This window comes from Anolis sagrei, chromosome 5 (genome assembly GCF_037176765.1).
Source record: "Anolis sagrei isolate rAnoSag1 chromosome 5, rAnoSag1.mat, whole genome shotgun sequence".
Taxonomy (NCBI): Eukaryota; Metazoa; Chordata; class Lepidosauria; order Squamata; family Dactyloidae; genus Anolis; species Anolis sagrei.
This window is the reverse complement of record NC_090025.1, coordinates 75,898,625-75,962,886: the sequence shown is the minus strand read 5'-3', so window position 1 is coordinate 75,962,886 and position 64,262 is coordinate 75,898,625. Positions and strand designations below refer to the sequence as shown.

Here is a 64,262-nt window from a genome sequence, read left to right as displayed (position 1 = left end):
GGACCAAAACTGAATGATGATGGACAGCTGACTTGCCCTATGACTGCAACCAAAGGAAGCCACCTATCTGTAGAATCCCAGGAACCTTGGACTGCAAGCAAACATCTAATACAAAGCAAATAAAATTGGGGCTCCTGGTACAGCCGTACCAGAACAAATACAGATATATCATGGGCATTAAAGATGAGACTGAAAAGATCCAGAACAGAAATCTCTTAATTTGACATCCAGAAATATAATGCTGATGCCATTGGATTAGATGTTGCCAATTTATATTCCTCTAAATTTGTATACTGCAAATCCCATCATTCCTAAACAGTAACTGTTGGCATAGGACCATGGGAGATGCGATTCACTGTGAAGGTCACTGTGAAGTATAGAAGACAAACAGCATAGGAAATAGCCTTTGCATTTAAGATCCTATATTATTAATGCCACATTTCTATGACAGTGCTCAAGGTAGTATACTTTGTACAGTATTTTTACATTGTGCGCAAGAGTCACATATTATTATGCCACAAAAATAATCCCTTAAATTGGGCATCTGAAATACTGAAATGGTATGTTGTGGATTTTAATAATAGTAAAATGGCAGTGCTAGAGTTTTATTATACTCTGGTAAATTAGTCAGGAAATACCAGATACAGAAGTAACCACCTCCATGCATGGTTAGGAGAGACCGCCATGCAAAACTGCTGTTGTGGATGAGGACCTTGATATCTAAGGAGCCACTCTCATATACCATTGCAAGTACAATTGGCCCTCCGTATACGAAAATTCAACCATCCACAACTAAAAAAAAAATGTTTTTAATCCGCAAAGCAAACTTTGAATTTATCATTTTATATAAGGGATAAAATTTTACTATGGCATTATATATCAGACTTGACCATCCATGGATTTTGGTAACCAAGCCCCAATGGATACCAATGGCCCAGTGTATTAAAATCATCTGGGGAGGCCCTTCTCAGTAATCCACCAACCAGGCATGTAGCCCGGGGGGGGGGGGGGGCTTGGGGGGCTTCAGCCCCCCCCCCCCGAAATTCTCATGGTGGTCCGCGAGAAGGCCTTACTGGTACATTATTTAAACTGTTATGTTTATTAATATCATGATCTGATCACCATGCTCAATATATTCCATATGCATGGGGGTATTTGAATAACGATACAAAAGGTTTGCTAGGACTTTCACTCAGACTCAGCCCCACCGAACCAAACTCAGCCCCCCCTCCCCCCCCCCCCCCCCGGAAACAAAATCCTGGCTACGGGCCTGCCACCAACATAATTAAATACAGAGAGACACGAGAAAGAATATTTTCTGCTGTATTATCCTTATAGTGGAAAGCACTCCAATTGGTGTCTAATTGATGCCAACAGTAATGTCATTTTGGCATCAAATTAAAACTTGGGTTTTCACCTAAGTATCCCTGCAGCCATGGATTGGATATGGTCTATTGATTTCTGAATTTCCATGCATTGCTTTAGCCTGTTGTGTTTTTAAAAATAATTTTGTACTTGTCTGCGTTGTTTTGCTGCAAATGCCTTGCCCTGAGATCTGTAGATACAAGATTGGGTATAAATGTTTTTAATTACTACATAATAAATACCAGGGCTTTCTCACAATGTGGAATGCTGGGAATAAACAAAAATAAAGTTTATAGCAAAAGAGTGCTGCAATTCTTTAAACGCCCTGTACATAATATTTTTTTCAAAGGTTATAAAAACATGTTCTGCTGTTACAGTGGTAACCACGTCAATGACAAAAGCGATGTCTCAGTGTGACATTTAAGGTCCCCTCTACACTTCCATATAATCCAGATTATAAAAGCAGATAATCTAAATTATCTGTTTTGAACTGGATTATATGAGTCTACACTGCCATATAATCCACTTCAAAGTAGATAATCTGGATTTTATATGGCAGTGTAGAAGGGGAACTAGTTTATAAATTGTGAAAGATAGTACAGATAGCTTTAATGATTCATTGGTCTAAAATAATATAATTTTGGAAAAGTAGCAAGAGGTGATTTGTTATCAAGCAATACAGTGGTTCAAATGCAATATGAACATTTGCCGCTAGGTGGTGACTGATTACTATGGTTGCCATATATCAGAAAAATGTGGATACAAACAGAACAATCTAAGTATTCTTGGACTAGAGTCCAATATTATAGAATAGTACAAACCAAAGAAAATATTATAGCATAGTATTAACCAAAGGATTTCAGGGACTCAAGGCAAAAGAGAAGAAATAGGATTGATCAAGACTCTTCCTGCCAAATTGGCATATATAAAGAGTATATTGAATCAGAGATTAGGGCAGTGGTTCTCAATCTTCCTAATGCCGCGACCCCTTAATACAGTTCCTCATGTTGTGGTGACCCCCCAACCATCACATTATTTTCGGTGCTACTTCATAACTGTAATTTTGCTATAGTTGTGAATTGTAATGTCAATATCTGATATGCAGGATGTATTTTCATTCACTGGACCAAATTTGGCACAAATACCCAATATGCCCACATTTGAATACTGGTGGGGTTGGAAGGGGGGTTGATTTTGTCATTTGGAAGTAGTAGTTGCTGGGATTTTTAGCTCACCTACAATCAAAGAGCATTCTGAACTCCACCAACGATGGAATTGAACCAAACTTGGCACACAGAACTCTCATGACCAACAGAAATATACTGGAAGGGTTTGGTGGGCATTGACCTTAAGTTTTGGAGTTGTAGTTCACCAACATCCAGATAATACTCTGCAAATAATGATAGATCTGGACCAAACTTGGCATAAATACTCAGTATGCCCAAATGTGAACACTGGTGGAGTTTGGGGAAAATAGACCTTGACATTTGGGAGTTGTACTTCACCTACAATCAAAGAGCATTCTGAACTCCACCAACGATGGAACTGAACCAAACTTGGCACACAGAACTTCCAAGACCAACAGAAATATCAAAGAGCATTCTGAACCCCACCAACAACAGAATTGGGTCAAACTTCCGACACAGAACTCCCATGACCAACAGAAAATCCTGTGTTTTCTTATGGTCTTTGGCGGCCCCTCTGACAGCCCCTTGCGACCCCCCCCCCAGGGGTCCTGACCCCCAGGTTGAGAAAAGCTGGATTAGGGCCTCAAGCATAGATGTTCTTGGTGTGTTCCAAAGCATGGTTTCTGCCTGTATGTGCCCTTTCTCCCATTGGTAGTAGGCCTGATGTAACATCGCAAAATCTGGTATTAGAAAAGTTGCCTAATGTGATCTTTGCTATGCTTTCAGCACATGTATGTTTTAATGATTATAAGTGCATCATTTTAACTAACTTCTCTGTTTTCTTATTGGATTTTGATTACAAGAATCTAGTATAACTGCACTGTATGACAGTATTTATGTGTGTGTGTGTATATATACACACACACCAGGAAACATTTGCTGTTATCACAAATTGAATCTGGATTACTAATAGAGAGAGATCACACTTAATATTTTTAATCTGGAAGAATTTTTAAAAATTGGAATGTGTATAAATGCTCTTCAAGTGATACTGCAGTTTGTGCACTTACGATGTTATGATTACCAAAAAATGAAGAGAAACTGGTATTTTCCCAAAGAGGCTGCAAATGCTGACTAAGGTGGAGCAAAATATTCTCAGAACATTGGAGGCTAGTGAAGGGTGGAATCTTAGATCAGAAAATTGCTTCATCTGGGTGGAGAATTGTATATGTTCCAGTGTTTTGTAAAGCAGCAAATTATGTTATTATATTACACAAATACAGCTACATATCTCAGCCTCTCAACAGTGGATTCTTTCACAACCTCTGAGGATGCTTGCCACAGATGCAGGCGAAACGTCAGGAGAGAATGTTTTTAGAACATGACCATACAGTCCGAAAAAACTACAACAACCCAGCCATGAAAGCCTTTGACAATACATCTCCCAGTATTTTGACACTTTTATTACACTCACATATTAATATATTTCCAGACTGCTTAATTTCTATATAAGTTGACATAAGAAACAATTATACTACCATGTATATAAAATAACTAGTGATCATTCACAAAGAATTATGGATCATGCTAATAACAGGTTAATTTATACATTTCAACCTTCTCATTGGTGATACAGGGGAACAGGAGATGGGATACATTTTCTGGGTCCAAAAAATGGGGCACTAACAGTTTTCACAGTTACTTCTAAATACAATACACTGCATATGGGTAACTGTTGCCAGCTTCTCTGTGTCTGGAAGAGGCCTATGCTTTAACATCAGAAGCTATGTATAGCGATATCTATATTAATAAAAATGTAATGTTCGTTTGTGGGATTAACAGAACTCATAAACCACTGGACGAATTAACACCAAATTTGGACACAAGACACCTAACAACCCAATGTATGTCCTTCACTCAAAAAATGATTTTGTCATTTGGGAGTTGTAGTTGCGGGGATTTATAGTTCACCTACAATCAAAGAGCATTCTGAACACCACCAACGACAGAACTGTGGCAAACTTGGCACACAGTTCTCCCATGACCAACAGAAAATACTGGAAGGGTTTGGTGGGCAGTGTCCTTTGATTTTGGAGTTGTAGTTCACCTACATCCAGAGATTACTGTGGACTCAAACAATGATGGATCTGGACCAAACTCTACACGAATACTCAATATGCCCAAATATGAACACTGGTGGAGTTTGGGAAAAATAGAATCTTGATATTTGGGAGTTGTAGTTGCTGGGATTTATAGTTCACCTACAATCAAAGAGCATTCTGAACCCCACCAAAGTTAGAATTAGCCCAAACCTCCCACACAGAAAAGCCATGTGGGCCACAGCAACGCATGGCAGTAGACGGCTAGTATATAAATAAAAATGTAATGTTTGTTTGTGGGATTAGCATAACTCAAAAACCACTGGATGAATTGACACCAAACTTGGAAACAACACACCTATCAGGCCAATGAGTGACCATCCCTCATAAAAACACTGAAAAACACAGCAGAAGGGACTTAAACAGCAAAAAAACCCACCCCAAAAATACATTACAACGCATGCGCAAAACCGCATATATATACAAACACACATTTATACACATATACATAAATATATACACACACATATATGCATATATACACACACAAAACACATAGACACAGACTGCGCCACAGCAACTCATGGCAGGGGACGGCTAGTATTTTATAACATTTCACAGACTGAAACTGGGAGATGTGTGCCCAAGCAACATCGGAGTTTGGTCAAAATGGCAAAAATTATAAATGAGGTGGACAGACAAGCTAGGAGAGGCTGAAGTAGTTTGCTTTCACTTGAATCTACAAGTTAGGAGAGGCTGCACCCTCTTGCCTTCTCCCCAAAATTCAATAAACTGATTATATGAGTCTACACAGACCATATAATGCAGCTCAAACTTCATTATAATGGCAGTGCAGATGGGGCCTGAGTTAAATATAAGCAAACAATGTATTTTTGCATTTTGAGCTCAAGTTTACAGCAACAAAAGCAACAAAAGCAACAAAAGAAATGGGAGAAGGGAGAAAGTTTTAAAAGCAGCTGAAAAAGTGAAATGACAGGGGATTAGTCAGAACTGTCCCTGCCAAATGAGGACAGTTAGAGGATATACATGCCAGATTACTTATTTACATTCCAATTTATATAATTCTCTAAGACAGTTCTCAAACTGGGCTCCATGGAACGTTTAGGTGCTCAGGAGGTTTGTGGGCACCCTATCTCCTTCCTGCTATTCTCTGTCTCCCCCTGTCCATCAATTCCCTTTCTTCCTTCCTTCCTTCCTTCCTTCCTTCCTTCCTTCCTTCCTTCCTTCCTTCCTTCCTTCCTTCCCTGATATTGTCTTTTGGAGGTAGAATTTAAACAATGCAGGACCCCACATGAAGCATCAGCTGCAGCATGCTGCTCACATGATACTGGCAAACATGTGACATACACGCCGAAGCAACCATTGGAGCACGAAGGAGCCATTGCCGCTGATGACAAAGATTGTGTTTTTCCTTTGTGTTGGCAGAAAGGTGTTGGACTGGATGGCCTCTGGGGTTTCTGCGGTTGTTGTTGTTGTTATTAGTATTATTATTACAAATGCTGGATGGCCATCTGTTGAGGGTGCTTTGATTGTGTTTTTCCTGCATGGCAGAAGAGGGTTGGACTAGATAGCCCCAGGGGTCTTCCACTGAAATACTGTTAAGTTTATGTTGGTTAAAACGTTTATTCATTTTAAATATTGCATTGTTCTTTCTTTCTTTCTTTCTTTCTTTCCTTTTTTGTACACTGTGTGAATTAGTTCACACAAACACTCTCAATCCATCTACCACTGGCCCTCTCTCTATGTGTGTCTCTATATATAAACATATCTTGGGGCTCCACAAGAAACGTTTGCTTCAAAAAGGGCTCTGTGGCTGAAAAAGTTTGAGAATCCCTGCTCTAAGAGGTTTACATTAAAACTTGGGCCTCCAGTGACAAACTAGGATCACAACACACCCTCTGAGTACATGGAGACCTGGAACACTTTGAACTTACTGTATATACTCAAGTATAAGCCTAGTTTGTCAACCCCTTTTTAAGGCTCAAAACGTTTCCCCTTGGCTTATACAGGAGTCAAGGTTATTTATTATTTTGCTCTGTTGTTGTTGCATTTATTATTTAACTCTATTTATTATTATATTTATCATGTTATTCTATTATTATGATTACATTTATTATTTTACTTTATTATTGTTATTATTACATTTATTATTTCACTGTATTATTACTGTTATTATTACATGTCCATTATTTCACTTCATTTTATTATTATTATTATGACATTCATTATTTTACTCTATTATTATTGGAAGGATACATAAGCACATTTACATTGAAGGTTGCAATAATGATGTAATTCAGAGTTCGGCGGCCTTATCTTAAATTACAGTTTTATGTAAATATTTAAAAATGTTGAACCTACTGGTGTCTCAGTTAATATAATTAACTATGGAATTCTCTCCCAAATGAAGTTAGATCTGCCCCCTTCCTCCTGACCTTTAGGAAGCAAGTGAAATCTTGGCTGTGGAACAAGGCATTTACAGAATGATGGCTGAGACCGGTACATGACTAATGTGCGGACTGAGTTGGACGTTGTTTTATCTTGGTGAACTGGTTTTATATGTATTTTATCTTATTTGTATTTTTACCTATTGTTATGTATTATGTTTAAATGGTTTTATTGTTAGCATTGAATCCTTGCTATGAACCGTCTCGAGTCCCTCTATGGAGGTTAGAGAAGAACGGTATACAAAAGTTTTAAATAAATAAATAAAATAATAGTATTGATATCTATTTTTATTTTGAAATTTACAAGTAGTTGCTGCATTTCCCACCCTCAGCTTATACAGTGAGCGGGCCACATGTACATAAAATGATTTTAAAACTCAGGGTGAGATAAAGGAGCAGAATTATTTGTGAGTGAGAACTCATAGAGAGACAGGGTGATAGACTGACCTTCGTACAAGGGGGGGGGGTGTACTCCTAGGACAAAAACGTTGAGGGGAGCAATAGGTTAATATGTAACTACTCTCCAAAAGCGCAACCGAAGAGCCAGGTCTTGAGATTCTTTTTAAAGGTTTCTAAGGTAGGGGCTTTCCTAATCTCTACGGGCAATGAGTTCCAGAGTCGGGGGGCCACAGAGGAGAAGGCTCTCTCCCTTGTACCCACAAGGCGAGTCTGAGAAACTGGCAAGGGCGAGTATATACTGTATATACTCGAGTATATACTGTAATTGGCTTGTTTAAACTAACCCTCAGTTTTGTTTTGCCCAGGCTTCAATCTACTCACCCTAATCAAATCCATTACCAGTTATAGGAAACAATTCAGCACTTTCACTGCTTCACCTGATTCAGATGTTAAAAGAAAATAGAGCTGGAAATCATCATAACAGTCAAATAAATCTCAATTTTGTTTTTACTTAGATATGATTTTTTAAAAAAATATGCTTACATTTGAAACCAAATGAAATAACAACTTTCTCAGAGGCAAAACTTCCTGTTGACAGGGGGGGAAAGGGTGGAAGGCAAGCTGGAACATTGCAGGATTCCTTAACATCAATGTACAAGCCCAACCCAAAGTCCTCCAGGCAGAAGCTGAATAATTGCAACACTGGAATCCTATTGGTTTATCCTGGCTGGAATAAACTCACCAAAAACTTGTTGAATGGTGGTGAATCATCAAATACGTAGATCCAACTGATTTAATGGCTGTACTCAAGTCCAGACAGAAAAAGGACAAAGGATAATGCTACCAATTGGTAACCCAAGTTAGTATCCAAGAATAGCACCAGTGGGAATTCTACGAGAATGGATAGTAAATGGAAATCTGTATTTATTCTATTCCCTTATGCAATATTGAATAATCTCATTGTTTTATTCCTCATTCTGCAAAAATATGAGACTTTTGGTCAATTTTTAGCATTGTTCTTACTGTGGACTTAACTGAGGAAAATGCATTTGTGCAAAAAAGGCATGGTTTTCATTTACAATTTTTTGTAGCGGCAGAAAACATGCATTTTGTTCAAAATTCACTAATTTGCAATGTACAGAAACAGGTTTTGCTTAAGAAAAAAATCCTTAGCTTGTCAGTAGGATCTCCGTAAACTATGCTTTGTATTCTATATAAATAAAAATGTAATGTTCGTTTGTGGGATTAACATAACCCAAAAACCAGTGGACAAATTGACACCAAATTTTGACACAATACACCTATCAGGCCAACAAGTGACCATCACTCATAAAAACACTAAAAAAATACAGCAGGAGAGACTTTAAAAGCCAGAAAAACAAACAAAATGCATTACAATGCATGCACAAAACCACATATTTGATTTATGTATTTATTTATAGCATATATATTCTGCCCTTCTCACCCCGCAGGGGACTCAGGGTGGATCACAGTGTACACATATATGGCAAACATTCAATGCCAATTAGACATACAATGTATGTAGACATACACAGAGGCTATTTAACTTTTTTGGCCGCCAGGGGAGCTGTCGCTTTCATCGTCCATCTGTGACACTGATGAAGTACTTCCACATTCCCCGCATGCTTTGCTGGAGTGCTTTTTGCTGAAGTCTTTTTATGGCCTCATTAATTAGTTAATTAGCCTCCCCACACATAGGTGGTACCTAATTTTCCTACTTGACAGATGCAACTGTCTTTCGGGTTGCAAAGGTTGACAACAAGCTACACAATTGGCCGGACACTCACTCCGACCCGGCCTGGCTTCGAACTCATGACCTTCTGGTCAGAGTGATCTTATACACAAACACACATATATACTTTCTTTTTTTTTTTTGCCATGTCAGGAGTGACTTGAGAAGCTGCAAGTCACTTCTGGTGTGAAAAAATTGGTCTCTGCAAGGATGTTGCCCAGGAGATGCCCGGATGTTTCTGATGTTTTACCATCCTTGTGGGAGGCTTTTCTCATATCCCCGCATGGGGAGCTGGAGCCGATAGAGGGAGCTCTCCCCGGATTCGAACCTGCAACCTGTCGGTCTTCAGTCCTACCGGCACAGGGGTTTAACCCACTGCACCAACGGAGGCTCCTATATACACATATACACAAATATATACACACACATACACATATATACACACACAAAACACATATATGCAGACTGGGCCACAGCAATGCGTGGCAGGGCTCGGCTAGTGATATATAAAACTTAAGACCTCCAATTCTGTCGTGTTTCACTCCCTCCCTTCCATCTAGGAGGCTACATTAACTTGTTGAAGCAAGCAGACAATCATATTTCAAGAGCCTCTCCTGTAACCTGGAGTAAGATAAAAATCTATAGCCATTTACAGAAGTTACAAATCTCTCACACAGTGTATTAGGCTGTGTGATTCATATTCTAAGAGCTGACTAGATGAATACCTGCCTAAGCCATCCATTGAGTTCAGCCTTCCTTTAAAAAGGCAGGCTTTTTCAAGTTCTGTATCAGCCTCATTCATGAAATAGCTGCTTGTTCTCTGGACCTCCCAAACCCAGCTCTTCAAATGTGCTGTCAAGATTTGTTATTTATGACAGCGACTGTATGAAAGCATTAAGGGTGATGCTGTACAAGTACGGTAGAGGAAAATCCATTCATCAGGATTAATGTGGTCCCGATGGTGAGGTGAAGGGGTGCCTCACCGGGAAGGTGTAAGTGAAGGGCGGAGCAAGCTGCAGGCATCCGGGGCACCCAGGGTATGGAAAAAAGAGATAGAGTGACTCTGGGCCAGAAAAACACACCTCTTTTACCTGTCTGTCCCGCCTTTGTATCCTATTACCGTACCTCCTCCTCTGCCTCTCAGATCTCGCTCCTGAAGACTGCAGTGAAGTGATACAGGTGCGCATGTGAGAGACAGAGAAGGAGGTACAGTAATAGGAAAATTACCATATTGAAATCTAATCTGATGCTTTGTAAATTTTTATTTGGTGTGTATTGGAGGAGGGGTAGTCTTATACGGCGAGTATATCCCAAACTCTATATTTTAACTGGAAAAGTTGGGGGTCATCTTATACGCCCAGTCGTCTTATATGCTGGAAAATACGAGTAGTACATTTTTGTGGCTTTGCTTTAGCAGTGATTCTTTTATCTGATTTCTTACCCACACAACCACCCACCCAAGATAAATCTAAGGAACAATGGAACAAACAGCAAATGAAAGAAAAAATGACATAGATGAGGAATAGAGTTGTGCTTGGAATTTGTTTCTCCTGTTTCCTACGTTTTTTTCGATACTTCGGGAGCATGAAACTAGAAGGCCTCTCCCGGTATGGAAATCTGCTCGAGATGGAAGCAACCAGAGTGGGCCCTGGCCTGCTTTTCAGCATCACAGTTTAATCTTTTTTATTAATCCCCCAGCAAACAAAAAGTAAACCCTAATTCCCTGCATTTGTGGTGTACAGGCCCAGAAAGGGCCCGCCTGCCAGTGCCTGCAGCTGAGCACCTCCTCTAGAGTAGAAACTCCAGGTAAGAAGAAGCCTCCTTAAAGCATACGCTGGAAAGGGGAGCCTGGGCAAGAAGCCCCCCCCCCCTTTAATGGTCCAATAGAAAATGGATCTTTCAGCATCCCAAAGCAAAAACAGATATCTGCCATCCCAATTTCGGGACGCTCCCAAAAAACAAATCAGGGGCCCCACCGAAAGCCAAGACATGAAACAGGTCAAGGTTTACCCTGAATGCACAACCCAGAATTAGCGGTTCTGTTCAGACTAACTAATACACACACACTTTTAAAATAGATTTATAATATTAAGTCTGCAACCTAACCACACTTTGTAGGGTATAACATGATGGGATTTATTTCAAATTAAATAGGGGTGGGGGGTCTTCATAATTTTTGTACAACAATCAAGACAAGAACCACATATGAATGAATGAATTAAATGTACATTCTATTAATTATAATAATTTTGTTGAAAAAGTACCACCAAATTAGGCTGACATATAAACCGGTTTTAGACAAAATACTGCCTTCTTGTACAATCTTGAATCAATTGCCTCAAGGAACTCTACAAAAAATCAAGAAAGTAGTCACGCTCACATGCTCTGGGTTGATTATGACCTAAATAAACCAAAGGAATATATTAAACAGAAAGCAAACTAATTAAGAATTAGGTTTGTTTTTCATAGGGCTATTTCCTCTAGTTTAGAAGTGTCTCTGACATCTTTAGTTTTGCTGAGTGCAATATTTTAAAGGGGTGAAGCTGATTTTCCTGACTGGGCTAATGTTTCCAAGCTCATCTAAATTACTGGCTTCATCATAATAGGCACATATGATGATCTCGACATGATTTCCTCCCAACTCCAATTTTTGACAACTATATTATATTATTGAGAGTCAGGAGTTGATATAGAAGTACTGTAGAGCAACAGCTCTAGTGTGTGTGTTACATTCTCAGGGGGCTTACTTCTAAGAAACTGTGCATCAGGTTGCAATCTTAATGGCAAGATAAAATCAGCGATCTGGACCAAGAGAATAAAATACTGTATATACTCGAGTATAAGCCTAGTTTTTCACCTGTTTTTATAGGCTGAAAAAGTTCCTCTCGGCTTATACTCGGGTCAACGCTTTTTAATATTTTACTCTGTTATTATTATTTTTATTACATGTACTATTTTACTCTATTTATTATTATTGCATTATTATTTTACTAAATTATTATTATTACATTATTATTTTACTTTATTATTGTTATTATTACATTTATTATTTTACTCTATTATTACAGTTATTATTTTATTTCCATTATTTTACTCTATTATTATTATTATTATTATTATTATGTTACTCTCTTTATTCTTATTGGAAGGATACATAAGCACATTTACATTGAAGAAAGTTAGAATCAGAGTTAGACAGTCTTATCTTAAACTACAATGTTATGTAAATATTCAAAAACATTTAACCTTCTGATGCCTCAATTAATGTAATTTTATTGATATCTGTTTTTATTTTGAAACTGACCAGTAGCTGCTGTATTTCCCTTCCTAGGCTTATACTCGAGTCAATACATTTTTCCAGTTTTTGTGGTAAAATTAGGTGTCTCGGTTTATATTTGGGTCGGTTTATACTCGAGTATATACGGTAATTATTATCTGCAACTAAAAAAGAGAGGAAAACAGCAATAAGGAGTGTTGGGACTTCAGACTGCTTGTAGTGAGACCATGCCCTATAACAGGAAAGGGTAAACCCAGGCCTGGGAGCCAGATGCGGCCCCTTTTCTCAGGCCTTCCTCTCTCTCTCGACATCCTATCCTTCCTTCCTTCCTTCCTTCTCTCTTTTCTTCCTCCTCATCTCTCTCTCTCTTCCTTACCTCCCTCTTTCTCCTTCCATCCTTCCTTCCCTTCCAATCTTTCATCCTTCCTTTCCTCTTTCTTCCCTCCTTCCCTCTCTCTTCTTTCATCCTTCCCTTTTGTCTTTCTGTCCTTCTCTCTCCCCTCCCTCCCTCCCACCCTTGTTTCCATCCTTCTCTTCCTCCCTTTCTCCCTTCCTTCTCTTTTACCACCCTCCTTTCCTTCTGGGGGATGTTTAGGTGGGAAGAGAAGGTAGAGTCCCCTCAGGGAGATAGGGCGGGTCATAAATTATTATTATTATTATAATTATAGTAAAATTATTATATTATATTAAAGTATAGTATCTGTATAATGACCAAGTAGCAACAGTAAGAACTGACCATGGAACAACAGACTGGTTCAAGATTGGAAAAGGCGTACGGCAGGGTTGTATCCTCTCACCCAACCTATACAACTTGTATGCAGAACACATCATGTGATGTGCAGGGCTTGACGTATGCAAGCCTGGGTTAAAATTGCTGAAAGAAACATTAACAACCTTAGACATGCAGATGATACCACTTTGATGGCTGAAAGCGAGGAGGAGCTGAGGAGCCTTCTAATCAAGGTGAAAGAAGAAAGTGCAAAAGCTGGGCTGCAGTTAAACATAAAAAACAAGATTATGGCAACTAGACTGATTGATGATTGGCTAATAGAAGGAGAAAACATGGAGGCAGTGACAGACTTTGTATTTCTAGGTGCAAAGATTAGTGCAGATGCAGACTGCAGCCAGGAAATCAGAAGAAGTTTACTTCTTGGGAGGAGAGCAATGACCAATCTCGATAAAATAGTGAAGAGTAGAGACATCACATTGGCAACAAAGATCTGCATATTTAAAGCAATGGTATTTCCCGTAGTAACCTACAGATGTGAGAGCAGGACCATAAGGAAAACTGAGAGAAGGAAGATAGATGCTTTTGAATTGTGATGTCCCGGTCCTCAAATACTCTCTGCTTCATTCGGAAAAATGCTGCACTCGCAGAGCTCAGGCGGTGTTGAATTTCAGTGTAAATGTTGACTTTTTTGGAGATGTGGCTGCCAAAGTAGCAGAAATGATCAACATGTTCTAATGTTACATCATTAAGTTGAGTGGTACCTATTGATATACACACATTTGCATGTTTTTGAACTGCTAGGTTGAGAGAAGCTGGGGCTGACAGCGGAAGCTCACACTTCTCCCCCGGTTTCAAACCTGCGACCTTTCAGTCAACCAATTTAACAGGTCAGCAGTTTAACCCATTGTCACACTGGGGGCTCCTGGGGACAAATATAATCCTGTTTAAAGTGGAAAAACTGGGATCAGATCCTGGGATTGTAGGGCCTGTTCGGAAGAGCCCCCAGATAACCCAGCTCAAAGCAGATATTGTGGGATTTTCTGCCTTGTTGTTATTTATTTATTTAAAACTTTTGTATCCAGATCTTCTCTACCTCTGTACAGGGACTCAGACCAGCTTACAGCAAGGATTCAGTGCTCACAATACAATCTAAAACATCGTACATCAACAATCAATTAAAATACATGTAGACTAAAATACATAAAGGCCAGTTCGTCAAGATAAAATAATGTCCCACTCAGTCCACATATGTGGTCGATAACTTTAGTCAATTGCCAGTCTCCGCCATCACTCTGGGAATGCCTCGTTCCAAAGCCCGAATTTCACTAGCTTCCTGAAGGTCGGGAGGGAGGGGGCAGATCTCATCTCAATCGGAAGATAGTTCCATAGCCAGGGGGCCAGCACAGAAAATGCCCTCTGTTGTGGCTCAGTCTGGGCCTGAGTCTGAAACTGAACTGTTTGGGCCTTCTGAGCCTGAGTTTCTGCAAGATGACGAGGAGGCTGATGGGTTACAGATTCCTGTACATGTTTCAGACAGGTCTGATAGTGTGGCTTCTGAAGAAGAAACAGCAAGCCTGTTCCCCGGGGAAAGGAATGTGCCTTTAGATAGAGACAGTGAAATCCCACAAGTGCAGGTGGAGACTCCTTTCGGTTCCCACAGTGATCCGGCCCAGCTGGGCCAAGATAAGGAGTTGTATAGCCTTGAAGATAATGGTGAATTAATGAGCAGGCAGGATCATTTGCAATTAAGGGTTCGCAGAAGCACACGTCTGGCCAGCAAGTGGGAAGCCAAAGGTCAACGCAATGCTTTCATGTTAGGAAAACTTATTTAATGATGTAGCTGACAGGCATTTCTTGTCAGTCCAATGTTGCTTCTTACCCGTTAACCTCTGTGGAATTACCTTGGCTTTTGTGGAACACGTCTGGCTTCTTTGAGACTTGATTCTGATTTTACCTGTCTACCATGGACTCTTGTTTGACCATTGCTAAGGGATTATGCTTCATGTTATTTGCCTGTGGATCTTGGAAACCTTGTCTTTGCATTTAAGACTCTGTTTTGCCTATTGAACTTTCGCATCCTTATTTCTCTGTTTTGATTTTGCTTTTTCTCAATAAACTACCAAACCTACAGCTTTGGTGTGTGTTGGTGTCTGGAGCAAGGTGAAAACTACCCTGAGGTGTGATACCTTGTCTCTCATCCCCACCAGATGCGATTGGCGCGGCCGATGTGATCATGTCATCTAACATGTTTGAGAATTTAGTCCAATCTGCCTTTCTGAAGTTGAATCTTTGTTTAAATCAAACCTCCTGAGGCCTTATAGTTGGGAACAGTTGGCATACTATTGGTCAGTGCTGTGTGTTTGGTATTGGTGGTCCCATTGATTTGGTGCATTGCTGTACGATGCTGTCGCTCACCAATAAGAGGTCTGGGTTATAACCTTGGTGCCATCTCCTGCTGTTGTAGGATGGTGGGAGCTGCTGAGTATGCATGCCCAGTGTGGAACACATCTTACCACACTAAAACAGTGGATGTGGCTCTTAATGAGACATGCCGCATTATCACGGGGTGTCTGCGCCCTACACCACTGGAAAAATTACACTGCTTAGCTGGTATTGCACCACGTGATATCCGCCGGGAAGTAGCAGTCAATAGTGAAAGGACCAAGACAGAGACATCTCCAGCTCATCCCGTTTGGGTATCAGCCAGCACGTCAATGACTTAAGTCTAGAAATAGTTTTCTAAGATCTACAGAGACACTAGCTGGGACACCTCAGCAAGCGAGAGTCCAAAAGTAGCAGGCTCAAACCCAGAACCTCAACCAATGGCTGATACCAAATGAGAGACTTCCCCCGGGCACCCAGAAAACTGGGCCACTTGGAAGGCGCTGAACAGATTGCACTCCAGCACCACGAGATGCAGAGCCAACCTTCAGAAATGGGGCTACAAAGTGGAATCCTCGACATGGAAGTGTGGAGAGGAGCAAACCACTGACCACCTGCTGCAATGCAACCTGAGCCCTGCCACATGCACAATGGAGGACCTTCTTGCGGCAACACCAGAAGCACTCCAAGTGGCCAGATACTGGTCAAAGGACATTTAATCAACTACCAAACTTCACAAATTTTGTGTTTTGTCTGTTTGTTTGCTTTGTTCTGTTAGAAATGTAATATATTTGACTGGTTGCCCTGACACGACAAATACCAGATGTGATTGCAAGGGTGGTGGGACCGAGAGCAGGGGCCCTCCAGAAGATCTTAAAAGCCTTGATGGTTCATAGGGGAGAATACGTTCGGATAGGTTGTTGTTTATTTGTTCAGTCGCTTCTGACTCTTCGTGACCTCATGAGCCAGGCCTTGATATTCTGCCTTGATGTTCTGGGGGCCCTTCCACACAGCCCTCTATCCCACAATATCAAGGTGGAAAATCCCACAATATCTGCTTTGAAGTAGGCTATCTGAGTCCACACTCAGATAATATGGGATTTTCTGCCTTGATATCCTGGGAGATAGGCCTATGTGGAAGGGCCCTCAGAGGAAGGGCCCATAGCAGCAAGGGGAGGCCTCATTAGTAGTAGTAGTATCAATAGTAATAAGAATTGGGAGGAGAGGCGGGGCTGCGCTTCCCCGCCCGGCCATGTAGAGGGCGCTGGCCGTGTTGAGGCGCCTGAGGAGAAGAGGAAGGGAAGAAGGAAGAGCAAGAAAGCGCCGCCTGACAGAAGCGGGAAGAAGGGGGAGGCGGCAGAGGCGGCAGAGGCCTCGGAGGCAGCACCGGCCGCCATGGAGGACATCAACTCCAACGTGAACGCCGACGCCGAAGTGCGGAAGCTGCAGGAGCTGGTCAAGAAGCTGGAGAAGCAGAACGAGCAGCTCCGCATTCGCAGCGCCGCCGGGGCGCCCGGAGGAGGAGGGGGAGGAGCAGGCAGCCCCAAACGGCTCCTCGGCGGAGGGTCCGGGGCCTGCACGCCGCCCTCGCCGCCCGCCTCCGCCGCCTCGCCCAGGAGCGGCGCCGTGCTTCTCGGGGTGGAGAGCCGCTGCCTGAGCCCCAAAGCCGGGCCCAGGCGGCCCCCCGAGGGAAGCGGCGGCCTGGCGGGCTTCGGGGGCGCCGGCGAAAACGCCAGCCTCCTCGACGAGGTGGAGCCGCTGAGGCCCGACGAGCTGGAGCGCCTGGCCGGCGGAGAGGAGGACGAGACGGGATGGTGAGGAGGAGGAGGGGGCCCGAGGGAGTGGGAAGGGGGACAGGGCAGGCCCACGCGGGCCCGCATGCCTACACCACAAAGGCGCGCTCTCCCTGTGTGGGGATCTGTAGATCTCAGTGGGCTCAACTCTGGCCCTCATTTGGCGCCCAGGGAGACAGGGAGGGGCTCAAGCCATTGTATGTGTTGGTAATCCTGAAGAGTTAGGGACAGCCCTGACTCTCTCTCCCTCTCTCTCTCATACACATACAATCCTGAAGGGTTAGGGACACCCCCCCCCCTCTCTCTCACACACACACACACATATACATTCCTGAAGGGTTAGGGACAGCCCTGACTCTTAACACACATATATGTAGTCCTGAAGGGTTAGGGACAGCCCTGACTCTAACACACACACCTATATATAATCCTGAAGAGTTAGAGTCAGCCCTGACTCTAACACACACACACAATACTGAAGGGTTAGGGTCAACCTGCCCTTCATTTGGGTGTCCAGGGAGAAAGGGAGGGGTTCAAGCCACTATATGTGTTGGTAATCCAGAAGAGTTGGGGTCAGGCCTGACTCTAACACACACACCTATATATAATCCTGAAGGGGTAGGGTCACAAGCCATTGTATGTGTTGGTAATCCTGAATAGTTAGGGTCAGCCCTGACTCTTAACACACATCTATGTGATCCTGAAGGGTTAAGGACAGCCCTGACTCTAACACACACGCCTATATATAATCCTGAAGGGTTAGGGTCAACCCTGACTCTCTCTCTCTCTCTCTCTCTCTCACACACACACACATATAATCCTGAAGAGTAGGGGTCAGCCCTGACTCTTAACACACACACACAATACTGAAGGGTTAGGGTCAACCTGCCCTTCATTTGGGTGTCCAGGGAGAAAGGGAGGCGTTCAAGCCATTGTATGTGTTAGTAATCCTGAAGAGTTAGGGTCAGCCCTGACTCTTAACACACATCTATGTAATCCTGAAGGGTTAGGGACAGCCCTGACTCTAAAACACACACATATATAATCCTGAAGGTTTAGGGTCAACCCTAACTCTCTCTCTCTCTCTCTCTCTCTCACACACACACACACACACACACACACACATTATATATATATATATATATATATATATATATATATCTATATGTATGTATATATATGTATAATCCTGAAGAGTTAGGGTCAGCCCTGACTCTAACACACACACATATATATAATCCTGAAGGGTTAGGGACAGCCCTGACTCTAAAACACACACACACACACATAATCCTGAAGGGTTAGGGTCAACCTACCCTTCATTTGGATGTCCAGGGAAAAAGGGAGGGGTTCAAGCCACTGTATGTGTTAGTAATCCAGAAGAGTTGGGGTCAGGCCTGACTCTAACACACACATATTTATAATCCTGAAGGGTTAGAGTCAGCCTTGACTCTTAACACACACACACACACACACACACACACACATATATATATAATCCTGAAGGGTTAGGGTCAATTTGCCCATCATTTGGGTGTCCAGGGAGAAAGGGAGGGGTTCAAGCCATTGTATGTGTTGGTAATCCTGAAGGGTTAGGATCAGTTCTGACTCTAACACACACACACACACACACACACACACATATATATATAATCCTGAAAGGTTAGGGTCAACTCGCCCATTTGGGTGTCCAGGGAGAAAAGGAGGGGTTCAAGCCATTGTATGTGTTAGTAATCCTGAAGAGTTAGGGTTAACCCAGGCTCTAACACACACATTCTCAATCCTGAAGGGATAGGGTCAATCTGCCCCTCATTTGGGTGTCCAGAGAGGGAGGGGTTCAAGGCCAGTGGCTGCCTGTTCCAATAGGATCAATTGTTCCTCAGGGCCCTTCCATATTAGCCAGAATATCAAGGCAGAAAATCCCACAATGTCTGCTTTGAACTGGGTTATCTCAATCCACACTCACATAATGTGGAATTCTCTGCCTTGATATTCTTGGATATAGGGCTGTGTGGAAGGGCCTCTAGTCCACACTGTCATATATTCCAGTTCAAAGCAGATAAGAGTTAGGGTTAACCCTGCCCCTCATTTAATTGCCCAGAGATCGAGGTACTCAAGATTTTGGCTACATGTTCCCATAGGATCAGTTTTTTCCAGGCCAAGTAGTTAAACACTCAAATTATTTATGTGTAATAACCATGGAGATCCATGTAACTGTACCAGAAAGGCTCTCTCTCTGTATATGTGTGCACACACACACATCCTGAAGTTAGGTTGCCGTGCACACACACACATCCTGAAGTTAGGTTGCCCAGGAATTAATGAATTCAAGACATTGGCTGCATGTTCCTATAGGATCAGTTATTCTTAGGCCAAGTAATTACAACTCAAACTATTTATGCCCTATTTATGTCCATGTAGCTGTGCCACAAACCTCTCTCTCTCTCTCTCTCTCAATGTTTATATACACACATATATAGAAATCCATATAACCGTACCACAAAGGTGTTCTGTGTGTGTAAGTAATTGAAGAGTTAGGGTTAATGCTCCTTATTTTTGCCCAGGAATTAATGAGCTCAAGACATTGGCTTCATGTTCCTATAGGATCAGTTCTTCCTAGGACAAGTAGCCAAGCTTTCTTTTAGGGCGTTTTCAGTCTTCAGTCTGATTTGCAAGTATCTGTTCTAGCTCTCCCTTTCTTTGGGTGGGAAGCCTTTGTTGTTGTTGTTGAACAAACTATGTCATCCTTAAGGAAAGGGTTCTACCAATAGAGACTCCCTTTGTCCTTTCTCTATTAAGTGGTAGCTTCCATATACTTCCCCTCCCCCTTTTTTTGTTATAGCAACCCAGAGTCATAGCAGTGAAGCTTTTTTGTTGATTTTTGCAGGGCGGTGTTCTTCAATTCTCAGACTTTTTAAAAAGTGTATCAGAACCTATTTTTATAGTCTAAAATAATATATGGCTCATGTAAAGTTCAGTCATGGTTGTTAGGGTAATATGAATTTTGTAATCTCTAATTTATTTTTAAAATATATTCTATAAGAAAATATTTAATCATCTTGCATCCTGAAATGCTGTATTGTGATTATATATTCTAGGTGCATAGTGAGTTTTCGTGTTTCTTTCCTTGAGCCTTACTTCTCAAGCTTCTAATCATTTGAACTTATTTTGAATCCGAATTTTCCTCCATGAGAACATGTTAAGCAGAGTTTTAAATGTTAGCGTGAAGAGTTCCTCAAAAGAATCTGCAAATATGGCTGTAAAGAATCTGCAAGATACCATTGCAGATCTGCAAGATACCGTTGCAATATTTTAAAAGAATTCCTGAATCCTGGCCAAACCCACCCATAACTCCAGTAATAATCAAACTCTTCTCAAATTGCAGCTCAGGACTGGAAAATATGTGAAATAAACTTTACTGATAGGTAGTCAAAGCAGTGTTTATCTTATGCCTTCTGCTGTGGCTCTCATACCTGACTCCAAAATGCTGTCATTTGAAAAATAGGCATCACCCAAAACCTTGGCTTTTTACTTTAAAACAGATGTAAGAGACAAAACACACTTTTCCCGTTCATTACTTGTCCAAATTTTAACAGAGAATCTGCAATATATATGTGTTTGAATTCTACATAACTCATATGATATGCTTGTATTTTGAAGTAGGGAAAGTACCATATAAAGTAGTTTGTGTGAGTGATGCAGTTCGAGAGGATGACACAAATTTGGTTCTTTGCTTTTGTAAAAAAAAAAAATTGTGCCCCATATATAATTATGTGGAATTATATACTGTGTGACCCCAAAAGTAGGACAGCTGGGAAAGATAAGTAGGATTGCAGTTGTGGAAATGAAGCAAAATTATAACTGATGTAATGTGGTTAGTGTGTGTTCAGTAATATCTACTTATGAGCAGCTGAGAGAGCATAAATAATTCCTCTGTAGTGCCTAGAAATGAAGCAGAGGAAGTTTCCTTGTACCAAATGAGATCATTGGTCTATTTAGCTAATAGACTGCAGCGATTCTCCAGAGTGTCCAACAGTTGGGTTTCCAGAGCTCTTTGGAGGGATTGGCAGATTGAACCTTAGATTATCATCATATAAAACATGTGATCTCCCACAGGGCTGCAGCTTTTCCCCATGGACATTTAGCAGGATCTTTGGATGTTCAGTATGAGGTCCTTTCCTAGCCCTTTCCACTTAAATAATGACTCTAGGGAATGCTACCCTCCTTCAAATTCAACGAGCCGGTGAGATTCTTTTTAGTTGACAATAATCCTTTCTCCTGAATGTTTTTTGCTTGTCATGAGTGATTCTGCGTTTTCACCTTTCTTTTGATTAAAATGATATAGGTGCCAGATCAACAGAACCTTCACACAACCATTTTATGTAGACTGGCTGATTGTTCCTGCTCTTAGATATATTTTAGAGGCTCAAACAATGAGTGATTGTGGCAGTGTAAAAGTAGGAAATGCCCTTCAAAGTGTAGTATGGTTGCAGAATAGTCTTTAGTGATAGTGATTTATATGGCATAGTTCTCATGTGAATTATAAGTATTGATCTTTTAAATCGGCATGCCTAGCAGTGGCCAACCTCACTTGTGAAAATGCTTTAGATTTGTTGTGTGTAACTCACATTCATTGTAAAATTGGAACATTCTTCCAATTAAGTATATATATAGTTAGCATATGGAAGCAACGACTGCTTTTCATTCACCTGCAGTGTCGTTTGCTAGACTGATTTAAACGTTATGAAATGTGAATACACTTATCTTAACTTCATTTTCTGATTCTCTGACAGCACAGAAAATTGTTATCCATTTAGAGGTATATCTCACCATGTTAAATTCCCAGGTGGAGGTGGATTATTTGGTCAAGGTTAATTCTGCATTGGTCTTCATTTCTCCAGTGCTATGCTTGTTAACAGTTGCAAACTTTTTTAGTCTGCAGTATTTTTGTGCACATTTTTAAATTCACACCTTCTGTTTATTTAAGAATTAATGTATACAATGTTGCATGCGTTTAAAGTGTTTTTTAATTAATGAAATATTGCCGTGGTCATTTTTTCAATCTCCTAGGTGTAGGTTTTTAAAATGTACACATTTTAATGCACATTATGCAACAGAAGTTTTGGAACTTACATTCAGAAGGCAAACTATATCACAGTTTATGTTTCCAGATTCGTTTCAAACAGAGTCTGGATGGCCATCTGTCGAGAGTGCATTGAGTGTGTTTTGTCTAGCAAAAGGGGTTTGAACTTGATGGCCCTTAGGGGGTCTCTTCTAAGTCTATGATTCTGTCATTTTATTCTGTCAATTTGGATTAGGTAAATTTGGAGAGATAAACTGTCAGGGCTAGGTAATGATTTGAGAGAAAACTGCATGTGGTGATGTGTTACTACTCCTCTTACAACCTTTGAACATCAGTGATTCAGCATAGAAATAGACAGGTTTTGAATATATACATCCTGAGCTCATCAGCTACTTTGTGAAAAGATGATTCATAGGGATCATAGCAATAAACCTGAAAGTCAGCAGAACATATCTAATGAATTTTTGAAACCTAGTTCTCAAGTAGAGAGGCTAACCTGTGCAGTGGGATACATTGAGTAGACTTTTTAATTAATTCTTTTAATGTATAGTCGGCCCTTCATATTCATGGATTCAACTATACACTGCTTGAAAATATTCCCCCCTTTAAAAAAAATCCAAACAAGCAAAGGGACACCATTTTACGTCACTATTGTATGTAATATGATTTCAGCATTCTATTATATTTGGGATTTCACTGCATTTCTGGAACCAAACCACAGTGGATACCAAGGTCCTTAAGTGCCATTTGTCAAGATGGTTGCTGTTCGACCTGTTAAATCCAGATTAGTTTTCTGTTGTGCATCAATATCTTGTGTCTAGAAAAGAGCTTTCCAAACTCTGTGTCATGACACATTTGTGTGTCATCCACAGTGTGTAAGTATGTGTTGCACAAATGTAATGAGAAACCTCTGAATCTACGTAAAAGATGCAATAAATCATATTTTTAAATATATATAAATGAAAGGTTTTCATGATATACATTTTGTTATTGCAATGTATGTATGTGTACGTATCTCTTATAAGGGATTGGTTTAATCTCCATTTTTCTAGTAAAACTGAATTACTGTGTTGTGAAATACTCCATGATTAAAAAGTGTACCACCAACATGAGATAGTTGGAAAGCTCTTGGAATATTTACTTATAAGGGAGGATTATTTTATGTCTACATTGACATTTTTAATCTGCAGGCTTGCATATTTTTGACAGTTTGAATGCTGTTTGAAATTTCTGTTTTTGGAGTACTGTAATAATGTTTTACTTGACAAATTATGTTAGTGAAGTTATGGTTAGCAAATGGTACTTGTATATGTCTATAAGCTCATGCACACCCACTTGTTAATGGCTTGAATTTTACATCACCTTCATATTCAGAATACTATCCTTCTCTCTAAACCAGTGGTTCTCAACCTTCCTAATGCTGCGACCCCTTAGTACAGGGCCTCATGTTGTGGTGACCCCGAACCATAACATTATTTTCGTTGCTACTTCATAACTGTAATTTTGCTACTGTTAAGAGTCATAATGTAAATATGCAGGATGTATTTTCATTCACTGGACCAAATTTAGCACAAATACCTGATACGCCCAAAATTTGAATACTGGTGGGATTGGGGGTGATTGATTTTGTCATTTGGTAATGCTGGAGTTGCTGGGATTTATAGTTCATCTTAAATCAAAGAGCCTTCTGAACTCCATCAATGATGGAATTGAATCAAACATGGCACACAGAATTCCCATGACCAGGAGAAAATACTTGGAAGGTCTGGTGGACATTGACCTTGCATTTTTGGAGTTGTAGTTCACCTGAGGAAAGTTCTGAGAGTGCCTTGGACTGCGAGAAGATCCAACCAGTCCATCCTCCAGGAAATAAAGCCCGGCTGCTCACTGGAGGGAAAGATACTAGAGACAAAGTTGAAGTACTTTAGCCACATCATGAGGAGACAGGAAAGCCTAGAGAAGACAATTATGCTGGGGAAAGTGGAAGGCAAAAGGAAGAGGGGCCGACCAAGGGCAAGATGGATGGATGGCATCCTTGAAGTGACTGGACTGACCTTGAGGGAGCTGGGGGTGGTGACGGCCGACAGGGAGCTCTGGCGTGGGCTGGTCCATGAGGTCACGAAGAGTCGGAGACGACTGAACGAATGAACAACAACAGTTCACCTGAATCCAGAGAACACTGTGGACTCAAGCAATGATGGATCTGAATCAAACTTGGCACAAATACTCAATATGCCCAAATGTGAACACTGGTAGAGTTTGGAGAAAATAGACCTTGCCATTTGGGAGTTGTAGTTGTTGGGATTTATAGTTCATCCACAATGAAATAGCATTCTGAACCCCACCAATGATAGAATTGGACCAAACTTTCCACACAGAACATCCATGACCAACAGAAAATACTATGTTTTCTGATGGTCTTTGGTGACCCCTTTGACACCCCCTCATGACCCCCACAGGGGTCCTGACCCCCAGGTTGAGAAACACTGCTCTAAACAGTGAAACACTCCAGATAATGTTAATGTAGAATTGGAGTGACTTTGATGCATCAGTGATATTAGTTAGGTTTTCTTACAAGCAACATTGGATCTTCATTGTCTGCACATTAGACATATTCAGAAATACCATTGAATCATACCACTTTGTTTCTCTTTTTTTGTTTGTTGTTGTTGGGGGTTTTTATGGCTAAGAATGTTTGATCTTTATTTTCATGATTCCCTGAGTCTTTGGAAGAAGCACATTAGAAACTGGAATTCATATATATCCTCAAACAATTCTTTGATTTTTATCATGGGGCTTTACAATCATTATTTTAAGATACTTTCCGGAGTATGTTATGCACTATTCTGCTCTTGGCATAGGCCTTTTGTTTCCTACAGTGCCTATAAGAAGTATTAGCTGCCTTTAGGTTTTCCCACATTTTGTTGTGGTACAACTTGGAACTGAAATGGATTTCATTGGCATTCTTACTGCTTAAAAGGATGAGTCTTTATCAGCTTTACACATCTGATTCCTGTATATTTTGTCCATATTCCCTGTTAAAGTTGTGTCAGCATTATAGGTTGGATGTGAATCAGTGGTGAATAGCAACATTTAAGTCTTTACACTTTCAATTACACTATGGTCTGGTTTTTGACTGGATGATTCTAAGAAATTGCTCCTCATTAAAAAAAAAACTCCAGTGTTACTTAGGCTGTGTTCTTAGCGTCATTACCATGTTGGAAGATAAACCTTTACCACAGTTAACTTGCAGAAATAAAACAGATTTTGCAGTAGAATTGCTCTGTATTTGGACCCATCCAGTTTGTCCTCAATCCTAACCAGTCCTCCCATTCCCACAAGGATGCCCAAAACAAGATATTGTCATTGCAGTATTTCACCATACTAATTGTGTTCTTAGGACAACAAGCATTGTTGATTTTGTTCTACTATAGCATTTTGCAGCAATGGCAAAAAGGTTGTGTTCTACATATCTACTGTGTCCTACATTCTTATTAGCAAACTCCAAAGAGGATTTGACATGGGTTTAAAGCAACGGGTTTATTTAAGCAGTGGTTTTCTTCTCACTGTTCTTCCATGATATCCAGCTTGATGGAGCATATAGGTGAGAGCTGTCAGATGAATGGGTTCTCCCATCTCAGCTGCTTACACCCAGTCTCTTTACATTTACAGTGAACCTTGTAGATATTTCTCTATACTCTTTAATCAGTAATGTGTTAGCGGTCAGCCTTATCAATGATGGATTGCAGTTGAATGGATTTAACAGTTTTCTGGAAATTTTCATATTTTGAGATTTCTTTAAATAACCCAATCCCAATTCATGTTTTTTTTACCTTTATTATAAGTTATTTTGACAGCTTCTTAAATTCGATGCTGTTCTTTGTGGTCTTCTAGAAACCTGGGCATTTAGTTTGAGATCACGTAGCATTGGACTTACACACAAGTAGTCTCCATTCAACTGGTTGTGTGACTTCTGGAAGCAGTGAGTTGCCTCAGAACTTGTTTAGACATGCCACAACAAAGGCAGTGAATACTTTTGCAATTTATATGTGTTGCTTTTATTTTATTTTGGTGCTGCAATAAAACTAGTATGCAGCTTCAGAGTTGATTATGTTGTATGCTTCAGGTAGCAACAGTTCCTATGAAATCCATTTCAATCCCACGTTGTAGCACAACAGATAATTGAATAGTTGGCCATGTGTAAATACTTCTGAAAGGTGCTTGTACCTAAAATGAATACTCAAGAAACACCACATAAAATAGCCTTTGTGCAAGGCTATTTTCACTCAAGGTATTTTCACCAACTTTTCAGAATCATGCTAATGAAACAATGAACTGAAAAATATTTCTAGCAAAAGAAAAAACAAATATTTCTAGCAAAAGAAAAACTTGGTTTGAAAGCTTGAATACTCATTTTGGAAGGACCTTTTATAGATGATAGTACTCTAATTCTTTGATTCTGAAGTGCGCTTTTCCCCATAAAAATGTGGTGCATCTTAGGTGCTTTTTATGTTGGTGGTACTGAAATACACTGAGATAGTAAAGTTGAGGTGAGAATAACCTTTAAATTAACATTCATCACACTATTATGTATATAAAAAAATGTTGTAGCAGCTCTAAGTAACACTAGCCAGACTTTTTTTCACTCCTTGTCATGAATAAATCTTTACATTCAGAGGCGATTTGAGCATAGAAAAGTTATATACAAGAATTGGTGCTGAGCTGTATTTTTTCCCTCACAAGTGCGTTCTACCAAAAACTTGTTCTTCCCTACATGCCCTTCTGTTTGTTGGTTCCAGCCCTATGCTTACCTTTAAAAGAGGGGTCTGGAAGCAGGACAGACCCCCTTGTGGCCTGCAAGGCATAGATTTCAGGAGGAAAAATAACTGCCAAAGAAAGAATTAAGCAGTTATTTCTCTACAACAGCATTTTCATGCTCCTTTTCAAGGTATTCAATACAAAGGAAGAGGTATTACAATAATGTTGCAGGCACCTAGTTTGGCTCTTAACTATAAAGATTGAAAGTAGGTATTAGTGTTGCCTGCTAACAGTAATTCAAAGTTATTCTGCTTAAGTTTTCTTTAAGCACTGTATTAAAAACTTTGGCCTGGCTCTTCTTGGTACTCCCAGTTAGAGTACATATAATGAATCAGTGAGATTTATTTTAAAGTTACTATACTGATTTATTGCAAGTTGTATTTAGTTTGACAGCTTATTTTTTGTTTTTGGCTTGTTGTGGTTACAGATTTGCAGATGGACTTATTTGGGTTCCTGCATGTAGGCCTGTTTCCAAATTTGTACAACTGGGATGTCTATTTATCAATAGAATGTTTCCAACCCTTTCACCTAACATCTGGAGCCCCTGGTGGCGCAATGGGTTAAACCCTTGTGCCGGCAGGACTGCTGACCGAAAGGGTGAGCTCCTGTCTGTCAACTCCAGCTTCTCATGCGGGGACATGAGATAAGCCTCCCACAGGATCGTAAAACATCCAGGCATCCCCTGGGCAACATCCTTGCAGACAGCCAATACTCTCACACCAGAAACGATTTATAGTTTCTCAAATCACTCTTGACGTGGAAAAAAGCCTGACATCTGATTTCTGCATACCCTTAAAGCGTCTGAGGCCCAGAATTTATGGACTTATTCTTGAATATTTATCTGTAAACTTATTTACAACAATACCAAAGAGAGCACAGCTTAGGAATAGCAAATCTTATTTATTATTTGTTTATTTATTTTAGGTTTTTATATCCCATCCTATCTCAACCTCCACAGAGGGACTCAGGACAGCAACAAATTGGCACCCCATGGTGCTCATACCAGAAACATAAATATACAATTTAACAGTAGTATAACAGTAAAACAGTATAAAACAATATAAAAACAATCAGTCAGCAGTCACCGATTTGAGTCATCATCCGAGTGACAGTCCATCAGTTCTATAAAAGTTGTCACGTCAGCAAATCAACCTAGTCAACCTTAAAGAAAATATCACTGTTAACTCCAGGAATCTTAATTATCTTGATCTTAGTTATCGATCTGCCTTTGATATAGCCATATTCTGATTTCCATTAGGTTGTATACATCGCCAAAGAAGAAAGCAACTCCAGTGCAAAAATCTATCAATCCTCTAGTTTGGTGCAGGCAAATACTGGATTATCCAACACCAGATATTGAATGTGCTAAAAAGTCATTGATTCACAGGCTTGAACAGACAATGTCAGGTGAGTATGTGAATCAGTGTTTACATTCATATATTATACAAAATCAATGCATAGAATACTTGATGTTTTTAAATCTACCTTAGTTTAACATTGGGGGATATATTTGCATAACTATGTCTGTATTATACCTATTACATCTCTAAATTGTAAGAATAATTTTGGATTGTCAGATGTATGGAATAGCCTTATTGAAACATCATTTCATAGTAAAGCAATAGTGATGTCAGTGTTCCTTTTATCCAATCAGAAGCACACAGATGAGGCTCTGTTCACATTCTGAGAACTAACAATAACTTTTAAATAAAACATTATTGTTCAAACAAGATAAAGTATCAATTAGAATATATTAGTGAAAGTGAGCTAATTCCTTCTGTCCGGGTATGTAATTACATTGGCACATTGTGAAATTTAACTGTATTTTTCTTTAATGCCACTACTATTCATATTTGAAGCATTGAGCTTACCACATTTTATTAAATTTCTTTCATGCATTGGTCTACTGAAGTCAGGACAGATAGAACTCAGAGCATGACTAATCTAGCATAGTGGTGGTCTTGTCAGGCAGAGATTCATAAATTGATGTTTCCGGTTACAGTGGCAATGTATGTCCTCCAGTGTTCATCCATGAATGCTGTCTAAGTATATTCAGTGGATAGAATATGACGTTCATCATTTTGGTTTGTCTTGACATTGCTACTGTGCTGATGATGGTCCTAACATAGGTTCTTGCTTTTGATTTTATGGCCTTTGAAATCATTTGCAACAAGCTGGTTGACTGCAGAACAACACAGGACTCCGTTCATCAATCTAGCTGAAGGTTTATGTACAAATGTGTCTCCGGATAGATAGGACTCCCTTCACTAAACCAACAAATTGTGGTTATGAGTCGCCCTAGGGCTGAGAACAGCGGTTAACAAATGCAGCAAATAAATAAATGCAGCAAATTATGGAGACCATTGAAAAACAGCTCATAAACTTACTATTTGAGACAGGCGGTTGCATTCAACCCCTTCAGTGACTTGCTGTATAAAGTCCATTCCATGTTGTAATCATTCTAGCTTTTCAACTAGAACAGCAGCATTTCTGTTTGATATATCATGATTTAGTGCAAGAGGTTTAAGTGTATGACAGTGTTCAATTGCAGTAAGATGCTGAAGAGATAGAAAGCTTACCTTGCCTCCCCCCAGCTACCCTAACCAAGACCTACCTCAATTCTAACCATACACTGTCTCCTGCCTCTTTTTATTTACTTGTACACATAGAAAATCTTCAATAAAAATATTTTTAAAAAGTGATAGAAAGCATAAATCCCAGCTTTGTTTATGTGAGTAGTATATTTTGGGCCTCAACCTGGTATTGTCCAAACAAAGCACCTTGCTATTGGAGACTTCAGTTTCTCAAGCATGAGATCCTTGTGAGGAGGAACATTAATTTTGATGTAAATAGAGCTTCAGAAAAATTTGTGTGCCTGAATTAGGTATTGATAAGGGTTATGGATTAGCCATTGTATTAAAAGAAATTTAGCATGTTGCAACGTGTTCTTGAGTCACTCAAGAACTAATGAGCTAATGCAGTGAAATGGGATTTGGGAGCTCAGAATATATTTGGTCACTCTGAATAAGTTCATGATCCTGAGACTACAAAACTCTAGGTAGTAATGCTTCCAGTCTTGAGGCAGTGAAAGATTCTTTGGCTCAGTTTGTCCACTTTCATTGCATCTTCCCTGCACACAATTTTACATGTACTCCAAATTATACTATTGTCTACTTAAGTCATTATTTTCTGTAACACTGGGTACATTTTGGGCTTTCAGTATTCAAAAAGTAGAGACCTATAGAATAATAGAAATAGCAATCAAGAGAAAGAAATCACACTGCACAGTAATACTTTGCTTGTTTTGCACTTGTTCTTATTAGTCTGGAAGTAGTAGACCTTTATTTTAAAAATAAACAATAAACAATACATAGAGTTATTTTGGGTCAACAGTCCAGGATTCTTCAATAAAGGAATATATGTGATTAAATGCCATAAAATTGAAGTCTGGTTTTAAAGTAAATAGTGCTTGAATTCATTTTTCTCCTTGTTAAATGCAGCCCTCAAGCGACACAGCCTCTATAGTAATCCATTCAGCACTGTCAATTATGCAAACTCCTGTAGTCCAAATGCAGGCAGTCCCTACAACAGTAGCTTCAACTCTCCTTCTTCCACACCAGTGAAACCTCCTTTAGTAAAACAGCTAATTCTTCCTGGCAACTCAGGTAAGGAATGTGAAAGTAATGGTTGGAAAAGTGATAAGCATGAAAAAGTGAGCATTGTGAATGGGTTCTTTCCTTAAGAGCAGGGGTTCTCAAACTTTTTAAACAGAGGGCCAGGTCACAGTCCCTCAAACTATTGGGAGGGCCGGATTATAATTTGCAAAAACCATGAATAAATTGCTATGCACACTGCATATATCTTATTTGGAGTGCCAAAACCACCTAAAAACAATACAATAATTGAAATGAAAAAATTAACAAATATAAATTTATTGGTATTTCAATGGGAAGCGTGGGCTTGCTTTTGACTGACGAAATAGGGTTGTTGTTGTTGTTGTTGTTGTTGTTGTGTTTTCAAGTAGTTTCAGACTTAGGTTGACCCTGAGCGAGGGCCGGGTAAATGACCTTGGAGGAACGTATCCGGCCCTCGGGCCTTAGTTTGAGGACCCCTGCTTAAGAAAGTTGTATGTTGAATGGCTTTTTAGAAAGGAGAATAATTAGCATTTTATATAGTTACATATAATAAAGTGTTTCCTTTTAATAATCCCAATGACCTCACCTCTGAGGATGCTTGCCATAGATGCAGGCGAAACGTCAGGAGAAATGCCTCTAGAACATGGCCATATAGCCCGAAAAAAACCACAAGAACTGAGTGATTCCAGCCATGAAAGCCTTCGACAATACAATCCCAATGTACTTTTCCTATTACAGTCAGCCATATTGTGTTTGGTTATAATTAATATATCAGAGTCTAAAGACTATAGTTGGGCTGATATTGCTTAGGGCTAGTATTAATAACATAGAGGAAATATTGTCTATAAAAGCAAGTTAAAGTGCTCCACTCTAAATGTTGAGTAATTAGCCAATTCAGCATTGTCTGCAAGGTACCTATAAACTTTCCCTACATTTTATGTTGGAAGTGTCTACCACTATATAGGGCAAGTTTGGAAGCCAGATATACAGATTTTGATATGACCTATGGATAAGTTGAGGGTAAAACTTAGGGCATGTAACAAAAGATGTAAAGGATGAAGCTCCTGCAGACAAGGCTATTTCATCATATTTTGGAACTCCTCACCTTTCTGGAAGTCAGCCTTCAGAATATACAAACCTTTCTTCAAAACAGAAAGTGCCCCTAAAAGGAAGTCTGATCTTTTCCTAGATTGAAGAAATGCTGGAGGAGGTCTCTAGTAGCCTAAAAAAAGGAGCACCATCCAGTGCAGGAAAACATATCAAAATTTTAGTAGTTCCTAGACGCCCAGTGCTATCAATCACTGGGGGGGGGGGGGGGGGATAATAATTAAATCATACACATCACTTGGGGCAACAAAAGCAGATTAGAGTTGCATATTGCCCATGGCTTACACTTTGCCCATTAATGCAGTATGTGAACCTGTTGGCAGATCCCATCTCCAGTATTCCTGGGACTGCTTGCAAGCTTCAATTGCCCCCAACATTTCGTATGATGTAACCAAAATGGACAAAACGTGCATGCTGCAGATAGGCCTTTGGGCAATTTTTAATGTGTTCTCACCATATCTATTGTCGCAGATTAGACTTGTGTTCTGATCTTTTAAAAAAACTTTTCCAAGTAATTTCATAGCTTGAAAATTAGTATCACTGACTTTATGAATGTTGCTCTGTGCAAATAAGACTATGAACAATGTTTCATTAATTTCTGTAGCTCTTTTGGAATCCAAAGTCCTGTATAATTCTTGTCTTTCATTAGTGTTGCAATGTTCTTTAGAAATAAATAACTCTAGAAACAGTAAGCTAGCCTATGAATTTCAGCATAATCAAACTTCTTTTCTTTTACACCAACTTGGTAGGAGTCATATATAAAGTATTTGTTAATGATTGTTTTATATTGAAATAAAGGTTACCTGCTAGTCTGTGAAGTCACAATTTTGTGTGCCAGTTTTGTTTTTGTAGAATGCCAAAAAGTGATGTGAATTAATAACACTTAAACTTAATATGAGGATGATGACATAGAAGTTTGGAAATAAGAACAGAATGATTCTGAAGAGGGTTTATGGTTTTGAAATGTTCATTCTCAAGAACAAATGAAATGTCCCAGGATTACATCTCAGTTACTTTTGTTTGTTTTTTGGTGACTGTTAAATCTTTTTCATCTATGCTAATCAAGGTTACTGTTATCTGACAGTAAACTGATCTACACCTAGACTAAAGGAAAGTAAATTTCTGTGTCAGCTAGCTTGACATCCTCTTTGTCTTCCCCACATTAAATTATTTGCACATGCAAAGTAATAGATGTCTGACCTGGCTCTTCCTGTTTCCCCTTGTTATAGGTCATTTTAAAAATTCAGCAGAAAGAAATCCTCCACTAAGTCCACAGTCATCAATTGACAGTGAATTAAGTGCTTCAGAAATGGATGAAGACTCAATTGGATCAAATTACAAACTCAACGATTTAACGGATGTTCAGATTTTAGCTCGGATGCAAGAGGAAAGTAAGTATTTTTCATAGTAAAAAGTAAGCCCTATTTCATCACCATTTAATTCTTATTAAATTTTGTGGATGAAATATCAAAAAACAAAGATATAGTAAATGCAGATTGGCTTGGTATTTCTAATGGGAATATGAACAGAAGACTCAGGAGGCCTGGCAGGGGATGATGCAGTGGCCTGTTAAGACAATAAGCCAAGTGAATTGGGCAGGGAAGCGGAAATGGAAAACAAAGAAAGGAGATGTATAGATGGTCAAGTGCTGCAGGCTTGTAGAAATAGAGTGAAAATTCGCATATTGAAATAGAATGCTTTCTTGCAGTTTTCTGTAAAAACTGAATACTGAAAAAAAGAAACTAGAACTCCAGTTCCTAGGTGCAGGTTTTATCCTGCATACTTCATTTACAAGAAGTGGGATAAATCCATTATACAGCACATGATGCTTCTCTTTAGGGCTAGTCTTTAGTGTTCTCCCATAGGAATAGGATTTTTATATGAATACACATATAAGTTCAGCATGTCATGAGTTCAGCAGCCATTGATTTGATATGTGAGTTTGCCACCTGCTCTCAGAAATCCCCCCCCCCCCCACACACACACACTTGAAGTCCAGTGTTGGCGCCATTCACACAACTGCTTTGGGAGAGGGAGGAACCCAGGCGATCACTACGATGGCCACCAACCCCTTCCTGAAGCCAAAGGCTGTTGTGTGATGTGCGCAGAGCAGCCTGAGGTTTGAGGTGGATGGAATACCAGCAGTCTTCCAGAGGTTGTGAGGTCTGTTGGAAACTAGGCAAGTGGGATTTATATATCTGTGGAGTGTCCAGGGTGGGAGAAAGAACTCTTGTCTGAGGCAATTGGAGTTGGCCAGCTTCATTAGCATTGATACTTCCCTCAAACAGACAAGAGTTCTTTCTCCCACCCTGAACATTCAACAGATATATAAACCCCACTTGCCTAGTTTCCAACAGACCTCACAACCTCTGAGGATGCCTGCCATAGATGTGGGTGAGATGTCAGGAGAGAATGCTTCTGGAACATGGCCATACAGCCCGGAAAACTCACAGCAACCCAGTGCTTTGAGTTTATTTTACGAAAAGAATACAAATTTTGTAAAAAAAAATGTTAAATAGATCCCTTCCTTACTTTGGTGATGAGATTAAAAGGTAAGGCAGAAATCCTTGTTTGTTCTAATTTGGTGTGAAATCAGATGCAGGTAAGCTTGCAAACAGAATTGAAATTTAAGTGGTATTCTTACTACCATTAGGTCTCCGGCAGGAATATGCCGCTACTGCTTCTCGACGTAGCTCTGGTTCTTCATGCAGTTCTATGAGGCGAGGTACCTTTAGTGACCAGGAACTTGATGCACAGAGCTTAGAGGATGAAGATGACAGCTGCCATCATGCGATGCACCCAGCGGTTAACCGGTTCTCTCCATCCCCACGCAATTCACCACGGCCTTCACCAAAGCAGTCCCCACGCAATTCTCCTAGATCTCGATCTCCTGCCAGAGGAATAGAGTACAGTAGAGTATCACCCCAGCCTATGATCAGCCGCTTACAGCAGCCTCGTCTTTCGCTTCAGGGCCATCCCACTGATATACAGACTAGCAGTGTCAAAAATGAAGGTAAAAGACTTCATCTCGCATTTTGTGCAATGAGCATTAAAGTAGTAGTAGTGCACTCCTTAGTAAGTATGTTGCTTACAAGCTTGTATCTAAAACCAGCTTCATAATATATTACTGCTGATTTCCTGAGAAATATAAAAGAAAAAGTAGAATAAGCATCTTTGCTAATCATTAGGAAGACTAGAAATAAATATGCTGAGAAAACAGTTATACTGATTTGATCTAGGGAAATATATCTTCTCATTCTGTAGCTGCATCATTTTCAGACTACTCCAGTACTATTAGCAGAATATTAACTTGAAGAGTGTCAAGACAAGCTTGATCAAAATAATGATTGTATTGGTTTTACTGTAAGCTGTTTTCTTTTTAGAGAAAAATTGGGCACTAATAATAATAATAATAATAATAATAATAATAATAATAGCAACAAATAATAATAACAACAATTTACCCAAGAAACAATATATATTTCTTTTGTAATTTTTGAATAGTTGGCAATGAAAATGGTTATTACTTAAAAGTGACACCAATTAACTAATACACTATTACAATGTTTCATTGGATTGAATGTCCCTTCAGTCTAGGTAGAGAGAGAGAGACTAAATACATCATTTTTCAGTGTTATACATTTATAATCAATTATCTGTCTATCTATCCACACACACACACGTTTTGAGGGGGGAAACTAATGTGCCATAACAAAAATAATGCAGAACATCATTTTTTAAAGAAACGCAAAATTTTCACTGCTCATACAGTGCTAAAAATGCAAAACATAGGATAATAGCAGAGATCTCAGCAAAACGAAACCAGGCAACTCAAATGCTTGTCTAAAATGTGGTTTTTTTAACTGAAAAATAATAAGGCAAGGTTTTTGGCCAGGCAGCTTTGCCTGAGGAAAGAATTCCACAGATTTGGTATTATGACTAATGAATGCCTTTTCCCTTAATGCTCAGTCAGTGAACCTCAGTCATTGTGGGGGACAATGGTATTGATTTGTAAAGAACCGTACATAAAATCAAACATAGACACAAAAATCGAATGTTGCATGGTAACTAGATTTTGCTCAATGGTTTCTCTCGAGTTTGTAGTAAACGTTCAACTTACAACTGTCTTTGGATTTTCCAAATCATAAAGTCATTGCAGAATAAAAAAAGTAACCTGTATATATGTTCCTCAAACCTTTCCATTTAAAGGATGTTACCATCTTGTATGGAGCTTAATGAGGTATGTAAAAGCAACGTTTGCATGGTAACCACTAAAAATGTCTCACATGTTATGGAGGACATATGGAAATCAAGACTGTTAGGAAATTTCACAAACATTGTTTGGCACCGTTGTTCTTCTGTTGTTGTTGGATGTTCCTGTTCCTTCTCCGTACTTCACCAGCTTAAACCTTCTGAGGCATGTTTCCAAACATCTTATGTTGCTAATCCTGCTTTGCAGAATGGGTTGGGCTCAGTTGTGCTGTACAGTAAGGGTGGCTACAATTGACAACATTTACTTAAGTCCACAAAGTTCTCGTGTTCCTGTATGCTCCTTTAAATTCCTTGTTCAAAAGCTTTCAGTTCAGTAAGAGACATCCAATGTTGACATACTTGATCTGCATGCATATGAGGCTCCACTTATGTAGAATATTGTCTTAGGAACTAAAACCTGATGAAAGTGGGAGGAATACAATAGTAGTCCTCCTACTGAATATAGCTCATGTTTTGTAACCAGAGTATCAAAGAAAGATTCTTTGATATTCTGGTTACAAAACATGGGGTATATTCAGAGGATGCTTTTTTGAGAGACTTGAAGATTGCATTATGTGGAATATTCACATTATATTTCTTGTCTCTCTTCTGTATCTCTGTAACTGATATTGCCATTTCTTTATGTATTTAGAAGACATTAAGCAGGGGTTACACCTCTCACAGCTCTTGTACATGATCTACGTCAAGAATGGGAGAATGTCATAGTTAACCAACACTCCTCTTACTATCCTCTTACTAATCTGGAAATGTACACTTTCCAGAGTAAGCAGGTTTGAAGAAGTCTAAAACTTTGATGCCGGCACCATCTTCTGCTCAGATTGTGCCTATTTTTTAAATCCATCGACTGATATTGTGTGAAAATGTTAGCCTGTCCAGGGTCTATCTATTAGGTTTCTGCACTGTCTTGCTTTCTCATCCACTTACACTCTGCTTTTTGCCATCATTCTCAGATATCTTGCCTGCCACTTAATACCATGCTGGTAGAAAAAAGTTGCTGGCATGGGTGGAAAAGGGAGCAGAAAAGGAAACTGCAATGAGCCCTTGGGGGGGGGGGGGCGGAAAAACAAATGCTCGACTGCCAGACCAAGGGGCATCATCATTTTCTACAAAAGGGGTATCAGAGCATGTGATTGCTAGCACTTTTGCTTGTTCACTTTATGGTTCCTCACAGTCCTGCCGTAGCCAAAAGATAAAAGTAATTTCCTGCCATTTCTTTTAAAGTTGTGCTAGTGTTTTTCCTTGCATGCACTTATAGCCAGGCATAAGCAGGCGCTTGAAAGAATAGAAAAAAAACTGCTTTGGAAATTGCTTGAAATTCTTCAAAATTAGCAGTGAATTGTATTGCTTCTCCTTCCCAAGTTGATTAGATAGGGTGTGTTAACGGCACAAATGAAAGAAATGTTGCAGCTGAAGTGTCTAATATGCTTAGTACTGGATATATTTTTTTTATAAAGTGTAGGACATGAGAGGCTCAGGCCCAGGACCAACACTACTATGCCTTCCTTCTACACAAAGTGGAAACTAAAGAAAGGCTGGCAGCTGCTGGTTCTAGTGTCAGGCTGTAGAACAGTGGTTTTCAACCTGTGGGTCCCCAGATGTTTTGGCCTTCAACTCCTAGAAAGCCTAACAGCTGGTAAACTGGCAGGGGTTTCTGTGAGTTGTAGGCCAAAACACCTGGGGACTCACAGGTTGAGAAACACTGCTGCAGATGTGGTAGGGCTTCTATAATGACGTGTCTACACATCCCTCTGATATTACACAAGTCGTATGAAGAGCCAGAGCTTTTGAGTGGGTATATTTTCTATCACAGTTTTTCCAACAGTTGTAGTACAGTTGCATGGAGCAAAAGGGTCATGGCAGGAGTAATTTTTTTATGTGCATGAACGTTTTTAGGTTCTGAAATAAAACCCAGAAATCTTTCCTTGAATAGAATGAAACATGCTTCTTTGGACATTCCTGCTCAGCTCCTGCACCCTGCTTGCATTATTTTTCTTACTTTAAACTTTTCCTTTTTGCTACTTTTTTGCTGCCCTAAAGGCAGGGACATGCCAACAACGACGAGAAATCGCCCAAATCTTATAGAAATGCAGTAGATATAAAATTGGTGCATCGTGATATGTGAAACCTTGTTAAATGCAATCTGTTTGAAGAATGTCAATCTTTAATTTTTAGAGCTACATTGAAAGCAGTCAAGGAAACGTGGCTCCTTTATTTGCAAGTCTGTTAAATTTAAGAAAATATGGATCTAGATTAGCTGATGTATTCATCTTGAAGGAACAAAATTGATCTGTTGCTATGTTATGTCCTATTTAAGCTGATGGAAATTCAAGTTATGAGGCCACACTCATTTTTAGTCTCAACTGAACTAGAACCAGTGAGGGTAAAATTAATGCTACTGTTGACAAGTCCTGATCATTTCAATAGGATATGCTATTGGGGATAAAATTTGGTTTACTTTATCATGTTATACAGAAGGAAGTTGCTGAATTTTGTTTTTACCCATAGGCACCTATGTTCAAGAACTTGACTTTAAAACATTCTGTGGAATTAGAATCCTTCAGGGTTGATGAATGATTTAAAACATTCAAAAACTGTTGCTCTACATCTTACTTTGAAGCTCAACCTAATTTCCAAAAATAATTCGCATGCCCTAACAATTATACCTAAGCTCTTCACAGAAGTATTAATCATATGGAAATCCACTGAACGTTAGCAGTGGCGGAGTTCAGTGTAAAAAAGATCATTTCAGGGACACCTTTTGGCAACTAACATATGATCTTCTTTCAGAAGAGTACAAATAGACTGAAAGTGTTTCCTAGTCAGAAAATAGTATAACTGCTTGTTCTTATAAAGTACAAGTAATGATACAAGTCCAGGCTACACTCAGCCCCAAAAACATATTTTTGTCAAATGAATATTAAATCAGACTGCATTTTATTCAGTTGAATTCTTCTAAAATCTTGTCTCTGCATTCAGTAAGATGCAGTATTCAATAACTTCTCTTGTGGTATTTTATTGCATTGAATAAATAACTATCTCCTGTGGCTGTCACCAACATCCTGTGGTGAAATACCGTATCATGTAATTTCCAAATAAAGGGATTTTATTTTTAAATAGATATCAGTTTGCCCACAGGTCAGATCTGCAGTTCTAAAAAGCCCTATTTATACGACTAAGAACCGCCTGTTGTGCAGGCATGAGCGAGAGGGCATTTTCAGCAGTGGCCGCACCCTTATGAAATTGTAAACTAGTTGAGTTTATTATTTCTCTGCGAATGAGATTGGCCTTAGGTTAATTGATTATCTCTGTCTTTTTTATGCAGAGGGGAATGTTTTATATTATATATTGATTACAACTGTTGCATATTTAATTGTATGATCTATTGAGCTTTTCTTTTTTTAAAAAAACAAGACAACCAAGAAATATATGAAAAGATGATGCTATATCTGGCCTCATTACTGCAAGCCTCTAAAAGACTGCTGAGGACTCATTTATTTTTCAGAAAGGATTTTGTTGAGTTACTAGCTACAGTGTTTGTGAGATGTGTTGGATTTTAGTCTCTTCAACATAGAATATTGTTCATTTTAAGGCCAAGATGACTCTGGTGGTGCAATGGGTTAAACCCTTGTGCCGGCTCAGCTGCTGACCAAAAGGTCGGCAGTTTGAATCCGCGAGACGGGGTGAGCTCCCATCTGTCAGCTGCAGCTTCTCATGCAGGGACATTAGAGAAGCCTCCCACAGGGTACCGAAAAACCCGGGCATCCCCTGGGCAACATCCCTGCAGACGGTTAATTCTCTCATACCAGAAGCGACTTGCAGTTTCTCAAGTCGCTCCTGACACGGAAAAAAAAAAAATTAAGGCCATGCTTTTTGAAACTGTGATATTGCCTATTCATTTATTGAAAGTCACCTTGAGGAGAAGGGCTGCCCTGAAAGACAGTGGACAAATTCCTGTTGGTTCCTTCTTCATATTATGACTCCTATTTTCCTGTCATAACTATGGGATTGTGGGAGAAAGGATTACATGGCTAGGCTCTTGTCTCTACAGATTCAGTTTGTATGCTGATAAGCATGCCGTTGTATGTGTGCAGTACTCACTTAGTATGTTGGAAGCTATTGCTTTCCAGCTGTAAGTCCTGCTAGTCTAGGCAGGTAGTCAGTCAGTACATAAAGATACTCCTTGCACCATAACCATGGTTATATTGAGAGAATAGACTTATCTTTTTATTTATGTTTCCTAAATTGTCTAACTTGTCATACTAAACAACAAATTGTAAATTTAGTTTCTCTTTGGATAAGAGCCAGTACATGTCGCTCTCCATACAAAATACACATATTCTTAAATGGAGTTTTTAATCAGAAAAAAAAATGTATGGATTTGTAGGAAACTCTTTTTTCCCCCAGGTCCTTTGGCTTTCAGGTTTTCATGGTTGGTACTGCAGTTCAGTCTCCTGCATCAGTCGGTATGTTGTGGTGTTCTTATCTTTCTTCAATGCAGAAAAACTAAGGCGTAGTCTTCCAAACCTGTCCAGGACATCTAACATCCAAGTTGAGTCTGTGAAAAACAGTAGAAGTGACTCAAACTTTCAAGTGCCAAATGGAGGAATACCTCGTATTCAACCTCAGCCTTCATCCAGTAAGTATCTTTACGGTGATTCTGTAAACACTGCTTTTGAACGTTGGCTGCAAAGATAGAAGCTGTGTGTTTACAGTTTCATGGTAAAGGGATTACCCATTTCACTTGGCTAATATTAACTTGGCCAGACCTCATATATATTGAGGGATTGAACTCACTTCTGAAAACAGTGCTTAATGATGTAGTTTATGTTTGGGAAATATTCTCACTGTCTGAACATCATGACATAGACTTAAATGAGATGTTATTGATATATCTCTTTGTGTTTAAATCATTCTTTAAACACCAAATTTGCTTTTTAATATCAACAACATCATATTTCATTGTCATACAATATTCCTCATCCCTGCAATGTGCAGCTGCACATCTTTGGTTTACTTAATATAATGCAAAAAATGTGCTAATGTTGCATTTCCATAGTTGCAAGCATGTCAGTTATAATTTCATTGTTTGCATTAACTGCTGAAAAGAATATGAAGAGAGACAGAATCTTCGTGAAATACCCAGAGAATTCATAAGAAAATTGAAAATTGAGATATCAACTTTTAATTTTTAAAAGGTCTGTCAAACTGAAAGTTGGACTAGAAAGTCAAAACAAAAGAAATTAGAATTTCATCACTTTTCAGTAATTACAACTGGAATTTATTTAGTTCTGATAGACAGCAAGCAAGAGAGGGGTAGTCAGACAAAAAGCCATATTCTTTATAAATTATATGCTTGTCATATGAATTAGAGGTAAGATTTTAGTCAGGACTGAAGAATAGGAAAAATTAAATTTCATCTTCCTATTTATTATTGTCCCATTCCTGACTCAGACGCCATCAGCTGCTGTCTGGTGCATATAGTGTTAAATTGCATATTTAATGTAATTGACAAATTGGCTGTTAGTGTCCATAAGGACTGATTGTATAGAAATCTAGCCTTTTCAGCTTTCCCTATATATGTATTTCAAACTTTCGGGATTTTCTGGTTTGTCTTTTGTAAAACCCTACTGTTCATGTGTAGAGATGTTCTTATCCTTTCCTCAGAATGCTGCTTTGCATGAGTTCAACTTGGCAAGGTTGTTTTGATTTCTGCCTAAGTCACTTTTGTGTTTTGCTCACTCGGTGAAGTTTGAGAGGCTGCAATAACCTAACATACGCTACTAGAAATAAAAAATTGGGACTCTACCACTGTATGTAGTGTAAATCAATGTAACTTGTACATATACACATATCATTTTGTGCTTCAATTTTATGTATAGTTGCTTTAATTCAGTGGTAAAATGTTGAATTGTGATACATTTCAACCATTGTGTTTGTCAAGCTAGTCAGGAGAGTAAAGACATTGTAGGTTAGCTTTGTCCAGTTTTATTTTGATTTATCCCCAATTTTTCTGCCAGTAACCAGCTGAAATTCATGGTTTATTTATGGCACCCCTAAACCAGTAGTCTTATCAATTGTTCACTGATTTAACATTAGCGTCCTGCAAAAAAAAAAATGGGGCAGGTAATTATATAATATATACCATGGTACTATAACATGTTCAGTCAAAGGATTGGAAAGTAGTCAACATGAAAGGCTTGTATTCTGGAGCCAGTGGTATTTCACTTAATTTTAAACTATCTGGATGCAATGACATAGCCAATTTTACAGATTATGCCTGACCATTTGAGATAATGTAAGAGACAGGATTAACTTGACATATGCTTTTGTGGGATCTCAATCAGCTGCATTACCACTGAAGCGTATTTTGAATTCTGAGTAGAAAGCTCAGTGACTTGTTGAAATTAAATGGCAAAGTCAGTGTTAGGAATTATAAGGGGATTAAAAAATAAAATGCAAGCAATGCAATTCCACTTAACTCTGTTGTGCAATCATATTTGCAATACTGGCCCAGTTTCATGAGTTTACACTCTGGCATTAAAAACATAAATAAACATCATGTACCTGCACATACAGTTGCTTTGGTACCTCCTTAGTTCTTCCCACTCCACAATCAACAGAAACAAAACAAACAGATCCTGTGGTCAAAACCATACATTTCTATTATATCCAAACATGGAAATACTTTGGTAGTTTTTAAACAAACCAGAATTTAATAGCCAAGTATAGCTTAAATTTGATTTTTAATCCTGGCTTGTTGGGACCCATTAACTAGTTCTCAGCTTAGAAATATCAAAAAGCTGTGGTCAACTGTGGCTTCCTGATTTGTTTTGCTGCTCATTCAAGTAAGAAGATGAACATAACTGCATAGTTGCTGCCTATAGGTACACAAAACATAATGGCTTATTATGGCTGGATTTGATAACCGAAATAAAGCCACTATGTTCTGCTCACTGTGTTTCCAGACAGATGCATCTATTGAGAAAGGGAGTGATGAAGATGATCACAGGACCACAGCAAAAACACTGGGGAGCGTATGGAAGGGAAAATATTGTATTTTAGCCAATGAAAATTATTTGATAAGAGCAGCAAGAAGAGAAAAAGTGTACATTTAAAATTATACAAAATACTGTACCAGTGACTGTACCAGTGACTAGCAGACCTATATTGATAACTATAGTGGCCGAAAATAGAGCTTACGTATTAATAGGCAATGAACCTATATACAGCTAATCCGTGGGGTTAAAAAGGATATGGTTATTTAAACCATGCTGATTTTCAAAGTGAATGAACCAAACTCATTATTAGAGGCAAGCACTAAAGAAATGTTTGGTCTACCTAAACAAGATAATTCTTAATGTGAGTGAATGTTGGATTGCGATCAGTCATAGCATGATTTTTGCAGTAGGGTGTTAGTTGATGTACTTTATATGTACAGGCAGTCCCCAAGTTACGGGGGGGAAAAAACGTTCTATAGATTTGTTCTTAAGTTGAAATTGTATGTAAGTTGTAACATGTACATTTTTAAGTGTAACTCCAGCCACAAGTGTGTGTGTGTGTGTGTTGCCATCCTCTCTAGCGAACGATTGGTAGGATATACAGGGGTTTTTTTCCCAAAGGGTCTTCCTGTAACCCAATAACTGCTCTTTCCTCGTTCCTGTAACCATTTATCAACAATTGATTTCATGTGTTACATTCAATAGAATTTGCTCTCTTCTTTTGAATTTAATTTTTTTTTTACTTATGCATGTCTTCTTGATTTTTTGCTAAGCAACAGAATATGAGTACTCTACCCGTTCCACTTTCCCTACCATACCCTTTGGGAAAAGATATTTGGAAATCTATATAAATAAAAATGTAATGTTCATTTGTGGAATTAACATAACTCAATAACCACTGGGTGAATTGACACAAAATTTGGACACAAGACACTCATCAAGCCAACAAGTGACTGTCATTCATAAAAACATGGAAAAATACAGCAGAAGAGACTTAAAAAGCCAAAAAACAAAAAATACATTACAATGCATGCACAAAACCACACACACACATATATATATACACACACACACACATATACATATACAGAAATATATACACACACATACACAGAAAGGGGAAAGGAGGGAGAGAAAGAAAGAAAGGTAAAGAAGGAAGGAAGGAGAGAACGAGATAAAAAAGTGAAAGAGGGAAGGAAGGAGAGAAGGAACAAAAGAGAGAACGAGGGAAGGAAGGAAAGAGACAAGGAAGGATGGAACCAAATAGCAAAGGAAGTGAGAAAAGAAACAGAGAAGGAAGGAAGAAGGGAAAGAAAAAGAGGGAAGGAAGGAAAGAGGGAAGGAAGGAGAGAAAGAAAGAAGGAAACAAAGAGGGAGAGAAGGCTGGCCACAGCAATGCGTGGCGGGTGAAGCTAGTGACTAATAAATTACCTTAATAATTGCATATCCCCCATAATCCTCCCTCTAACATGGTAACTGTTTCGGCTATCTCAAAAATCCTTCTGGGGTCTCTTAAACAAGCAAATATATAAAGCATTTAGAATTGGGGGGGGGAGAATAAAAGTATAGTGCACATTACTCAGAAGGAAATCATATTAAGGTCGATATTTATTCTGGTGTAAATATGTATAATACTACATCCCAATTTCAGTGGGATTTGCTTTCAGATATATGATTAGGATTACTTTTTCTGAAATAGTGGTCGTACCCATTTAACCAAAAATAATTGCAATTTTTTTTCAAATGAATGTGTATCTCCCTTGCTGAAGGGAGATGTGGAAGGATCAAGGACAAATTATAGCTACTTTGTGTATATGAATAGTTTTGCCATTTCTGAAATGTCTCAGTTGCAGAAGTTAGTTTTATCTAGGTATTCTCATTCCTACTTTCAATAAAGCATTGCAAGGCAAAGCCATATATCTAGAGAAGTGAGGGACAGATTCTTTCTTTGAGACATAGTTCAGACTCTAAAAACTTAATCCAAGCTTAAGGCATAGGCACCCTAGATATATATATACCCATTTTTGCATGAACTGTTTCTATTGCTGCCTTTTGCTTGAGTTTTAGAGGTTGTGTTATTCTTGGCAATGTAGATTAAAGTGAACTTATTATACTGCTAAATTCAACTGAAAACATGATTTTTAATCAGAATTCTTAAAGTCATTTTTGAAGTATGTCTGATTTTACTTGGTTTAGCAGTGGTCATATGCTATGCCAGTTAGAAAGTACCATAAGAAAATGTATTTTCAAAGTCTTTCATGGCCGGAATCACTGGGTTGTTGTAGGTTTTTTCGGGATATATGGCCATGTTCTAGAGGCATTCCCTCCTGATGTTTCACCTGCATCTCTGAGGATGCTCGCCATAGATGCAGGCAAAACGTCAGGAGAGAAAGCATCTAGAACATGGGTTGTTGTAGGTTTTTTCGGGCTATATGGCAATGTTCTAGAGGCATTTCTCCTGACGTTTTGCCTGCATCTATGGCAAGCATCCTCAGAGGTAGTGAGGCCTGTTGGAACTAGGAAACAGACCTCACTACCTCTGAGGATGCTTGCCATAGATGCAGGCGAAACGTCAGGAGAAATACCTCTAGAACATGGCCATATAGCCCGAAAAAACCTACAACAACCCAGTAATTCCGGCCATGAAAGCCTTCGACAATACAAATAGAACATGGCCATATAGCTTGAAAAAACCTATCATAAGAAAAGGGTTTTTTTTTCTGCTGTCCTTCCAGAAACGCCTTATATCCCAGGATTGAATCCCAGGTTTTCTTTTTATCCTAGATTATCTGACAGTGCGGACTCATATAATCCAGTTTAAAGCAGAAAACCTGGGATCGGATCCTGCGATATAAAACTTGTCTGGAAGGGCCCTCAGTTTCAGGGCTGTGTCCTTATTCAGGACTCATTGATACATGAACTGCATCTGAGGTTCATAATTGCAATGGATCGAACTGTGTTGAATTACCAGCTAAACATTAATACTATTTAAGTTTTGAAAGATTAGTATGAGCCTAATTTATTCTACTCAGGCAGAAATTAGATTTCAGCACCCCTCAAGGCACTGTAGTTTGCTTGAGATTCATTTTGTCCTTGAAGTTTAAGCCTACCGATTCTGTGTAAGAACATGTAGTATTGAATTTTACAGTTTGGTGTGTGAAAATGCTGAATTAGTTTCTAAAAAGATTTGGGGTAAAGTAGGAAAGCGAAAAGCTAGCTTTGTGGTGTGGGTTTTATTAACTGCTAAGCAATATGGTTTGTTTTAGCTTTTGACCTTACGGAGTAAAACATTGTGTCTTGAGAATTAAATGTGACAGCTGTGCTTGAGTTGAACTTTGCACGGATATGGCTGTAGCATGTTTGGCTGGTGGTTTGTTTTCACTTCTGGGTGCGTATACTTTTGCCTTCCTAGGCTTTGGCCTGCAGAGAAGCTGTTTGCCTGCTAAAACGCTTAACATGTTTTGTACTACAAATCTCTTGACACTTCCCTTTGCAATCCTTCTTAGCCCAATGAACACCACCGTCTTTGAAAAGAAGCACATCACTGCTATTGCTTCCATGGCTGGAGCCATAACAGCTCTTGAAAACTTCCTGCTTTTCATTAGCCTTTTTCGCTTCCTGGTGCTTTCTAGGCATATCCTAAAATCTTACACGAATTTGGCATTGTAGTTCAGAATCTTTTATCTTGTCTTTAGACAGATATAACATGTCTTTGTTTCAACAGCTCTGCAAAGGCAGAAAAAATTGCCTCGTGTTGCCTTCAAAACCAAGCAGCTCCTTCCTACTCCAGCTGCCAAAGGAGGTAATTCACTTATAGCCTCTTACCAAGTTCCAGTTAACCTAGATAATTGTTCCCTGGTGCTTAGACATCTCAATTTGAAATAATCTATGGACTATGAAGAACTGGATTTATTGGTAGATGTCATGTCATAAGTTCTCCTATACCAAACATTGCTACATTTTTAAGATAATGGCTACTAAGTTCTTCCTTTGTATGTTACATTTCTTTGGGAGATTAACAAGTTCTGATCTTAACATCCATTAAAAACTTTACATGAAAAGTTCCTTTTTGGTATTAGCTTACCAATTACATTAGAATTTTAGCATTTTATATTCTGCTTTACGAACAGATCTAGATTATGCTTTGAATTAATCATCACAATTCTTTAGCTGCCTCTGTTCCAAAGTTTCACATTTCTAGGTTTACCTAGTGTATGTTACTTACATTTTCGCTTCAGAACAATGGAGTAGTCACTTGTCTTGAATATTTGGATATTATTTGAAAGCATCAAAAATGATCAGTTCCTTCTCCTTGAAATAAAACCGTCAGTATAGTACTGAGCAAAATACATCTTTTCATTCTGAGGAACTCATTGAAGCTATTTTTTTTATTGTGTCAGAAGTTACAAAAGTTACAAAATGTCCTTTATTTATCTTGTCAGAGGTTACAAAAGTTACAAAATGTCCAGAAGTTACAAAATGTCCTTTGACTAGAAACTGGCCACTTGGAGTGCCTCTGGTGTCGCTGTGGGAAGGTCCTCCATTGTGCATGTGGCAGGGCCCAGACTGCATTATAATAGGTGGTCTGTGGTTTTCTCTTCTCCACACTTTGTGGCCCCATTTCTTAAGATTGGCTCTGCATCTCGTGGTGTCAGAGCACAGTCTGTTCAGCGCCTTCCAAGTCGTCCAGTGTTCTGTGTACCCAGGAGAGAGTTTCTCATCTGGTATAAGCCTCTTATTGAGGTTGCGGGTTTTGGCCTGCCACTTTTGGACTTTCACTTACTGAGGTGTTCCTGCGAGTATCTCTGTAGATCTTAGGAAGCTATTTCTTGATTTAAGGCATTAGCTTACTGGCTGATATCGGAACAGAGGATGGGCCAGAGATGTAAATGCCTTGGTCCTTTCATTACTGACTGCTATTTCCCAGTGGATATCAGGAGGTGCAATACTGGCTAAACAGAATAATTTCTCCATCAGCATAGAGCATAGACATCCTGTGATAATGCAGCATGTCTCATTAAGAGCCACATCCACTGTTTTAATGTGGTGAGATGTATTCTACACTGGGCATGCGTATTCAGCAGCAGAATAGCAAAGTTCAAAGGCAAGGTAATGATCTCCCTTCTTTATTTGAATGTAACCAATTAGAATCATAGAGTTGGAAGAGACCTCATAGGCCATCCAGTCCAACCCCCTACCTAGAAGCATCAATATTGCATTCAAAGCACCCCTGACAGATGGCCATCCAGCCTCTGTTTAAAAGCTTCCAAAGAAGGAGCCTCCACCACAATCTGGGGCAGAGAGTTCCACTGCTGAACGGCTTTCCAGTCAGGAAGTTCTTTCTAATTATACATAAGTATACATATTTGGTACAGTTCTAAGTCTTCTTAATACCCATCAATTTCAAGAAAAATATTTCCTTGTTTTTTTCTTACTTAGCATTTCCATTCAGTCTGCTCAGTTTTAGGACAACTAGAGCACTCACACATTTACTAGAAACAAATATACCCCCTACCTTGAGAATAAAACTATTAATTTAGGAGGATTGTTGAATAAAATTCATATAAAATCTCTTGGACTCATTTATAATAGATAAGTCACCATGTAATTATATTTCTTTCTCTTAGAGACTTACTTGCAAGAACAAAGCTTTCTTCAAAATACCTCATTTAGCATTGAGTATTGCGGTATGCATTATCACTGTAACATCTTTCCAGAGTACTAGTACAGGCTTAAATAAAATATGACATTATCTGCACATACATGCTTCAGGAATAGTCTCATTCTTTTCCTACAATAAGGTTTTCTTCTTTTTCACACAGGTGTGTACTTACCTGCCATGTTATCTCATAATCTTTAAACTTCAAAGGCAGAGCTATGAGGCAAAGAAGCTGCATATTTTCAGAATTAAAAATCTAGGTTCCAGAGTGTAATATCTATCATTCATAGCTACATGTTGCATTTTTTTTTTTGCATGAAGAAATATTTGATAGGAGAGAGGCTATCTCTTTTATTAGAAGGCATAGAATAAGCATTAAAAAGATTTTACCAGATGGTCACTGGCCCAATTGTGTATGTAGCCATGTAATAAACCTGCAGCTGGTATTTTACAAATTATGAATACGGAGAATTTTGCTACACATCAAACACAAATATCTGAAAAAATGTCATCTATATTTATCCATGTAAATTCTTGCAGAGTTTATTTTATTTTCAGTGTTCTCCAAAACTCTGAGTAAAGCTTTGGTCTGTGTTCCTGATGTTATTGTGAAAGGGCATTGTCTACATACAATGTGAACAATAACACAATCAAATTGTCAGCATTACAAGTAGAAATTATTAAACATGCATTCCTCGTGTTTGTTGGTTAAATGGGTTCGGTTATAGAAGATTTAAGTCAGCTAAAGTAGTTATAGGGCTTCTATTCCTATAGAACCTATTATTTATTATTTATTTACAGCATTTCTATCACACTCTTCTCACCCCCGCAGGGGGACTCAGAGCAGCTAACAATGGCAACGATTTGATGCCGCAATAATTACAATTATAAAAGCAAAATAAAATCATACAATATAATACATTAAAACAACATTAGTTATCCAATCATAAGGGCATTTCCATTATAACAACCATCTGGTCCAATTCACTATTCAGGTGCTGTTATATCCATTAGCCAAAAGCCTGGTTCTACACCCACGTCTTCAGTTTTCTTCTGAAAGAAAGGAGGGTGGACGCCGATCTAATTTGCTGGAGAGCGAATTCCACAGGCAGGGGGAATTAAAAAGCGACTCGTTCTTGACGAGACCTTTAATTTCATGAGGATATTTTATTTACTTTTCACAACATGACAATTCCATCATGAAAGTATGGCTGAAGGTAGCTTAGATATTTTTCCGATCATTAGCAGGACATCATGCCAAGGTTCAATGGTATATTTTGTTTTAGAAAAATGAAATTAAAATGTGCAAGACTCTTGGCTCACTAATAATGTTTCTCAAATTTCAGTAGCTGTTATCTTCTGCAAATAATTGGATTAAAATGTTACAGAATTTCTTGAGAGTTATTCCTTTAGATCAGTGGTTCCCAATGTGTGGTCCGTGGACTACCAGTGGTCTGCAAAAACCAAAATATGGTCCGTGGCCTCACAATTACTACACAGTTGCAACGAGAGTGACTGGTCTCGTGAAACCCTCTTATAATACCAAGGCTTATTAAATATGGTTTTCTGTGGACAAGCAGATGATGACTACTGGCTGGCATATGTTTGTATCAGAAAATAGAGCTGATGTGGTATCCAATGCAATTTTCTGAATCAGCACCACAAATAACCAAAAAGAATCTAAAGTTGACCAAAAACTGATTCGTAACCCATTGGGTACTAATTTTGGCAAGTGTTCCCTGGTCAAAGTGGTCCCTAGTCAAAAAAAGGTGGGGAAACATTGCTCTAGATTTTTTAGATTTTCTTCCTTTCACGTTTTCCCATTTTTCTTAATCCCTTACTTTATTTTGTCTGCAAAAATTGTAAAAGAAAATCATTAAAACAGTTCAAACAACAATGAAAATCTTTCATTTCAAATTATTAAAGCAATAGTAAGTTTTAGAACTTTGATGTCAATAATCGAAACATCTCCTGTGAAACCATTTAGACAGAAAGGCAGTACTTTTCCAACACATCTTGAATGGTATATTCTATCCTTTGTTACATTCTCTTCAGCAGAGATAGAGAGCTCAATAGAGCCATTCTCTCGCAGGCCCTCATCATCAGACTCCAAGGTGGAGTTTATTCCCTCTAAGTGACCCCTAGAACGGTCCATAAAGGAATTAAGTTGGGACTTACATGAAGGGTCCTTATTTAGGTCTGTGATCTTGCGTTGTTTGGGGAAGGTCTCATCGTTTTCTTGATTATTTGGAAGATTAGTTCTTCTCTGGGGCTTCCGTTTACCTCTTTTTTCCTGTTGAAGCCATTCTTTCTTTTGGCGTTACCCATTGTAGTAAAAGGTCTTCAGTTTGTTTACAGTTTGTTTTCTCAGACCTTTAGCCTTGCTGTCGTAAGACCGAAAGTTCCCAGTGGAAAGCAAAGGGAAATGTAAACACCTTCTCTGGCTGGTAAGAGACTGGGGCAATAAACTACTTGTAAACTACTTGGCTAATAAAACAATAAAATAGAAATAAAACTAACTGCAGGAGCGCTCTACAAACGCAGCCTGCACTCCTCACCTGCAGGGACACAGAATCCATCTTGAATGGCAGTTTCAGGCAACCTGAGGACTTTTTTTGAGAACTCATCTCACAATGCCAAAAGCCCCAGGTATTTTTCATCAAAAGTTTCAGCATATTGACTTAGTCAGTGACCTTTGATGGGGAAGAGCAATCATACTTTTTTGATGCCCTGGTTGTAGTTAGCTGTCTTCAGCTTTACTGAACTATCAGCAAACTTCCTGGGCTTCTTGCAGGAATCTCTTAGATCCCTTGAAAACACCCTATTAGTTTGCACTCTATTTAACACTGGTGATTTAGGTTTATTAGTATGTATCTCAAGCAAAACATGGTCATTCTAGTCAAATTATATATGAGGAGGGTTCCTCGTGCCCATTGTTTAACTGTGTTAATTTCTTTGCATAGTATGAATTGTTGAATTTAAATTTATGTGAAAAAGTGTAATAGTTCATATAAAGAAAATATTCTTCTGAAGCTTATGGGTAGCATCTTCTGGAATGTCACCCAAATTCTTAGTCAGAAAAATGGCAGTGTTTTATGTTCATGCAAGTTTTTGAAGCCCAGTATGTCAAGTAATTTTCTTTGTATTACATTGTTTTCCTCTTATGTTCACAGTATTATTTTATACATTTAAGCTTTGTGATCATTTTAAATAGTTCTCTCTCTTTGAGAATTAAGCAGCCAGTTGGTCACTGAATGAGTCCAGCTTTGCCCTAAACCAGGGGTCCACAAACTTTTTAAACAGAGGGCCAGGTCACAGTCCCTCAAACTGTTGGAGGGCCAGATTATAATTTGGGGAAAAAACATGAATGAATTCCTATGCACACTGCACATATCTTATACACAATACAATAATTAAAATGAAGAACAATGTTAACAAATATACTTATTACTATTTCAATGGGAAGTGTGGGCCTGCTTTTGGCTGATGAGATATGATTGTTGTTGTTGTTGTTGTGTGCTTTCAAGTCATTTCAGACTTAGGTTGACCCTGAGCGAGGGCTGGGTAAATGACCTTGGAGGGCCATATCCGGCCCCCGGGCCTTACTTTGAGGACCACTGCCCTAAACTCTTGGTCCTACAATTGTCCCATAATCTTTATTTGAATCTGTTGAATCCATAGAAATTAGTTTCTTTAATGGAGAGTTAACTTATTACTTGGGTTTTGTCATATTCTCTGTGCATATTGATATATTTTGAGAGAGAATTTGCAGTATTCCAGCATCTTTATATTGTTGTTATGTCAAATGGAAATTGGATTACTTGTTCTGCTTCACTTTGCATTTCTCTAAAAGATTTTCTAATCTCCTGTCTACCATACATCCTGATGCCTACATACATGTAGACACAAATTTTGCCTGTTGCTTTATCAGTGCCCAAGATTTTTTGCACATGTGTTACTTCTTTACTTGGCGTCTTTAGATAATGTTTCCTTCAGGAAAAAGGGCTACAATGCTCCCATTAAGGGGCACCATCTGTTGGAATGTTGTTCGAGCTGCAAAGAGAATGTGTGAATATGCATAAGTTCCCTCTGGAAGCTATTGATATTTTGGAGATACTCTCTGAGCAAAAGGCTACTGTTTGGATTTGCATTAACTGGGCAGTCTTAATAATTACATCAGGCTGGGCATGGTTTGAAGCTTAAACAAAGAATTCCTTGTTCAATCACATGCTTCCTCTTGTAAAGTCTTTTTGTTAAGGAAAAATTCACAGCTGTGCGCAATAAGTGGGCAGTGTGGTATGGTTAAAACTGAAGTATTGTGCTAAGTCATTTTTGTTATGAAGCCTTGTTCTTACACTATTTTGGACCATTTGAAAGGAAAGGACCAGGGAATCCAATTACTCTGTTTTAGGAGCTTGCATGAACTTATAGAGTTTATATTTCCTTTATTTAGCCCTTTTATTTCATGGTATTGACATTTTATAAAATCAGCTCACATGGGTTTGCTTCTCCATATATCCATTGCCTCCTTGTCAGCATGTTTTATCCCATACTGTGGAATATTTCTATAAATATTCCAAGAATTACCACCTACGAGATGTCTTGTGACTGTATTCTGTTTTCTCATTGTCATTTTTTTCCCCAAAATATGAAAAAAGGAATGTCAAAAACCTTGAATATTCAGTTCATAATTTCTTGAAATATTTTTAGTTATATTATATTTCAGGAATTCCCAATAAAAGAGTCCATAGTGTGTCGCTCATTTCTGTGAAACATTGAGCCCAACCATTCTCTTTTCACTGTATCAGAATGTCTTGAGCATCTTAAAGAGCTGGTGTATTGTATCCTTTTTATAATTTTCTTCCATTGAGTGATTTTAATTGTATTTCAGTATATAATTCTTACAGTAGACTCACTAGAATTCAGAGATCCACAAATAAGACCTAATTTCTAAAGAGATTTAGAATTTTTAAAGTGTGGTGTTTCTAAATATATTCTGATACCTAGGGTTTGTTTTTAATACTAAAACTGAACTGAGTTCATTATTTTCTTCCCACAAGAGCCAATTCCTAATTACCACATCTTTTCATAATTTCAGCTGCCTAATTTAGTGGAATAATTTTGTTGACACCTTTGTTAAATAGTTGTAAGTTGTAAATTAATGTTCTCCAAACAACTGAGATCTACCAGTAGACTCTAGTCTACCTTCTGCCGTCTCCTAACGTGCAGCCATTGTATAGCCATTTTTTAATTCAGAGTTGATTGTCACTTCCAGTTAAGGCAGTGGTTCTCAACCTGTGGATCCCCAGGTGTTTCACCATACAACTCCCAAACTGTTAGGATTTCTGGGAGTTGAAGGCCAAAACACATGGGGACCCACAGGTTGGGAACCACTGAGTTAAGGTGCATATTAAAGAATTACTATATTATACTTTAAACTGTCTTGGCATTACTTTATCATACGAAGAAATGTAAAAAGTGTCAGTTCATTAATATTTGTTTCTTCCAGTCAAATCATATCTTATCTGATAGTTTATAAGACTGAAATACTTCAGTCAGAAGAAGTGTTCAAAGAAATAGATTTGGTTCAATCGTCTCACATAAGATCTTAATAAATGGTAGAACATTAAGTTTTTATAGGTCTGGGTCAAGGGAATACACTATTTAATTTCCATTGAAAACACCACTCAAGATTTTCTGGCATGATACACTGAGTTGTAGTTTTAAGCTATGTTAGAAACAAATGATTGAAAATGAGCACTGAGCTTACCTGCGATAAGGGTTGTTATACAAATCAACCAGGTCCAGATATAGATCTATGCAGTAATTAGCTTATCTAAATGGGGCAGAGGAGCACATGTTCGCCATGGTTTATTATGAAAGCATAATGTAGAACAATCAGGAGTGAAACCAGGCAACCTGTTGGAACGATGAAGCCAGAAAAAGCACAACAAAACTATTTAATTTGAGGATAAAAACATTTTTGTACAATAAATTGCTAATCAGTTTAAGTCAAATGTTGTAATCGAGTAATACATTAAGCACCTTTTTTCTCAGAAGATATTGCTTCTCTCCAAAGATAGGTGTGCATCAGCACATCTTGTATCCTGTGTAAATCTGCAGTATTTTGCACATGCCCCTAGCTGTTTTTGAATTATAAATATTTTGTTCCTCTGCTGTTGAAGCTGACTGTTCTGCTTTCGTTTTCCAGTTCCTTCTCCCAGTAAATTCCGATCCCCAGCAGCACCATCTCCGCTGGCTCTAAGGCAGCCTGTTAAAGCCTTTAGTAACCATGGACCTAGCTCTGCTGTTCCAGAAGCCAGCCAGCTTCCACACAGCAACTCTTCACCGGTGCAGTTAGCAGCTCCCAATTCAGCCTCTCCAAGCCCAGCCAGCAACGTCAACAGTGCTACGCTTACAAGGCCTGCAGGGACAACAGGGATGAGGAGTGGCTTGCCAAGACCTAGTGCCCCCTCCGCTGGGAGCATACCAGTGCCTCGCAGCAAACTTGCACAGCCTGTTCGTAGGTGAGTCTGTGGCTTTGATTTAAAGCTTTCCTATTGCAGAAGTGTTCCTTTACAGGAAAGAACGGCTTGCGTACCATGAGCATTAGCATGGTATTCTTTTCTATTTGCAAACTCAAGGGTAGAGTGAATACTGGTATAATTGGGGAAACCTGGAGGTTTAAGAGTACGAATTTATATTGAGCAAATCATATCAGGTGGATTTTACTGTGAATTATTGTTTATGTTAATTCTAAAGCAAGTGTAGTTTAGTATTCCTGTTGATACATTTTGGGTATTCCTTCCCTGAAGTGCTTGGGATTGGCAGTGTTCCTTATTTTGGATTTTTTTTACAACTTGAATATGCATAATGAGTTATCTTGCAGATGGGAGTCTAAACATGAAACTCACTGATGACCTTACACACATAACTAGAAGATAATTTTATACAAAATATGTTTAATAATGTTTTGTGTGGACCATCAGAGAACAAAGTGTCACGATCTCAGCAATTATTGACAATTTTGGAATTTAGATTATTTGGGATTTTGGAATTCCAGATAAGGAATACTCAACCTGTAGTTGGGGGATTGGCTGATGTCAGTCATATAATTCACAGTAGTTCTACACTAATTAAGGTGTTTAAATAAAATCCCATTGGTGCATTTATTACTATGTATGTATATTGGTCATCTATCAAGGCAGTGGTCTTCCAAAGACAGCTTGCAACATAAAATACTATGACATGGCAGGTCAGAGGTCAAATTTAGTTTATATTCTCAGTCAGAAATCCCCAAATGTCTCAGGCTATAAAAAGGCCTGTCAACGTAAATTGACTTTCTGGAATCCTTGTTCTACTCCATCTGTGTATTAGTTAGAAGTTTGCAATTACAACTGTGAGGCTTTATTTGTGCAAATATGTTAGCAACTGATGAACTTGATATGTTCTGCAAATCTGGCAAATCTTTCAGTCTGAAATTGAGATAGAGGTCTATGTTTCATTGATTTGTATGCAGATGGGGTTCACTTCTTGAAACATAATAAATAAATCCTATTGGTGCATTATTAACATCAAAGTTGGGAACAAAAGAAAAAATCCTGGTATTATTTTATTTTCCCAGCCCCTCTATGCTACAGGTGCAGATAAACACAGGAATTACATATTCTGCAGTGTTTTGTTTCATGGCCCTGTTTCTTCCCTGTTTATAATATTGAGGCCCCCTGAATTAGTCCTTATGGAGCTGAAACATCACTACAGCTCCATGTGTCCATATATGAAGGTGGCATAAAATAGTTATATTACTCCAAGTAGTGCATAGCTTGCCTTGTGTTTACACAATAAACTGATTGGGGAGAGTGGGAGAAGAAAACTTAGGTGGGAGAGGAAATGGAATGAATATACAGGGTGAAGCAGCATAACTTCCTTTTTAAAAATGCGCACCATTCAGTCTGTTGAAGACGTAGCAGAGCGCTAGTGGTCTCATTCAAGAGGCGGGAGTATAAAGTTTTGACCTGACACAGTTCAGTCGCCATCATGCATTGGAACAGTGAGGAGTGTGCTTTTGCCGTTGAGGCCTACTGAGATTTGGAGTGACCGGCCCACTCTCCAGATTTGGCCCCTTGTGATTTTTTTCTATGGGGTTTTTTGAAATCCCATGTTTATGTGAACCGTCCAAGGATCCTACAAGATTTGAAGACCAACATTCAGGAAGAAATTGCCAACACAACGCCTGTTGTGCTGGCAAGAGTCATGACAAACGCCAGAAATCGGTTTACTCAGTGTATGGAGAATGGAGAGTGGGGGACATCACCTACCTAATTTGATCTTCAAAACTACGTAAAACAAAACTTTAGGTATGCGCCTACATTATAAAAAAAATTCTGATTCATACAATGGGTTTTATTAAGTTTTGGAAAAAGGAAGCTATGCTGCTTCACCCTGTACTTTAAGGAGAGCATCAATGACTGACTAGAATAGCAAAAAGAAGCAGTACACAATGCTGCCTTTTGTCGCTTCTACGTGGGCGGGCTTTTTTTTTTGTTTAAGACACGTCCTGATAGCCCAGTGTAATAAATTGCCTCAGACTCCCTGTTAAAAATTATCTAAATTTAAAATTTGCTTGAACTAAAGACAAGAAAGCTGCTCCCTGTTTTACATACACTTTTCTTCACTGTGGAGGGGTGGGCTGTTGATGGGAAAATGGACCAAATAACCCTATAATAATCGTTTATTTATATAGCACCATCAATGCGCATTGCACAATTAACAATTAAACAAAAAGTTCAATGTAGATTGCAGTCACTCTGAATAAATGCAGTTACTTCATTGGCTTCATAGTTTTGGATTTTCATTTGAGTGACAGATGTGACAAATACCAAGTTATTTTTTGGATCACACCATTCAGGGAAGTTATTAATATGCCTCAATTGCTCTAACAATACAGTAGAACTACATAACAACAGACTATTGTCAATATCTTATACCTGAGACCATGAGTGGCATCGTCATGTCAGATGAAATGTATAAATGCCATAAGTAGCTAGCTACCAAGAGTTTATCTCCCTCCCCCAATTATACAAATAGGAATCTAATAAGTGTTTTGGCTTGGACTGAAGTGTACAGATGTCCTGGATATTGTGGGATAGAAGAGAGCAGACAGAGATTTGGAGCAGCAGTGCACAAATAGCTTTCCGGGATGGTTGCCTCATCAGAGCAAGAGATTTATCAGATGACGAAGTTGCCAGGGAAAATGCTTTGTCACCATGTCACCTCTGAGATATTTACATTTGACCATGCCTATATGCGTACAGGGAAAAGTCTGTGTGGGAGTTTACTCTGCATAATGGCTCACCAAAGGGCAACACTATCTGTAATGTTGTTCCAAGGCAACCTCTCCTTACCATGAGAGAATGATTCCAAGTCTAAAATAATGTAATGCTATGCAACAACAACAAAGCACTTTCACACGAAGGTTTATTTGTAGGATTTATGGATGGGAATCCTTAATGTGGACTTTGTATCCAAAATAATATCCACTCCCTTTGCCCCTCTAGGCCATAGTCAATATTTAATGTTACCTGATATCTGTTGATCATCTATGAAAAAGACACATCATTTTTTCAAGACTACCAAAAAAATGTACAATTTTTGTAGATGTGACATTACTTTTAGTGAAGTTACTAACATGATAATTAAAGTGAGAAATATCTCAAAGATAATCTGCCCCAATGATCATTTTAAAATGCTTCTGCCTCTTAGGGCACAAATTGCTTCTAGGAACATCTAGTGTCTGGCACAGTATTGGCTATCTGTCATTAAACCTCTAACCTTTCCTACCTTTTTGGGTGTCTCTGTCAGCATGATGGATAGGTCACAGGGAGAAGATTGAATTAAAGTTTTCTTTTCTATTTGGTTGACTGCAAGTGACTTTGGAGTAAAAAGCATTGCGTTATCGTGATTAATTCTTAATAGATTAAAGGTCCAGCAAAGTGATTTTTTTTAAAAAAACTTCATCATTTCAGTGAAGTACAATTCACCAGAAGCAAAGCCCATGATTTTATGCAGTTCTTGTTCATTTAGCTTGCATAGCACAGATGAGCCAGCAGCATGTGTCTTTTGTGGGAAAGTGCATTACATTGTTACGATTGATTTTTAGAGATTTTAGAGAAGAGCGGAGGCATTACTTTCAGAATCAATGAGTGAATGGATGAGTGAATGAATGAAAGAATGAATGAATGGAGGTGGGGAGTGTCAAGAAGACCAAGTGATATTGATAGAAACTATCATCTACATAAGACCAAGGGCCCTTCCACACAGCCATATAACCCATAATATCAAGGCAGAAAATCCCACAACATCTGTTGTTGTAGTTCAGCGTGATGGTAACGTTGCTACTACTGGTAGGAGGGAGAAAAGGGCTGCGCAGGTGTCTGAAGAGGATGAGGAGCGAAATCGGATTAGAGAGATAATCATGGCCCCGAGTGATTCTGAAACCTTTGAGGGCATCTCCGACTGTGAAATGGGGGATGGGGAGGAAAGCAGGGGAGTCAAGCGGGCTACTCGCGAACAAGAGTCTGACGAGGAAACTCAAAGGAAGCGTATCCGTGATATACTTAACGCTCCTATAGAGGATGAGGATTTCATGGGCTTTGAAGGGAGTGATGGGACTGGGAGTGACATGGGGGAGGAGGATGGGCTTGATTGGACCCGTGTACAGGAGATTAGGGATATCTGTAACCAACCCACCTCCAGCAATGACTTTGAGGGGTTTACAGAAGAATGGCAACTGGGGAGCACTTGGCAAGATCTAAGTCTTGACAGACGCTGGCAGAGGTGGAGGGATGGGCGCTCGGGTTCAGCTGCAGGGAATGGGGCAGCTGAGAGGGATGATGAAAGGCTGGGGAGCACCTCATCTTCTAATGAGGAACTTTAGGATAAAAGTGGGTTTTGTTTGTATGGATCTTTGCAGAAGGCAAAGTGTCTCTTTTGGGGTGTGAATCTTTGTTCCTGCCACAATTCTTGAGCTTGGGTCCTTGGACTACAGATTCTGTGGTCCTGTGTTTTTCCCTTGTGAATCCTTGATCGACAACTTCTACTCTACTGCTTTTGACCTCGGACTGTTTTGGACATCGCTTTTGCTTCCTGGACTAATTCATCGTGTTTACATCGTGCTTTGACTTTGGAATGTTTTTGGACTCTGCTTTTGCCGTTACCCAACGTGTTTTTGAACTATTATTGGACTTTGTGCGTTTCTAGCAGTTTGCTACATGTTTTTGTTATACCGGGTTATATAGCAGGATAATCCAGATTATACTTAAGTTGCGTTTTTTACCTTGCTTTTGCTATAGACTCTTAGTTCTTACTTGAGACACTGAAGTAAGTGTCTCCAAGTCTTTTTTGTAACCAATAAACTTGTGTTTGGACCTTTCTCAACGTGTTTGGCTTCTTTAAGGCTTCTGGGTCTTGACTTCTGCTTTGAACTGGGTCATCTTAAGTTCACACTGCCATATATTCCAGTTCAAAGCAGAAAATGTGGGATTTTATTCAACCGTGTGGAAGGGGCCCAAGACCCACTCTTAATTAAGCTGTTTTCAACAAATGTATCTAAAATGTTTAAATGACTTAAATGTTGCTATTGTTTATTAATGACTTAAACACCTTAATCCAGTTTTAATCCTGCTTAAAAATAAAGCTGCTTGACTCCCATTGATTTTAATAGTTTTTTTTAACAAGGGCTAAATCTGGATGTTATGCAAATTGAATGGTGATAATGTTTTTCTGTAGTTGGGTTATAATAGGGGCTAATGTATTCAATGCAATTATTGTGATTTTAAAGGTACACTCATACCTATATATTCAGTTGTGTTTGAAGACTTCCATGTCGCTATGTTTCATTTCAGATCATTGCCAGCTCCCAAAACCTATAGCAATGTGAAAGATGAGAGTTGGAAGGACGGTTGCTACTAAGCTGCAGAGCTGGACTACTCAGCAGGTACTCCTTCACCAGGCTAAATGACAGATCAATATGCAGACTGATCAGCTAAGACTTTGGGGGGTTGATAATCCCCAAAACCTCTCTGTCCTTAATTAGCACAAACTGGCAGAGATTATAAAACAGCACTTTAATGACATTAACATCAGATACTTGGTGATCACTCAAATCACTTTTACATGAATCACTTTTCACCTCTGGAGCTTTTCCCCCTGCTTCCTAAATTGTTATAAATATTATTAGAACTGCTCATATGGATACAGTAGCCAACATCTGGGCAAACACCTTTAAAATGCCAAAGAAATATCCATTTTGAAAAAGCAGCATGTCAGATAGTAAGCAGTTTTTTCTAAAATGTCATGCACAATACTTGATTCATTTTAAAGAAAAATGAACAATTTTGAGATATAATCGGTAAAGGTTAACATGTTAATCAAAGCAAACATGGGATTGAAGAGTACTAGCGTACTTTTTGAGATTATTTAAAACAATTGTGGAAGATTTAAATGGAGGAGCTGTTGAGATAAAACAGAACAGCTGTTTCTGGAGTCTCACAAAAAAGTGGCAGGGAGGCCACACCATCATTATTTTTCAAACCGTCTTGATTTAGTAGACATCCCAAATTTGAACGGGATAAACCTCATCTTTTTTATGTTGATGTAAACATATCTGATTTTATGTTATGCTATTTTGATTGCCAAAAGGGCTCAGTATCAGTTGTACAATCTTTCTAAAAACCTAGCAGTTCCTGGCTCAGGAAGAGATGGCCTTTGCTGTCACCGCCACATTTTTAACACAATACACTTTTTTGAGATGTCCTTTTTTAGAGCACATTTCCTTCAAAAGGAAGGCGGTTGCCTCCGTTCAGAAATTACACCTCAGTGCTTATCGCCTGGAGCTCTAGCGAACACACCTCTAGACAACACGAAGCCAACTATGCACTTGCAACCTAGAGATTTAAGGAAATGAGTTGTACTGTTGATACCAAATGATATATTCATGTGGGTAATGTTTCATGGTATGATGGAGTCTTTCTTCTGTTTTCCAAAAAAACAAACCAACAATTAACTTCATAATAATTTGTTTTTACTTGTAAATACTTCTGCTGAAGTTATTGCCCATGTCAATGTTTTAACGATGTAACTTTGCCTTACACCTGTATTTTTACATTGTTGGTAAAAGTTTTCTTTTTAAGAAACCTGCCACATACGTTTACAAGGTATTTAGTTCCTCTAGTGGCTGTATACTAACCAATACTTAATGATGTTTTTGCCTTTGTCGGCAGGCTTATCCTACCTAGCAGGGGAAAAAAACCTGCTACTATTATAGCCCCAAGCCCTCTCCTACTTCTTTAGTTGTTTTTGTATTGCATTGGAAGACTGAAAAATACGTTGTGTGAAGGTAACAGAAAGGGAGGCCCCTCCATCGCTAGAGAATAATATGCCTTTTTGTTATATGGGAGGAGTGGGCAGTCTCTCATTTATGGCATTTAGCTGTGAGTATGTAGCACTTGCAAATTACACAATGAAACAAAAAGCTAGTCAGGATAGGACCGCAGAATCCCACATGCCCTGTGTGGGAGTACAGGGTAGGTTGCCTTTTAACTTCATTTGTGCCTGCCTCTTAAAATGTGCTTTGGAAGCGACTAGGTTTTAGAACGTCACTCCTCAAATTCTTAGCTACTCTTCGTAGATTAGTGAATTAAAAGCCATGCAATCTTTACTTGAATTGGAAAAGTGAACAAGAAAAGAGAAGAACCAGATGTTGTCTGCAGGTTACCACCTATAGGTAACCTTTTCCTGATTAAAGCAGGGCCTTTCCTATATCCACGTATAACCCAACTGTGATCATCTCTAGGATGCCAGTTTATAATGACACAATTCATTATTTGCCATCATACACATGCAGTATCTTTGATTCAGCATAAGCAGATTTTAGAAGTAGACATAAATCCACTTCGTAGTGGAATAATTTTTCGCTGTATGAATCACAAGTTCAGTATGAGAAGCAGTGTCCCTTCTGATTGTCCCTACATACCATTTCCCCAGTTCTCACGTCCAGTTAGATCAAAATATATCTGGCGTGTCTTCCAAAATTAACCTATAGCAAAACAAAGGTCAGGATTGACAGCCGCGTTTTCTAGAGCACAAACCATGAGGTTCCCCAACATTTTGACATGAATCTACCTGCCTCGCTTTCAAAGCTTAGCTCTTAACAAAGTTAGTCTTCAAGGCATTCTAATTTGTGCTTTTATTGGGAAAATACTTCACTTGGTTTTATTTCATTCAGAAATACAGCTGTTGCCTTTTTAACCAAATGCATTACCATATTTTGTAAAGTACTACTGTTTTTATAAAGCTGAGCTATTTAATCATTTTGAAGACGTATTAAGTTGTGGAAACATCCTGCTGCTACATCAAAATAAACATCCAGCGAATATGGATTCCTCAAAGAAGAAAAACTGCCAGTTTACTAGGGGAGACTCTGTGCATTACCAGTTTGATTACAAGGACATCCTAGGACTTTCTGTGTTTAGAGGTTTCGATATATTGGGAAAAAAGTGTGGAAACAAATTTGATAAACTAGTGCCTATGATTTACTTAATTTATGTTTGATACTAGTTGTAAGGGTTTTATGAATGTGGATTATTTTTCGTGCCAACAGCTCAGAATTGTTGTATGTATGTAGGCAGAAGAGAAAGGAGTTCTGCTTCCAAAGTTATTTAATTTTTCCTCAGTGTTTGAATGTTTTTGTAAGTGTTAATAAAAAAGTGTAAAAACAGCAAAGATATAAATATTCTTACTGCAACATTCTTTGACTCCTTTTTTAAAAAATAAAATTAAATATTATGTAAAAATGAATATTTGAAGTTTCTTGGGGTAAATCCAAATTGTTTTGGTCACTTCTGTTCTTTCAAAGCGGACTTAGGGAGTATGAGTACATTTTTTAAAATGTGGTTCTGCTTTAGACATATGGAAATGGATTATCTAATTTGAAAAAGAGATACATGACTGAGAAGATGCTTACTTAATTCAGCACTAATACCAGAGATGACCCCAGCTGTGGATAGTTAATGCAAGAGATAAACTGTGGAAACTGGGAGTGTTGATCACCCATATTGCCCTTTTAACATACAGTAGAGTCTTACTTATCCAACATAAACAGACTGGCAGAATGTTGGATAAGCAAAAATGATGGATAATAAGGAGGGATTAAGGAAAAGTCTATTCAACGTCAAATTACATTATGATTACATTATGATTTTACAAATTAAGCACCAAAATATCATGTTTTACAACAAA

General features: G+C 38.8%; 1 protein-coding gene across 3 annotated transcripts; it reads left to right on the top strand.

The window, feature by feature from the left end:
* The first annotated feature begins 16,879 nt into the window (after positions 1-16,879).
* On the top strand, positions 16,880-63,821 carry SLAIN2 (SLAIN motif family member 2). Of its 3 annotated transcripts, XM_060778490.2 has the most exons (9): positions 16,880-17,414; positions 28,553-28,701; positions 30,795-30,959; positions 33,266-33,427; positions 34,690-35,049; positions 40,807-40,944; positions 47,031-47,108; positions 55,177-55,492; positions 60,869-63,821. In XM_060778490.2, the coding sequence occupies exons 1-9, from the start codon at positions 16,996-16,998 to the stop codon at positions 60,933-60,935; spliced, it is 1,854 nt and encodes a 617-aa protein (XP_060634473.2). In that variant the 5' UTR covers positions 16,880-16,995; the 3' UTR covers positions 60,936-63,821. The 3 variants fall into 3 exon arrangements, with proteins under 3 accessions (XP_060634473.2, XP_060634474.2, XP_060634475.2); XM_060778491.2 differs by lacking the exon at positions 47,031-47,108 and having other exon boundaries at positions 16,913-17,414; XM_060778492.2 differs by lacking the exons at positions 40,807-40,944; positions 47,031-47,108 and having other exon boundaries at positions 16,913-17,414.
* The last annotated feature ends 441 nt before the right edge of the window (positions 63,822-64,262 follow it).

What these genes read in the sequence shown, in the direction of transcription:
- SLAIN2 (XM_060778490.2), top strand. Translation starts at nt 16,996, where the DNA reads ATGGAGGACATCAACTCCAACGTGAACGCCGACGCCGAAGTGCGGAAG. An exon ending in TCAACCTCAGCCTTCATCCA is followed by an intron (nt 40,945 to 47,030) that starts GTAAGTATCTTT and finishes TTGTTTCAACAG; the next exon opens with CTCTGCAAAGGCAGAAAAAA. An exon ending in TACTCCAGCTGCCAAAGGAG is followed by an intron (nt 47,109 to 55,176) that starts GTAATTCACTTA and finishes TTCGTTTTCCAG; the next exon opens with TTCCTTCTCCCAGTAAATTC.